General features: G+C 33.3%; 5 protein-coding genes across 16 annotated transcripts in view; 1 reads left to right on the top strand and 4 right to left on the bottom strand.

Annotated features, from left to right (window-relative positions):
- Window positions 1–8,836, top strand: part of LOC127256301 (putative pentatricopeptide repeat-containing protein At1g56570) — a 15,932-nt gene extending 7,096 nt beyond the window's left edge. For 4 of the 12 annotated variants that reach the window (XM_051282252.1, XM_051282239.1, XM_051282241.1 and 1 more), the window contains one exon: window positions 8,465–8,835. The gene's annotated coding sequence lies outside the window, so the exon portion shown is untranslated. Of the gene's footprint in view, window positions 1–310; window positions 894–8,464 lie in introns of those variants that run through there. The other 8 variants (XM_051282245.1, XM_051282247.1, XM_051282246.1 and 5 more) reach the window with 5 other exon arrangements.
- Window positions 8,837–21,580: 12,744 nt separating this feature from the next.
- Window positions 21,581–22,078, bottom strand: LOC127256084 (uncharacterized). The gene is made up of 2 exons (XM_051281915.1): window positions 21,980–22,078; window positions 21,581–21,787 (listed from the first exon to the last, which is right to left on the bottom strand). The coding sequence occupies exons 1-2, from the start codon at window positions 22,076–22,078 to the stop codon at window positions 21,581–21,583; spliced, it is 306 nt and encodes a 101-aa protein (XP_051137872.1).
- Window positions 22,079–42,051: 19,973 nt separating this feature from the next.
- On the bottom strand, window positions 42,052–42,666 carry LOC127256407 (secreted RxLR effector protein 161-like). The gene has a single exon (XM_051282412.1). The coding sequence runs from the start codon at window positions 42,664–42,666 to the stop codon at window positions 42,052–42,054; it is 615 nt and encodes a 204-aa protein (XP_051138369.1).
- Window positions 42,667–46,419: 3,753 nt separating this feature from the next.
- On the bottom strand, window positions 46,420–55,975 carry LOC127256406 (rust resistance kinase Lr10-like). Its single transcript, XM_051282411.1, has 4 exons — window positions 55,174–55,975; window positions 48,691–48,714; window positions 48,502–48,534; window positions 46,420–47,654 (listed from the first exon to the last, which is right to left on the bottom strand). Exons 1-4 carry the CDS (start codon window positions 55,955–55,957, stop codon window positions 46,534–46,536), a joined length of 1,962 nt encoding a protein of 653 aa, XP_051138368.1. The 5' UTR covers window positions 55,958–55,975; the 3' UTR covers window positions 46,420–46,533.
- Window positions 55,976–62,281: 6,306 nt separating this feature from the next.
- LOC127256519 (pleckstrin homology domain-containing protein 1) lies at window positions 62,282–63,202 on the bottom strand. Its single transcript, XM_051282570.1, has 2 exons — window positions 62,627–63,202; window positions 62,282–62,492 (listed from the first exon to the last, which is right to left on the bottom strand). The coding sequence occupies exon 1, from the start codon at window positions 63,086–63,088 to the stop codon at window positions 62,654–62,656; it is 435 nt and encodes a 144-aa protein (XP_051138527.1). The 5' UTR covers window positions 63,089–63,202; the 3' UTR covers window positions 62,282–62,492; window positions 62,627–62,653.
- Between the last annotated feature and the right edge of the window lie 8,887 nt (window positions 63,203–72,089).

The raw sequence follows: 72,089 nt of genomic DNA on the forward strand, positions 1-72,089 counted from the left end.
GAGGGTTGTGATCCTATGTTTATTATGTGACGTGTCATGCGAAATAATAGGGTTGAAAAACCGGGTCAAGCCGGCCCTAATTGAAGCCTAGTGGAGTTTTCTTCGTGATGTGTTCATCATCAACCATTATTTGAGAATTAAAAAGGATATATAAAGGAGACGCATATGTGACATTTCATTCAAATTATGTTTTTCAAATGATTTTGTAGTATTTACAGGTAAATCATGGCATATATCGTAGCAATTTATTTTTAATTAATTGTGCTTACTCAACCGTTGTGCTGATACTCTTTCTACAAAATTTTTGTAGGTGATAGTGCTTCCGTTAAGCCTAATTGATGGTGCTTCCACTAAGCCTAATTGATTCATTGGGGGGGGGGGGTGTCATAAATTTTGGGAGAAAATAATAAAATTGTATTATTGATCATCAAAATAAAGGGGCCTATACATAAGCAATACAAAACGGACGCGATAAATAAATAATACAATCTCATTATTTTCCCCCAACATATCTAACATGGTATCAGAGTCCATTTTTCTCATGTCGTAGATATAGCCTACCAACTATTGTTTCTCCGGGTACATTAACCTGGATTGTACCTGAAGGCCTTATGATTTTGAAATCATGCATTTGCAAGTCTGTCGTTTTGCAATTCTATATGCTATTTGCCATCTGCCATCTGTCCGATGCATGTGTGCAATATGACATTTTTCTGAGATCTGTCTGTTAGCCCGTTTCGGGGAAAATAATGGAATGGTATTATTGATTATCAAAATAAAGGGGTCTATATATTGACAATACAAAACAGACTCGATAGACTCAAATCTAAGTAATTTAATCTATGAATAAAACTAAATTTAAATATAAATCTACTAAATATAAAATTGAATATCTAAAATATCTCAACATTCCCCCTCAAACTCAAGTGGTATAACATAAACCAATTTGAGTTTGACAAGAAAGTTGAATATAGACAAGCAAATAAAAATAACAATTGACTCTCCATCGGAATCGAAAATAGTTGACTTTCTACCGGAGCCGAAAACAGTTGACTATCCACCGGAGCAAAAAACGACATGATTTTCCACCGGAGTCGAAAACAGTTGACTTTCCACCGGAGCTGAAAATGACATGACTCTCCACCGGAGTCGAAAACAGTTGACTCTCATCTGGAGCAAAAAATAACATGACTCCCTACTGGAGCTGAAAATAACATGACTCTCTACCGGAGCTGAAAATGACATGACTTTCCACCGGAGCCATAAATGATATGACTATCCACCGAAGCCGAAAACAGTTGACTCTGAACCGGAGCCGAAAACAATTGTTCTCCACCGGAGCCGAAAATAATATGACTCTCCACTGGAGTTGAAAACATTTGACTCTCCACCGGAGCCAAAAACAGATATATCGCAAACATCAAATAGATCGCGCGCAGCCAACAGACAAGCAGCGGACAAATGACAGATCGTAGACAGATTTCAGGCAACAAACAAGCAACATACAGATGACAGATCGCAAATCGCAGAAAAATTTCAGATTGCACGCAGACATCAGATAGATGGTAGATAGCAGACAAATATAAAAGACAGATTTGCAATAAAACAAACTTGCAAACATCAAATAGATCGCACGCAGCCAACAGACAAGCAGCGGACAAATGACAGATCGTAGACAGATTTCAGGCAACAGACAAGCAACGTATATATGACAGATCGCAGATAGAAGAAAAATTTCAGATTGCACGCAGACATCAGATAGATGACAAATAGCAGACAAATATAAGAGACAGATTTGCAAAAAAACAGACTTGCAAATGCATGATCTCAAAATCATAAGACCTTCGGGTACAATCCAAGTTGAATGTACTTGGAGAAACGCGAGTTGGTAGGCTATATCTACGATATGAAAAAATAGGCTTTGATACCATGTTAGAATTTTTGGAGGAAAATAATAAAATTGACTTATTGATCATCAAAGTAAGGGGACCTATATATAGACAATACAAAATGGATTCGATAGACTCAAATCTAAGTAATTTAATATATGGATAAGACCAAATTTAAATATAAATCTACTCAATCTAAAATCGAATATCTAAAATATCTCAATAAGGGAAAACTAGATTATCTCATCCCTTAGGATGCTTTTGAAATCAATTACTAATGTTTTAAGTATTAAGACCTTTATAATTAATTTCGGCTTACGCTTTTGATGGCCCGACTGGTTGTAGCCTATGTGGGAAGTTTCATTCGGGAGTTTGTTGTGATGGCCAGTCCCTCGTTTGTTACTATTGCCATGAGTCGAGACATGTCAAGAGGTTTTGTCCTAAGTTAGTTGGTACTCCGCATGCGATTGAGAAGGCTCTGGCTCTGCAGTAGTAGGGTCGTATGTCGCTTTATGGCACCTCAGCGTGTGAGATAATGAAGAAATGGCTAGAGGGTCACATCAATGTCATGACGAGAGGTCAAGCTGTGGAGAACCGATGAGACGTCCTAATTGGTACGTTTTTGGTGATTTCTTTGCCCGTGGTTATTCTATTTGATTTTTGTTGCATCCATTTCTTTCATATCGAGTAGATGTGTTAAAAAGCTAGAGTTAGATTCTCAAGTAAAGGTTTCGGTAGAGATATGGCTACCTCTAAGCGAGCTGGTGCCTTATGTCATGGACCGAATCTGTGACCGAGAAGGAGCCAAAACCCGGAGGCTAGTTCGGAACCTTTTGGATAAAACTAGAACTTGTATGGAGTAGTTGAAGGTTGGTAGATGGTTGGTAGAAGATGGTAGTTGGGTGTTGGTAGATGGTTGGTGGAAGATGGTAGGTGGGGGTTGGTAGAAGATGGTAGTTGGGAGTTGGTAGATGGTTGGTGGAAGATGGTAGGTGAGGGTTGGTAAATGGTTGATAGATGATAGGTAGATGGTGGTTGGGAGATGATCTTAGCCATTGGATTGATTCGATCTTGACCGTCCATTTCAAAATGGACTTGTATAAATAGGTGATAATGCTCATTTGTAAATCATCAAGTTGAGAGCAATAACAAATACTTTCCCTCACTATTTTCTCTCTATATGATTCTTGAGTGTTCTTAATCGTGTTCTTGAGTGTTCTTGAAGGTGTTCGAGGAAAGGTTGTACTAGCAACCTCTAAGTGTCCGAAAGTTGCTAGGCCGCACGGAAGGTGTTCGAGGAACCAGACGGTCCGTGATAAGTGGTATCAGAGTCTTGTTCGAGCCTAAGACAGTGAGGGATGACGAGTGACGGTTCCAACTTGACGAATGTGAACGAGGGTGGCAATGAAGGAAAGCACAACCGGAGGAACAAGCGTGGTGTCTCCATTGATGTCGTAATTGCATTGGAGTCAAGGATTGAACGAGTGGAACAATTCTTGGGCAGAAATTCCGAAAAGATCGACGAGGTCATTCAACGTCTCGAAGAGGTCAAGAACGAGTTGCATGAAGAATTGGTGAAGTCTCTCGCGGAAGGAGTAGACCAATGCCAAAATGGGGTGGAGAAAGTTACGAGGTCACTTTATGCTGAGATGGTCAAACTCAAAGAGAAGATGGCAGCGTGCCGTCTCGAGTTGGCCCAACGGGAGAAGACGATTGTTGTAGAAACGTCCGTGATGCAAGAGGAGCTTGCAACACTTAGAGCGGAAATTGCGGAATTGCAAGCTCGTGGTCCGATTGGAGGATAGTGGTGGCACCTAGGGTGGAGGTGCCACGCCCGGAGTACTACTTGGGAGTTCGGAAAGGCCGGGTAATTGATATATCTATTTTTGATGTGGAATGTTACTTTAACAATATAGGTGTCGTGGGGGATGCCGCCAAAGTACACATGGCATCATTATTTTTAAAAGAATCGATGCTCATTTGGTGGAGGCGTAGGAGCGAACTTGCCTAAGATGGTGAGGCCATCACGACGTGCGCAATGTTCAAGTCCGAACTCAAGGTGGAGTTTGAACCGATGAGGGCCGAAACCGAGGCAAGGGTCAAGATCCGTTGGTTGACACACCGGGAAGGACATTTGAAAGAATACCTTGATGAATATGCTAAGTTACTATTAGAAATCCCATTGATGACCGGAGAAGAAGCATTATTCGGGTTTACAGAAGGATTGAGGCCATGGGCCAAGGAGCGGGTCGTCGATAAGTGCACGAAAACTGTGAATGAAACAATGAAATATGCTTTACGATTGATTGAGTTCCAACGGAGGGAACCAAACAAGAGAGACGACGGGTGGAGAATGATCTCGGACATAAGTGGGGGAGATGCGCCGAGATTCATCCCATGACCTCCCCGACTCGAAAGTGAACTTCAAGTACCCAGGGCTGCAGTGAGAGATTTTTCCAAACTGGGACCAAGGTATGGGGGTTGCTTTATTTGTCAATCAAAAGAACATTTTGCAAGGGGTTGTCCGAATCGGTTGAGTGTTGCTGCGGTGACCGAGGACACTAACCAGACGGAAAAATGAGTGGCGTGCATGAAAACGGAGGGTGATGGCGAAAAACATCGAGGACGGATGTACATGAATGTCGAGATCAATGGACGGTCGTACTTGTGTTTACTCAACCAGGGGCGAATACAAATTACATGAGCAAAGAAATAACTCATAAGTTGGGTTTGCAATGGGTGTCGTCAGATGGCCGATTCAAGGGAGTAAGTAGTGCATGGACGGACGCCTTTGACGAGAGTGGTAAAGGATGTGCCAATCAAAGTCGGAGATTGAAAATGTACGGTTAATTTCAATGTTGCCCCGATTGACGATTATTTGGTGTTCCTTGACATGAGATTCATCGAGCAAACCAACTTAGTAATGATACTGCACTAGGACAAATACACTATCATGGAAGGAAACATGCCGTGCGACATCACCGTATACTGGGAGAAGGAGTTGACGCCAAAGCAACTCGAAAGAGGGTTGAAGAAAGATGATCTGACATTTGTGGCTATCTTTAGCAACGAGGATCTCCCAAAGGTAAAGGAGGCCGTCGCGCCACCTAAAGAGTTGGAGGACGTCCTCAAGGAATTTAAGAATGTGATTCCAAACGAGTTACCGAAAGAGTTACCACATTGACAAGCGTTTGACCCCGCCATCGACTTGGTGGAGAGTGCAAAGCCGGTTTCTCGAGCACTATACCGGATGTCGCAATTGGGGAATCTTTGGAAACAAAGTTCATTATCCCGTCGAAGAGCACTTTAGGTGCACCGGTGCTCTTTCAAAGGAGGAAGGATGAGAGTCTCCTCATGTGCAATAACTACAAAGTGCGGAACAAGTTGACGATTCGGCACGAGTCGGAGTATGGCAAACCATGTCGGACACTTACGAAGTGTGTTGCGAGAGAATCAACTATATGTCTGGAGAGAGTTCGGAATAGACGAGGTCAGAATCTTGGGGCGTATTGTGGACAATAGAAGAATTCGAATAGAGTCAGGAAAGAGCAAGGCGAGCGTGGAATGGGAGGCGCCCAAGTCGCCTACGGAGAAAAACGAGAGTACCGGGAAGAGCCCGTTCTAGATTGTGCTCGGTTTCCATCCAAAGACTCCGAAGAATTTGGTGAGGGCGTACAAAGGACCGAGTTCACCGGTGTTCCACTTTGCCAAGGGTTGGCAGGATCGGATGAAGGTGACATAACTATATTAGGAGAAATACCAAAGACGGAAGTGGGCGGACCAGAAGCGGGTGTTTCAAAATTTTGAAGAGAGAGACTTACCGTTGGTAAAATTCTACCAACATGGGTGTATACAAGGAGTACACAAGGGGTCAATGAGACAATACAAATGCCTGTTATTGATCGTGAAGAAAGTAGGCGAGGTGACGTACAAGGTGGAGCTACCTGAGGGCTTGTCCCAACTTCACCCGGTGTTCTATGATAGTAATCTCGAGCTTTACTATATGAATGATCGGGACCCAGGTCGGAGTATATCGACAAGAGCACCACCCAGGATGCGGACGATATTCGACAAAGTAGCCAAGGAGATATTGGCGGATCGGCCAGTGCACTACGAAAATTGTCCGCCGTCAACAGAGTACTTGGTGAGATGGCGAGGCTTGCCCGTGGATGAGACGAGTTGGGAACCGGCGGAGAAACTTTGGAGATTCAAAAACTTGGTGCATGAGTTCAAGGCATTGAGGACAATGCCTTTATCAAGTGAGGGAGAATGTCACAGACCAAATCCGTGACCGGAGATGATCGAGAGAAGGAGTCAAAACCCGGAGGTTAGTCCGGAACCTTGTGGATAAAACTAGAACTTGTATGATGTAATTAAGGGTTGGTAGATGATTGGTAAAAGATGATAATTGGGGGTTGGTAGATGGTTGGTGGAAGATGGTAGGTAGTGGTTGATATTCGACAAAGTAGCCAAAGAGATATTGACGGGTCAGCCAGTGCACTACGAGAATTGTCCGCCGCCAACCGAGTACTTGGTGAAATGACGAGGCTTGCCCGTGGACGAGACGAGTTGGGAACCGGCGGAGAAACTTTGGAAATTCGAGGACTTGGTGCATGAGTCCGAGGCATTGAGGACAATGCCTTTATCAAGTGGGGGAGAATGTCACAGACCGAATCCGTGACCGGAGATGACCGAGAGAAAGAGTCAAAACCCGGAGGCTAGTCCAGAACCTTGTGGATAAAATTAGAACTTTTATGAAGTAGTTGGGGGTTGGTAGATGGTTGGTAGAAGATGGTAATTGGGGGTTGGTAGATGATTGGTGGAAGATGGTAGGTGAGGGGGGGGGGGGGTTGGTAGGTCGTTGGTAGATGGTGGTTGAGAGATGATCTTAGCCATTGGATCGATTCGACCTTGACCAGACGTGCAGATTGATTTCGAGAACGAAATGTCCTAAGGGGGGATGATGCAATTTCTTGTAAAATAAATTTCCAGAAATGCGTCGGAACTTTCTGGAATCCGAGCCGGAGTCAGACAAATTTTATTTTGAGGCTTAATTTGTTTTGAACTTTGATGTAAAAAAGAATATAATTGTATGAAATTAAAAGTATTTGGATATTTGGGCGAAACATTGGGCCCAAAAGAAATAAAAAATAGGTATAAGCCTATGTATATTATTTTAGAAATCAAAAGAATAGAGTAAGCCGAGAACAGGTAGGTGCAACAGTAGCGTGTTTCTGTCCCAGTACAGCTGCCGTCTGGTTCTTCTTCATTGGAAAGTTCGTCCACCAAAGTTCCTCCATTTGGTCTATTCTTTTAAGTTAAGTGAGATTAATTTTAGATAAATGTTATGTTATAATTTCTAAACCCATTTGTTGATTCCTTTTGATAATTTCCAAATGGATTTGTTCTAAAAGTGTTATGTTTTGCTATTTTTTTTTTTTTTTTAGAAAGTTGGTTATAATGTTTTTTAGGACTTGTGTGAAGATTACTAGTTTATGAATTTTGGGGCAAGGATGTGTGATAATTTTAAATATTATGATTTTTGGAGTTAGGTTATGTCTATTTGGATATTGTTTAAATATTTATTTGGCAAAATACAATGAGCTTTTAATAAACTCGTTGGATTTTGAATACTTTACTTCTTGTTTGATTATTAAATGAGAATGTTGTTTTAGAGAAATAATGTTTTATGAGCAAATTTGAAAGCGCTCATTTAACTTTCACCTTATGTTACAAAACATGTTTATTTGACCGATGTTTTTATCGATTGGTAGGTTAAATGTTGTCAATTAGAATGTTTTGAGTTGAAAGCTCTTTTAAGATTTGTCTAATAGCATGTTAAGAATTGAGCCAAATTGGTAATTGAAACTACTTGCAAGTTCGATCAATTCGTCGATTGTTTGGGATGATAAGACATAGTCTTCCATCTCTGTGTCTTGTAAACACATGAGAGTATATTGGTATTTTAGGATAACTAGTTAACCTCGAACTAGTTAACACGTGAGTGTGGATTCATTTTTTAGGTGAATCCTAGGTGTCTGTCATTCACGATGGAATGGTCTTTAGACCGTCATCTGTGATTGAGGGATGGATTGTGTACAATCCCCTCTTGGTATGTTATATTGGAAACTATAGAGTTTGGCCGTTTGGCGTCCATCGCAAACTAATAAATAAATTAACTTGTGTGTACTTTGGTTTTCGAACTCTTATATTGTGGAGATTTTCTTGAGGGTCGTGACCATATGTTTGTTATGTGTAATTATGTGACGTGTCATGTGAAGTAATAAAGTTGGTAAACCGGGTCAAGCCAACCCTAATTAAGACTTAGTGGAATTTTCTTCATGATATATTCATCATCATTATTTGAGAATAAAAAGGAGACATAAAAGAAACGCTAAAAAACTTGTGTTTGTGAGTTGCCTTTATGTGATATGTGACATTTTATTCCAATTATATTATTCAAATAGTTTTGTGGTATTTACATGTAAATTATGACATATATCGTATTAATTTATCTTTAATTATTTGTGCTTACTCAACCATCGTGTTGACCTTATTTCTACAAAATTTTGTAGGTAATGGTGCTTTCGTCTAACTTAATTGATGCATCTACGTCACATGATCGATTGGGGGAAAATTAGGATTATGTCATTTTTACTTGGTCGTGTTTCGTTAAAATTCCATTTTTGTTTATTCAAATGTAAATAGTTTTTTTTTTTTTTTTTCATTGATCATGATAGTAAATGTTTGTATAATAAAGTGGATGAGAGTTGCATGGTACTCAATAGATACAAAGAAAGCTAGGAAATATTAGGAGGATAATAGACGGATTTTTGAGGGCCAAACTCTGTTATTAGCAATTTTTGTAAGCTTGATTTGATTTTTGAGGGGTTGATGTGTGCCTAGGTTGGTACTCCAGATGTAGGTCGTTCATAATCGAATTAGGTTAACAATTTGTGTGTTTCATTTTCTTATTGCTTTTAGTGTTGATGTGTTGTTTGATCATTTCACAAACTACTCTGACTATGATTGAATCTGTTTGAGTGAGTTTGGAACCAACAATATTTATTACTTTTTTTTAATGATAATAACAGTTCAATAATTGTGTAAATGATTTTTAACAAACATATATATATATATATATATATGCACATACTTGGACGCTATTACAACAATCATCCTAACTACAACTAAATTGCACTTAGGGGATGAAATAAAACTAAAAACTAAGAGGATGTTTGGTACAGAGAAAAATGAGAGTAGAGAATGAAATCGAAGAGAAATAGAATTGAGTAGAGAATGAGAATTAATTATCCTATTTGGTAAAATAAAAAATTCAGTTGAGAAATGTAAAAAAAATGTAGCTACGAATGGATCAAACAAAAATAAATTATTAATCGGATAAAAAAAAAGAGTTTTAACTAATGAGAATTCATGAAAAATATTTGAATTTTTAAAAAAAATTATAAATTATATACGATGTTTTTTAAAATTATATTTTAATACAATTTTTTAAAAAATCGTAAAAATTATATACTTTAACAATAAATTAAATTTGATTTTTGTAAGATTGAAATAGTATAAATTTTAAAAATTATAAAAATTATAAAAATTAAATAGTAAAAAAAAAAATTCAAAAAAATATATTGCAACATCATTTCTCTCTATTTCTCTCCATACGAGAAAGAAATGAAAACAGAAAAATAGAAATGATTTATTTTTTAAGTTTCATTTATCTGATTCAAACAAACAAGATAAATGAGACTATTTTCATTTTTTTAACTAAATTTCTCTGTTCCAAACACACCCTAATAGACTACTAACTACGGACAACCGATGGATCGAAGTAAAAATTGACTAGGAGCAATAGTTCTCATGGCCTGAATTAATAATTGACATTGGAAACAATACGAATGCTGCCGAAGGAAATTTTATGATTAGTTCAAAGATTTAAGCAGAGAGTTATGAGCTCTATCAATATTAATAAATTTCAGTCTTTACCCTATGTTTCTCGTGTCAATTTGTTTATTTTTATTCAAATGGAAACGATAAACTAAGCTCTAATTATATGGAAACAAAATGTTAAAGAATTTCTACAAGAAATTTTTTACCATATTTGTATAAATGTTTAGTTTTTGGACTGACAGTTTGCTTTACAAGTTTAATGTCTGTGGAGGTGTTTTAGTTTTGTTAATTACTTGTCTCTAGTTTGAATTTATTTTAATTAAATTAAAATTTGAATTTTGAATATTATGAATCATTGTCTCTATTGATAGTTATATAGGAGTTAAATTTTTAAATATTTAAGAAGAGATCAATGTATCACATAGTATAATATATTAAAAATAAATAAAAACTCGTTTTTTTTTTTTTTTTTTTTTTGGTACATTCTTCTCCACAACACTAAAATATCCAACGAAAGTTCTTCCATTCGGCCATTAATTTCAATATTTAAAAATAGAAAAGTACCCCCGTCGTCTTAAACAGGGTCAACATTTGTTTCCGCAACGAGAATTTAAGTTGTTACTATTAAAATTTGATAATTTGAAAAATAAATAATGATAAGAGAGAAAAATGTATATTTATTTGAGTAATGTAATGAGATAAAATACAGGGTAAAGATTGAATATATTTAATAATTTTTTATTTTAAGAATATTGTAAGATATTTGGAACATACTCAAAATAAAATATTGTAGGATATTGGGGGAACGGAGGGAGTACCATCTATGGATTTTGAAGATGAAAACTATCTCAAGATTGTGAGAATTTGTTATAAATAGATTTTTCGACCAAAATCCGGCTCAGAGTGATCCGGGAAACTAGGAGAGAATCGCATAAAAGTAGATTGGGAAAAGTAGTTTTAGGTGGATTATGGTCTAGTACAACCTCGTGATGAACCACGCTAATTGGTGCATCCTCATGTCAGCATTTTTTCCGGCCACCACCTTGGCTTCTTCTTCCTCCACGACCGTGGTAATAGGTTAAAAAGCTTGCCTGGTTCTCACCATATTTTTACACAAGGAATGAAAGATGAAGATGAACAATGAATACGAGGGGTTTTATCACCCTTGAGAGATTTATCATGTGTAACTTGGTTGCACATAATGATACAATTACATCTTATCCAAAAACACCATGATTTATTTTCCCCTTTTTTTTTTATTTTTTCTTTCCATACTTCTCTTGAAAAATCAACTAGTAAATCCCATGCATACTATGTTCATCGAATTAATTTAATGCATGATATGGACCTTTCAGTGATGGGTACACATACCCAAATTTCTTTTGTAATATTTCAAATTGGTTTGAATCAAGAGCTTTAGTTAAAATGTCAGTCTGCTGCATGGTCATCTGAATATAATGCAAATCACATACCACATCTTCCACCAACGTGGGAATGAAATAATATCGGATATGAATGTATTTCGTGCAACTGTGTTGGACTGGATTCTTGGAGATATTTGAAGATATTTGGTTTCTGGATAGTGGATACTCGAAATACATGCCGAGTGTCAAATCTCTATTCAAAGAACTTGATAAAACACAAAAGGGAGCTGTTAGACTTGGAGACGTAAAAGAAATGCACGTTAAAATGAGAGATACATTTGTCATCAACACAATACAAAGTGATGTTAGAAATCTCCACAATGTGCAATTTGTCTCAACCTTAGCCCATAATATGCTAAGTGTTTGACAATTGATCTCAAGTGGGTATTATATTGTGTTTGACAATACAACGCCTATTTATGGCGACAAGGAGTTCAATGGAATAATTGCAACAGTACCTATGATACAAAACAAAATGCTTTCATTGGATATGTCAAAATTAATAGACAAGTGGTTGCAAGGAATAATATAGGATCTAATATTTGGCATTTATGTTATAGTCACTTGAACATAAATGGATCGAAGCTTTTAAGCCAAAATGAAATGATGATTGGCTTTCCAAAAATCTCTAAAATAAAATTTCTTTGTGAAGGTTATGTGAATGGGAAACAATCAAGGGTTTCAATTCATATTGATAAGTCTTGGTGAGCATAGAACAACCTTGAACTCATGCAAGCCAATCTGTGTGGGCCAATGAAAATAGAATCAATTGGTGGAAGTCAATATATATATATTTTTATTATAGATAATCGCAATCATTCCACCTGAGTTTATTTACTTAAACTCGAATCTGAAAATTTTGACAATTTTAAAAGGTTCCAAGACATTGGTAGATAAGCAATGTGGAAATAATATCAAAACGCTTTTCCTGACAGAGGTAGAGAATTTGTATCCAATGAATTCAATATTTTTTGTAAAAATAATGGGATTCACAGAGAACTTACAACATCTTATATGCTGGAATGAAATGGTACTGTTGAATGGAAAAATCAAACAATGGTGGAGATGTCAAGGAGTTTTTGTAAATGAAAAAACCCTTTGTTATTTTTGGCATATGGACAAATATGTTTTTCATTTCCCTGCAGCAAGTTTTCCTTTTCAAGTAGTCTGATGTTGCAGTAAGACTGTCACTGCAACCATGTTGCATTTTGCATTTGTGGGCTTGATTTTAGTCATTGTGTCCAATCTATTAAATGCCTACAAGAGTCAAACATGATAGTTTGGGGATGGTCAGACTCGTGCAGGATCATTGGAGAACACTCTATCCATTTCTATGCTAAAGGAAATTAATGTGAGGTGTGTTCTTTCCAAGGTTGCATGGTATATATACAACCAAATGAGAAAAAGTTTGGTGGCGAGTGAGGTTTGAGAGTCAAAATTTAGAGAGAGAAATTATTGTGTGTGCTCTCACCCTTCTCCCAATTTTCTCTATGTTTTGAACTGTTGTTTAACACTGAAACCTACCGGAGAGGTCGATGAAGATTGGAGATAATGAAGTTCCAACCGGAGAGGATGATCAAACTTTGAGCTGCTCTGCTGTATGGTCGTTGTCAGTACGCGTTTGTGACAACATGAACCTGTGGAGGTATTTTCCTAGGTTAACCATGATAGCTTTTTGGGTTGAAGGAGTTGTGATTGTTTTTGTCCTTAATCAACACTGATTAGTGAAATATCTCTTGGATTGATATCCCAAGGATGTAGATTGGTTGATAATCGAACCGGGTCAACAAACACCTTGTCTCATTGTTGTTTTATGTTCTGCATTGTTATTCGTTGTTAAAATGTTGTTATAAATGTGAACCGTCTATGCTTAGGGAATTGGGCCTTTAAAGTGTTCGAATGTGTTTGTTCGATAAATCACTTTCCCAACAGTTTTTTTAACAAACAAAGACTTTAAGACTTTTTTCTTGGGGCGAAGCAGTTGCGACGTCTGTAATAATGTTGAATATTTTCCCTACAAAGGTTGTTTTGAATCAAACACCATTTGAAGCTTGAAATAGTAGAACACCTTGGGTAAGCCGTTACAATTTTTGGTTGTATAGTATATAGATTGAAGCTTTATGAAAAATTCATTTTCATCGGTTATTACCATTAATATAAAGCATATGACCTGTATAAACCCAAAAGTGGCAAGGTGATCATTAGCAGAGATGATATATTTAACGAAGAAGCTGTGATAAAATAGAATGCCGAAAAAGAACGTGTCTTGAAGCTGATTCCTATAAATTTTTACGAAAGTTCAACCCCACAAACAATCACACAAATGGATGGTTTAACTTCTACAATTTCAACAGCAGCATCACCTCATAGCATAAATAGTGGCAGCTCAAACTTATTATATTCGGAAGAAAGCAGCCCATCTTAAAGCAACAACAACAGTGAAAATGCAAAACAAAATTCAAATCATTAAGAGAGATTTATGGAGCATGTGAATTTTTTTTATATGCATCCGATAGAACTTGTTTTGATAAAGCAATAAAATATCCATAATGGCAAGAAGCAATGGTACAAGAGTTGAAGGCATTCGAAAAAATTTTGACTTGCGAATTGGTTGATGCATCACAAGAAAAATATAGTTGGATTAAAATGGGTATCCCTAAAAAATGCAATGCTGATGGAAGCATTCCAAAACATAATCTCGACTTGTTGCGAAAAGATATTTGCAACAACAACGTATTGACTTTGAATAATTTTTTTCTCCGATTGCTCATTTTGAAATTGAGAATTCCTCGGCACCTACAACAGATGAATTAAGTGATTGGCCTACTCCCTATCATTTAATTACATATTATAAGTCAAATTGGATTGAAGGGGTCGCTCTCACGATAGCCTTGTGTCCCCCTAGTAGAGTTGTCCTCTTTAATTTATCTAAACTAGATTTGAATAGATGATTTATATTTTCCTTTCCTAAGTTCCTGCCATGTATCCCACAAAGTGGTTATCTTATATAATTGTCATTCATGAGTGTTGGCGATATAAAGAATAATGATAATTCATTATTAGTATGAAAATAAATTCACGATTACACTAGGAAAGCAGTAAATGTATCTAAGTGCGATATATAATTGCAAACGGTGACTGAGTACAAAAATTCTATTACAATTGGTGCTAGCTTCCCAACCCACCTACTTAGAACCCTTACAGTTTGAGCTCATAAATAAAAGTTTCATAAATGATAAACTGAATCGACAAAAAAACTACGGAAGTGAAGTTTACAACTAACTGACATTGACCTCCTATTTATGTGCCAACAGAACTTCTATAAGGTTGAAATCTATGATACTTGGCATTCAATCAACAGTTGAATCAACCATCCATGTTAGAAGTTGTGAATATCAAGGATCAATCTTCATTATATGGCTAATTCCAATTTATGGCCTTTGCAGGGAAAGTCAATTCATACTCTAATTGACTCCGTTACGTATATAGCAATCTTTAACCAACTACACAACGTCAGCAAATGTCGCTAGCAGACTTAGTAACTCTTGAACATGAAAAGGTCCTCCTTCATAAACTTTTGGCGATAAGGGTGCTTCACAACTGAAATTAAATAAAAAAATATCAAGGGTATATCAAATCATAACAAAGAAGAAAAGTGTGTTTGGTTTATATTGAAACGAAAATCACAACTTCAATCAGTATGGTTTCCAATAAAATGTACTCCCTCCGTTCTTTTTGAAATGAGCCTTTCAAGATTTTGTAGTAGGTTAAGAAATAATAGTATTTTATTGGTTAGCGAAAGTGTGTAAAGGATTTTGATATTTTTGCTCTTTGATTTTTGTATAAAGTAATTGCACGTGGTATGTTTGTAATTTAGATAAAAGTTAAAAGTTAATTTGATATTAGTGTATACTTGTTTTTACTATTAAAAAAAAAAGTACTTTTAAGTGGGATAAACGAAAATAATAAAAATGATATATTGAATTAAAACGATAGAAATAATATTATTCTCTCGTAATGTATCACATCTAAATATTATTTATATCAAAACCTCAATTTCAAACAAAATCAAACAAATCTGCTTTCTTACGTATTTGAGCACAATTAAGTATTTAAATAATCAAAAAATTGTAAAACAAATTTGCAAACATTGTTAAGAGAACATATTCAAAATATGCATTATCATTATGGTTTTATAGTCGGTACAAAAAGTCAATCATTAAGTAGTGTTATTTAGAACGGTGAAAATCTTATTAAAATATTTATGTTTATTAATTTTAAAATAGTTTTTAATAGAAAATTTATTTCTACGAATCAAGAATAATATAAAAGGCTTATTTGATTATGGTTTAAGTTTTAGGGTGTGTTTGATCTGTACTTTAAATACAAATCATTACTAGTTAGTCTACACAATTTTTAATAAAAAGTAGTATTATTATATGTCATAAAATATTACAGAGTATTGGATTAGAATCCTTCTCCCTAATATTGATTTGAGATTCAGTGTAATTCTAATTTCTTTGTCTGCATTCCCTTATTTTTCATTCTTGTCTTCTCTATTTAGAATTTTTTCATTCTCTCATTCATTGGTTGTTTTTCTTGACACGAAATTCTCCTAAATACATTGATTCCTCTCAAGTGAAGTCGGAACCAACTTCTCGTCCTATCGCCCAGCTTCCAACAGTGCAAAAGATTCATTTTTGCTCTTTTTTCCCACTATTCGGCCGGTTCTTTGTCCCGTCTAACCAGTTCTCTGTCGTAGGCAGTTGCGTGGTTAGGTCGGAGAAATCCCAAGGGTTGTCACCGGCGATCTCAAAATCGACATTGGGCAGTTTAGTCGGAGAAATTCCAAGGGCTGTGAAGTTAGAGTCGAATATTGGCAAGGTTAGTATTGTATCAGTAGCGTTTGGATTAGTAAGAAAATTATTATTTTGGGAAAAATGTTTCTTCGTGCTAAACTAGTAGGAATTTATAGATGAAATATGAGTTTTGTGAAGTGGGAAATTTTTGGGTGATTTTGATAATGAATTTTGTTGCTATCGGGTGAATTGGGTAATTTGTTGCTATTTGAGGATGATTACATTACTAGAATTCTATAAGAACATATGATTTAGTGTATTCTGTGTAAGATTGTTGAATCGCTTATATGACTTAACATAGTTGATACATCTGTTGGATTGATAAGTTAGGATGGACATGAAGCAAAATAGTCCGAAAAATTATTAATTATTTATTCGTACGAAGGTGAGCATCATGTAATTGGTTTAGAAAAGGGCACCATGTTTAGGATCTTACAGGATCTATAAAAAAGATGGAAGAAGGTGAGTGTTAAGGCAGTAAAACTCCAATATATTGCACCTATTCAGAAAATCTATGTGACGTTATTGTGTGATGATGATGTCGCCAATATGTGGAGAATGCATATCTTGTTAAAGGTAATGTTTGTGGAATGAATGCATGGTGTAGCAGCGAGCAACAGAGCGTGCCTCCCCGAAGCATGGTTGGACGCATGTACGTTACTCATCTTTTATAGTTAACTAGTCTTTGTACATATATTTAATCGATTTATTTGTAAAATGCAGACACAGTTGTGCCATATGCACAAATGCGACTTGTAAGCATTTATATATTCATGTTCAACACATTTAAAAGTACGTTATTTATATACAAACTTTTAGTTATCCTTGAATTTCAATATGTAAGGTTGGTAAGAAGCTACTTACCTTTTGTTTATCGGTTACACTAGCAATAATTCTTTCATGATATTGGCATACAACAACACCCTGGTGTTTTATTTCGATGTTGTTTGTAGGTAGTAAGTATTCACCTCCACGATTTTTTAGTATCACAGTGCAGTACAAACCGTCAAAGAGATTGTAAAGATGTGTAGCGGGGATGTAATGTCTTGAAGGTGTTTAAAGATGTTTACTCATTCTTTACACACCAACTTCACTATCTTTTAGCAATCCGGTTTAGCTAGTTGTACCATGATCGATGCACTAAAATTTTGTAGCCCGTGGCATTTACTGCATCATCTAGTTTGTTGTGGTGAATAGATGTAATTGCTCTTTTAAGTACCCTGGATGACATGATAGATAACCGTGTACACTGTGTACATAATCGGTTGAGTAAGATGGGTACCCATGCCTTTTTTTTTTTACGAAGAAAGTTTTATTACCATATAGAAGTGAAATTATTTATACCTGACAGAATTATCATTCATATTTCTGTATTTGTAATTCAGATTCGAGCTTGAATGCTCGGGATTGAATGAAGATGGAACATGTGGCATCTTTATTCCCGACGAAAGTACTAGTTCTAATTTGAATGCAAAAATGCATTGTCGGGGAAGGTCAGACATTTAAAGGACCTCAAGAGTTTAGAAAGTTATTGAAGAATTATTCTATTGCCACTCAGAAATATTTCAATCAAAATTATTGCGGTGTTCATTGACAAAGATTGTGGTTGGCGTATTTATGCATCATTCCATGCTCGTGATGCTTCCTTCGAGGTCCGTAAGTGCAATTTGCAACACACATGCAGTCTGAGTTAATTGCAATCAAGAGATCATCCAAGAGCCGATGTGAACTTAATTTATGAAGTTTACAAAGATAAGATACGCTCTATGCTCCCGATAAGGCATCAGACATCCGGGAGCATATCCAAACCAATAATGAGATTGACGTTAAATATCACAAAACATCGCGAGGCAAGGAGAATGCGATAAGGACAATTAATGGTGGAGGTTAGGATAGCTTCTCGCATCTTCCATGGTACTATCGTGCACTTCATGAGTCAAATCCGGTAAGTATTATAGATTAAAAAGTGAAGCAAGCAACCAAGCGTTTCTAGTGTCTTTTTATTTGCTTAGGTTCTTTCCGGCTGGTTTTTTTAAAGGGTTGCAGGCCCCTACTCTTTCTTGATAGGATATATATAAAAAAACAAACACAAAGGATGTTTGTTGAGTGCTATAGCAGTGGATGGGGATGACGGGATGTTTACTTTAGCATTTTCTGGTATGTAATTTGATAGTGTTGGGTGTAGTTGTTCTTCTGAGCTACATTCCGTATATTAGGTTAACATTTACCCTTAGAAAACATTGGGTGTAGTATTCCATTTTAACTATTTGTGAGTGCTATTTTGCATGTGATCTATATCTTGTTAAATAGATACCTGCAATGTTGTTTCAAATAGCCTCAGAGCATTCCGGTGTGCTCTTTTTGGGCACTGATGAACCCTAATATGCTGGAATTGTTTGTAGTTATTCATGTTCTTGTTTGGTGACTTGCAGCGGTGTCAACGAAAAATGATGAAAATTGAAAGTGGTTTTGCTAGAAACTGCGATCTATTTTAGAATGTGAGGGTCGCACGGATTGAAAAGAATATCCATTCTTCTTGGATAGGCACTCGAGTTTACTAAAGTCAATCCCGTGTGTCTTTTCAGGAGCACACCATGCGTACTATTTTCAACACCTAGTGGACAAATTTTGTACCCAGGTATGTATACACCAATATTTATTTATAATGAACATCAATACGTACGATTGGCTAGGAAATGGCTTTTTTTTTTTTTTAGGTTATGCGGAGATACCCAATGCATAATAAGAAACGATGGACGACTGTCTTAAAAAAAATCCGTCTATGCTCCGCTGAGGAGAGATTTCGAGAATCATATTACTTTTGTGATCGAATCGATGCAGTTGGCCCGGGACTTCATTACTCAATCACATCTAGAATATTGGGAAAATTTACTATTCAAAAACACTCGTTGAGGAAAAATAAATAATACCATTGCTGAGTCATGGAATATTTGGGTGAGATCCATGAGGTCAATGCCATTTGTTGGGATGATGGATTCCATTAGAAGGCAAGTGATGGTAATGATGAATGAACGACACGAAAAGTCGAAGGTAATGCATGTGAGACTTTGTTCGAAACAAAAGAGCAAGTTGGCACTGTCATACATGGCCCCACGACGGCTGTAGTGCAACTCATCCTCTAGAACATTATTCGAGGTGACATATTCTAATGAAAGATATGCATTCGATTTGAAGGTGCAACAATGCTCATGTAGGGAATGAAAAATATTCAGACTGCCCACAAGCATACCTGTGCTTGCATTGAAAAAGTAATATGTCAATTTATGATTTATGTGATCTTTACTTTCAGATTGAATGCTACAGAAAAATGTATTAGGAACCAATAAATCCAGTACCGACGCACGATATGGACATGATTGTTGAAGTTTAGGCGGACCCAATTCACCTTCTTCCACCATCCGTTCAATCTAGCCGGCCAAAGAAGCGAAGGTTCGAGTCCCAACAGGTAAAGCAATCACGAAAATGTGGTCGTTGTGGCCGTCTCAGGCATAATAGAAGAAGTTATAAGTATTGAGTAGATCAGTGAACTTTTCTTTCTCTGTATATTTTTTGGGTGTCCAAAAGTACATATTAATACAATAGGTATGTAATCAATGGGTACAATGTAAGTGGTTTGTAGCTCTCTTGCGTGGGTATGTAGGGAAGTCGTGGAGGTTTGTAAGTATATTTTACAAGTATATTTTAATGTACTGAGGCACTTGATGATGCAGGTCTGTAGAAACGAATGATTAATATAATATTTTTTCATTTCCACAGTATTAATCAATCTCTTGGAATTATACTAGTCACTTTATGCCCGTCTCTTACACATCACAACGCTAAGTACAACCACTGTTTACACATCACAACTATGTATCAGAATTCCACAAGTCAAAAAATTATTTTGCTATTATAATGTTAGATACATTAATACTAGAGGCACATATATGCATTATGCAAGTATCCTAGTGATGGATTGAGGCATGTACAAAACAGTTTGCCTTGTTTTAAACCCGCCATACTAACCACGTACATATATCATACAACTAAAAACTAGTTATTGAAGACTTTTTTAACCATCAATAGTAAATACATGTTGTTTACCTTCCCATTCACTTCGGGGTGTCTGGGAAGTGGTGCCACGGTTGAACTCATTCATGCACACCATGTTGAAATGAATAATTCAAGGGAAGCGACCGATTCTCAACCACATATTACCAGGGCATATATAATCGTAACTGACGTATATTACCATTATGTTCTAGGTACTCAATGGATTACATAGGGTATATACATAAATGATTTCAACATGTATGGTTGTGATTTGAATATAAACCAAGTCTCATGTTGTTTTTACGGTGTTTGAATTGTATTACTAAGTAATAACTTGGAATTAACATAGTTGATTAGATGTTGTCACAATAGGAATGCAGTTGTAAATATTAACCGTAAAAAATCCAATCAAGAAAATCACCGATACAAACCACGGCAAACAACCACAATGCACTGTTGTGTTGTGCTGAAACCGGAATTCGGTGCTGCACAAATACTGTAGGTTGGCATCAATTACCTCACCCTTGATAGCTTGGTCAAAAAGCAGGTCTATAACACGACACAATTCTCTCATACATTTTCCCTACAAAATGATAAATGTAAACATAAAAACCAACCAATCGAGAAAGATATAACACACCCTTATTGTGAATGGTATATACCGAATGACGAAGAACGCGAGAAAATGCTCAACGATAATCTTCTCGTCGTCGGACAGTGTGCCCTTTCCACAATCCATTTTTTCTTGACGTCTCCCACTTTTTAGCTTTGACATCTGCTCCAGAAGTACTTTTGGACTCCCCGTCCTCCCCAATAACAAACGATTCCTAAACCAAAAAATAGAAATAATAATGTTATTGTAGGTTCTGTATTCACTGTAGAAGTATTACCTCAATAAACCTAGGTATGTAAGATACCAACCAAAGTATTTAAATCACACTATGTACCTACTTCTTTACGTCGGTGGCTGCTGACTTGCCTTTAGTCTTCCGAGTTTTTCTGGTTTTTCTCCTCCGCGATGGTATTGATACAGGGGGTGTCACAAATTCAAGTTCTTTTTTCCTCTTCCGATCCATACGTGCCATTACAGCAAGTACGATCGAGGAATCAACTACCCTATCAGAATTATAACTAGCGGACTCCTTGGCCGGCTACGATTCCAACAGAGCAAATAATCATTCAATAATGTACTTGATTATATTGATTAATATACCTTTACCTCATGAGGCGCAATGTATGATACAATGACCATTAGTTGGTTAAAATCCTGTAAGCTACTGATTCCTTCATTGTCCGACTCCTTTACCGAATCATTTTGGCCCAAAAAGGTGTCCATTTTTCTTTTACTTCGCCGCTCGGTGTCGACTTGCTCTTTCACCACCTCGTCGAGGTCCTCTTCCGACTACTTCTCCTCCTCTTAGTACTTCGTTGCCTATTTCTTCTCATCCGTCTAATCCTCCTCTAGTTGTTTCTCATCTGTCTTCTTCCATGACTCATCAGAATGTATGTTGTCCCCTATCGCCTCATTATTTTTGTCCTCCTCGGAACAGGGGTTTTTCTCTTCCTCATCATCCTTCCGCTCTACTGTCTCCTCATCCTCTGCGTTAGACTCATCATCATCACCATCACCCTTATCTGCACCCTTGTCTTTACTGTCCTTCTCGGAATCCCCAAATCTAGTTCTTTACAGCTTACGAGTAAGTTTGGCGATTGCAACATCCTTTCTTCATAACTCTACCTTCAACACCGTTATTTCTTTAAATACTTCGTACATCATTCATTAAACACATCATAGAGGAAATTTATTTTATTTAGTTACAATGGTCACAACATTGGATAATGCATTTACCTCTGAAGCATGGTAGATTGCACGGACAAACTTCTCTTCCGTTTCTATTCGATAAAAGTCTTGAATATCCATCCTCTTCAAATATGATAATTCAGTCATTGCAACAACCCTGGAGATCGGACCTACGTTGTTTAGCCACTGAAAGAACTGTGGTACCTTCGGTAGGCACCTTGTCTTCTCCAGGACTAGGACACGTTCGTTAAACTAGGCCTGCAAATAATAGTAGTCCAATTACTTCAAAAAATAATAGCAATAGACCTATTATGCAATATCCAGAAATAAGTAGAATAAATTAACAAATTTGACATTACATTCCTTACCAATAAACCAACTATGCAACCTGTCAGATGGCTTTTTCTGGACTTAAAATCGCTTATAGACTTCAAGAGATACCAGTGACTTTCAGGTCCCCATGCATAGTCACCAATCGCAGTCAGGTCATCCACATACAGTAACAAAAAGAATGGTATTGAAATAATTCGCAGTACAAAATAAAATATTTGTAAAAACCAAAAAATTAAAGAGACGGGCAACATCAGCAACGGATAAATGCTCCAGCCCCTACGCTAGAGCCTCCTGCAACTTCAGCAACACCTCTCACGGGTCACGGAATGCGGCTTGCCCCCAAATATTTGAACAAAGCATTTACTTTCAATTGATGTATTGTCCGTCATGTAAACTCCATTCGCATGTAGTCCTAAGACTATATAATATTCCTCAGCTTCAAATGGTAGCTCAATGGTAGCGCCAATCTTGAACGACATAGACTCCGAATTGAAGTTATTAATGAGGGCAAGAAGGCGGAGCCACAAGCTTCATCTTTAGGCAGTCCAAAAAATGGCCGAACAGAGTCATTTTGATGGCTTTGATGTGTTCGTCCAACTTCTGTTTCTTAAGTTTCTCCACCTCGTTTTGGAAAAATCGTAATGCAAAGCGGTTGATTACCGATTTGTATTCCTTTCTAGGTCTATAAATCAATATCATAAGTCTACATTACCCAAATCTCCAATTTAGTTAAAAGTTTATCCGAATTTATCAGGAGTACGTAATAAGACTTTCCGAGTATAAAATCGTCTCTTACAAGTATATTACTTAGCAAATTAGACCAAACAAATGAAACTCGGGGTACCTAATAATATCATATTTGCAAACCCACAAATATGACTAATTACCGAACAATCAAACAAAAAAACTAAAATATGCAACTCCGAGTAACTAAATAAAATATACATATCCAAAATTAACAAAAATCACACATAAAGCAAATAAAATCACCCAAAATCGATGCTAAAATAAAACAGCAAACCCGATTTACATAGGAAAAAGTTCAAATGATTTCAAACTCGGTGAACAAACACAACACAGACCATCCAGGGCTCTTCAACACCGAACCAAGGCATACAAACACGGGACCAAGGCTTCCACCCCAAACAATCGAATAAACTACGATATAAAATTCTAATGTCAACAAAATCAAAATCGAAAAAGGTCTGAACAAGCACTTACTTTTTCAAACTAGTCTTAGGGGATCACGGCGGGTTAGCTGTTCTACTCACTATTTTGATGGACAGATCTGTCACTGCTTGATCGTCGGAAGGTTCAAGAGCGTCGGTTTGCCTAAATATGGAAGCTGTAAAGTTTAAAATGAGTTGAAGGGAGTTATTAGAGGTTTCTTGCCTCAACCTCAAAATCTTGAGTAATTTTTTTTCTTTTTTTAAAAAAAAATTCACTAAAAAGGGTACAAAGAGTTTAAATAGAAGTATGTAAGATTGTAATGGGGTAGAATGGAAGGTAAAGTAGGTATATATTAGAAAATTATACATATTTATTAAACAATGGTAAGTACCTGTTATGTATACAACGGTGATTGAGATATACAAAAAACAGAGTTATAATATACTTAATCCATAAAGTAGGGACTGCAGTCCAATTGATTTACAATGGGGATTGAATTGCAGGTGAATTTTTCTAATAAGAATTTTAGTCCAACTTTTTCAAAATATTATATCAAAATATTTAAATAAAAAATTTAACTGAAAACCTCAATTTCAAATCAAAATCAAATAAACAAACGGTGAATTCTTAATTTGAATTTTGATTTAAGTAATTAATTAATATAATATTTTATGAAAAAAAAAAATATTTTTATTAAAAATTTTATTAATTGAATAGTCCTAATTTTATTTTGGGGCCAAAATTAAACGAACCCAAAGCCGTGTTTGTTTGTGGGTTTTTGCAAGTTTTCTACGGTAATATTACTACGCAAAAACCCACCTAAAAACCTTACTATCCTACTACTAGGTTGCACTTTTATCATAAAAAAATTACTTTTTAACATCTTTTTTTAATTTTTCTTTCTTATTCGCAACCGGAAAAGTTTCCGGAGAATAGCATTTGATCAACCAACCAAAAACAACTGAAACGGCGAAAGGACCGGTGGCGGCAGACTATCAGCTGGGCTGAAGAAAAAAATAGCTAAAACAAAAAAAAAGTGATAAAAATAATTTTAGTCTTAGTATGTTTCTTTAGCATAATTTTATCAAATTTTACTATTTGGACTTTGCGTTTTCCGAAAAAAATACATTTTTTCTCTCACAAAATATCTCATCAAATATTATTTTTATATCAAACTTAAATCAAATTTTTTCCAAACTCATCAAAAGAAACGCACCCTGATCATTAAAACACTGGAGTAAAGAGATAACAAAAGAGCAAGAAAAATAAGGTAAAAACGAAAAGAAACAAACCAAATACTTGAGCAGGTTCTAGGGGCAGCCACATCAGTGTCGCAAGTACAAGAAGGAGAAAGAAGAGGGGAATAAGAAGAAGGAAAAGAGAGAAGAAGAGAAAATGATGAAAAAAAAGAAGAATCAGGAGATGTAAAAGGAAAAAAGAAAAGAAAGATTGAGCGTAGTAAAAAGAAGAGTAAGAAGGAAGAAGAACGGGAAAGGAAAGAAAGTGTGGGGGTGAATGGATAAGAGAGTTGACAAAAACTAATCCCACACAAAATACTTAGATTTGGATCAATAATTTCGACTTAATTATATATACTGATAAACATAAGTTTGATACGATAATAAACAAATCATATTAAGATTGAGGCCTTCAATTCAACTCCGATACAATAATCTGATTAAATATATTAATTTTAATTAATTAATTAATTATATATGTAAAATAATTTTAATCTAATACAATACGACAACTCAATACGAATTCAACACAAAACAATTGGATTCAAGTAAAAAAATTCGACCAAATTATATATATGGATCAATATAAAGGTGACATGGTAATAAACCATTTGGGTTAGAATTGTGTGTGATAATTCCCTCATTTAAGAAATTCAATCATACACCAATCTACCAATTGTCAGTTCTATTGAGAAGGATTTGTTCGGTTTATTTAATTATTTATTTATAATTAAAAATATATATTATTTTTAATTTTACATATTACTATAAATAATAATATCTGTATCTTTGTATTTAATTTTATAAATATAATGTTTGTAAAATAAAATTTATATTTATATTTTATTTAAATTATAATATAATACAATCTAGCAATATATATATATTTATTATTTATATTTATATTTTTATTTGAGGGTAAGATTGTTTATAATTCACTTGCTATTTGAAACGTTTGCACAATACTTTTTTATAATTAAAAAATTAGATAAGATTCTTTTGTATTTTAGAAAATATTGTATAAAATTTCTTAAAAATTGTATAAGACTATATCGTATTTTAAAAAATATTGCACATAATCCTCTAAAAAAATAATTTGTGTAACATTTTGAAACGTAATAAAAATAGTATGTGTTATCATAATTGATACTGTTATTTAAAGTAATTGAAATTAGTTTTTTTTTTTATATGTAAAATATTTAACTTATTAAATATTTTAATCTGTCAAAATAAATACAAAATAAAAATATTATTAGTTTATATATATATATATATATCTTATCACATTACTTTTTATTACAAATAAATATATTAGAATAAATTTACTTAAAATTATATCAATTCACTTCAAAAAATTAAATGATTAAAAACTAACATAATAAAAAATAATATACAAAGGATTTGTTCTTTTACATTTTCACATGATTTCTAATAATAATATTTTTTTTTTTATATTTCTCAATAAAAATATATTAATTTTATTACAGAAATATCTAAAAATAACAAAATTAAATATTTCAATAATACTTTCAAATTTTCAATAATTAGTATAATAAAAAATTTAAAAATTATATTCACCTAAAGAATACAACTAAATATTTTAAATATAGAATATAACATATCCTTAATGGTAATTTTTTTGTATAAATAACTAATAACAAATAACTATTTTATCAAATATTTATTATAAGTATCTAATATATTCAACTAATCAAATTCACTACAAAAAAATAATATATTTGTAACGGAATTCCGTTCCTAAAGTTCACGTAGCTAACGTAATTCCATCTCTAATTCCGTCTCTAATATCGTTATTAACAGAAAAAGTGAATTTTGGAACGAAAAAATCTCGTTACAAAATTGATAATTTCTTGTAGTGTAAACTAGTTAATCGAACCAAGTAACAAATAACAGCTTATCAAAATAAGTTAATCGTTTATTTTCAACCCCTTCTAACATATAATTATTAAAAACAAAAAAAAAACAATATCCAAAAATCGACAAACAAATAGATCCAAAATGTTTTATAAGATTTAACAAACACTATTCATATTCTACATTTTAACATATTTATATTTAATTATAATACAAATTATCCACCATAAATTAAAGTAGAAAATTCTGTTACACAAAATAACAGTAATAAAAATAGAATGTGTTGTCATAAGTTTTTTGGTTATAAGGGTGTAATAACCATTTTGTTAAAACTATTTCATTTTGAAAATGTCAAAATATAAATTTATATTCTCATTCAACCAAATTCTAAATGAAATTGAAATAGTTTTTGGTGGGGTAATGATTTTTTTTTTCTATTTTTTTATTATTATTTTTTGATAAATTGTTTATATGAGCTATAAAATTTATAGTTTACATTTTCTTTTTTCCTTTTTTTTTTTTTTTTTTCTTCCTAATAAATACCTATAAACTAACTTCCGTAATCGTTTTCAGCAGAACTCATTTGGCAGAGCGTTGAAAACAATAAATAAAGAGATTGAAAAAAGTGGAAAATAAATTAATAAGAACATAAATATAGCAGATTGAGTATAAATAAATGCATCTCAATAATATATATATATTTATATATGAATATATATATATATATATATGAGTTTGTTGATCCAACAATTTTTCTTTTTATTTGACACAATTTTTTAATATATATAATATATATATTTTACAAAAATCAATATTCAACACAAAATATTATTATTTATATTAATAACACGATTTAATATACTTTACATAAAAAATAATTCAAAGTAAAATACTAAATAAACACACATTATTATTATTATTATTATTATTATTATTATTATTATTATTATTATTATTATTATTATTATACATGGTAGTAGAATTATATTATCGTAAGCAATATCTTATCGAATATTATTTGTCGACTATAATATTAAGACAATCTGTATTAATGTTCATATAATCATATTATCGTTATAATATTTGTAATCTTTATCCCTTAATTTAAAAATAATTTAGAAACGAACGTTACAAGTCCGCAATGTTGACCTTTGAAACGTATTTATTATTTTCGAATCTGAAATTTGCGGAAAATATAGTAACACCTTTTAAAAAAAAGTTCTCGCTATGTTATTACAATATATTACATGCGGACTACAAATTATATAAGGCTCACAATTATTATTAACCCAAATAATTTAACTAAAATTAGTATATTCAAGTATCAATTATTCCTCAAATATCCCAACAAAAAAAATGATAGACCTATTTTAAAACTCTCAATGCAATTATTCAATAGTAAAAATTGTATCTAAGTACAATATTCCAAATTTTATAGCATTTTTCAAAAAAAAATAATAAAATAATAATAAAATAAAATAAAATAAAAAACCGAATCCTCTGAATAAAAGTCCCTTCAATTTAATTGATAAAATATCAACCAACTCTTTTAATTATTATGATTGGTGTATTAATTTTTCCATCAGCTTTATTCTTCCACTTTTTCACCTTAAAGATTTTTCAGTCTCATCTGCACATATATACATACACTATACATACATCTCTCTCTCTCTCTCTTCTCTCTCTCTCTCTCTCTCTCTCTCTCTCTCTCTCTATATATATATATATCAATCCTTCAGTTCATAAAAATAAATTCCTCTCTGCATTGGTTTCTCTGGTGAAAATTTCTTCTTTTGGAAGAGAAAGATAAAAATGAGGTGTGAGAGTGAAAAGATTGAAATGATTTTTATAGATGATGACGGGGAAGGGCTTATATCTGAGTACCTTCATAACGACGTCGTTCAGGATCCTCTTGTAGGCTTTACTGAGCCTCTACAGAATTCCACCATTGCTACTGGACCTAGTCCTGCACCAGCAGCTTCATCTACAATTTCTACTGCTATTCAGGTTCTTCATCTCTTTCTCTCTCTAGAATGTTTTTTTTTTTTTTTTTTAGGGGGAGATCTCTAGTGTGTATGATCTCTTCTACCAACTTTTGTCTGCATGGCTGATGTGTGTAAGTATATGTATATATGTATAAATGTATATATGTTTGTTTGTATACATTTTGATTGTTTGATTTTATGTTAGGGTTTAGGGTATAGAAAAAAAATGTGTTAATAAATGTATTGAAAAAATCTATGCTTATTTGTTTGGTTATTGATTTCTTGTACTTAGTTTAATCTATGGGAGGCTTTTATTTTGTTGTTGTTTTTTGGTGTTGGATTATAGGAAATTGTCGAAGACACCACGGCTTCTATAAAGTCCGGACCGCTAGGTTTGAAGCTCACCATTTCTCCTTCATTTCTAAGCTTATTGGAGGCTCGATTGTCGAATGATCGACCAAATAAGGATTCAAATGAGCATAGGATTAAGAGATCGAAAATATCTAACACCCGATCGACATCTTTCTTAGACAAGTCATTGAAGGCTTCTAACTTCCCCATGGCTTCTATAGTCATTGGAGAATGGCAAGTATGTGTTTATGTTGATTATTAACTTTTTATTTTATTTAAGGGAATTATTAACATTGATTCCTATTTAATTTTTTTTTTTTTTAATACGGTGGATTAAGGGTGTGTTTCTTTAATAAAAAATTCAAATTTTATTATTTGCAGTCCGCGTCTCTTAAAAAAATATATTTTTGTCTTATAAAATATTCTATCATATATTATTTAAATACAAAACCTAAATCCATTTTTTTTTCGAATCTAAACCCGAAGAAACAAACTCATGTTTTATAATATTGTTGAATCATTGTATGTTTTTTTTTTTCTTTTTTTTTTTCCAGAGATTTTCTAGGTATGAAGGTGAGTTAACAGCAAAATTGTACTATGCTAAAAGGAAAATCGTTTGGGAGATTTTGGATGGATGTTTGAAGAGTAAGATGGAAATGCTTTGGTCGGAAATAACGAGCATCCGCACTGTAATGCAACCTGGCATGCCGGCGACTCTTGAGATTGAGGTTTGGCTGTCTAGCGATTTTGTTATTTTATGTAAAGGTATTTATCCTTGACATTTTGTGCAGCTCGATAGGCCGCCATTGTTCTATAGGGAGGCAGATCCACAGCCAAGGAAGCACACTATTTGGCATCATTCGGATGATTTCACCGGCGATCAAGCCTCACGCTTTAGGTATGTCAATGTATAATATATTTAGACTACGATGCAAATACGTGCATGAGTGAAAATAGTTATTACAAAATTATTGTTTTAAAATACTCTACTATTCCCTCCGTCCGTTTAATAAAAGTATGCTAACTATTTATGTAAAATAAAAAGAAAATGGGCATAATTTTGGTGGACGGAGAAATATTACCTTTAGGAATATATTATTGTCAAATTTTGTGAATTTAGTCCTCTTCAGAGCAAGAACACAAAAGATAAAATAAAAATCTTCAAAAGGGTTTGATTATAACTTATTATTAAAAAGTTAAAAATGGTCTTTGGAAATAGTAATTCTGTAATGATTATTTCAAATCAAGCACATTCTTGCATCATAATATGAAAGGATTTACAAAAAAATTTTACTTTATTGAAACTAACTTGAAAAATATTCAAAATTAACTTTTTACAAGTATCTTACTCTTCTATTTCACTTTTTCTTTGCTCTACCAAGGGTTTTTGAAGACACTAAACATAATAAAAACACATGCAAGTAAATGTAAAATATTGTAGACTAATTTTGGTTCTATTTTTTTAGAGTTTTACAAATAGTATATTTTTGTTCTTAATTGTTGAAAATTTATAAAATTATTATTGAGAATTTTGATGTGGTTTGGGCAAAAATATGTTATTGAAAAATGCAAATACATTTTTTTTTAAAAAATAATAATATATTTTTATTGAAAAATATGAGTAATTATATTTAAATGATGTATTATTCTCTAAAATACATTTGCTGATAGGAAACACAGTGTGAGCTTCCCTCCCGGAGTATTCGACCGGCATTATGAGAAGCTCTTACTATGCGACGAACGCCTCTATGCATTAAGTCGCAAACCATTCCAATCCCCGAGCAACAACAACTTCAGCAGATTCAATGGATCCTCTTATTCCAACTCGGGGATCACCAATGGATACGCTGAACAACCACCTTTTGCTACGGACCTATACAATTCAGGATCATCGCAACAAGCACAAAATCAAGCAACTATGATTCCATGTCCAAATCCCCTACTCAATGGAACAGGTAATAAATTTTATATCTCGATTTCTTGCATATATATATATGTATATATGATTAGACCTAGCAATTGGTCGAGTCATGTCGGTTAGAATACTTTAAACTAGTTAAATCACTCAATCCTAACCCGACTCATTTATTATCGTTTCGGGTTCATATTGATCCGTTTATTATCGTGTGGATTTGTGTTGGATTTGTGTTGACCCGTATACATAATTAAGTCAAATTCTTTGATTCAAATCCAATTATTTTTGTAGAATTATCATGTTATGTTAGTTTTTGTCGGCTCTAATGTAATGTGCATAGTATATTAGTTTAGATTATTTAAAATTGAACTTAATTTAAATTAATACGTAGATTAATTATCAAATTAGAATTATTTTACATATATAATAAATATAGTAACTAATATTAATATATTATAATCGGGTTGTCGGGTCGGGTTCGAGTTGATAGTCTCAACCCTAACCCGACCCGTTTATTATCGTGTCGGGTTTGTGTCAACCCGTATACATAATCGGGTCAAAATTCTTAACCCAAACTCAATTCTTTCGTGTCGGGTTCGTATCAGGTTGTCGAGCTCTATATGTGATTCAATCAAAAGCTAATTTTATCTTAGTTAATTTCTTCACTTCTTCACCAGGTTTTGGCTTCCCATACACAAGTGAAGATACTACAATAAACGCGAACATTCACGCACCAACCATATGGAACGAAGGCGCGGTAAATCTTCCCATGGGGGCGAACACAAGCATGACTAACCTGAACATGAACATGAACATTGGCATTACTACTACTACTGCTGCTACACAGACTGATGGATTATCATATGCACAATTGGAGAACAATGCATACAAATACGACAACACCTATAGCCATAGCACGGCCGCGGCGCTGACTGAAATCGAACGCCATTTGCTGGAAGACTCTGAACCAGTAATGCCTAAATCCATTGATGGCCTGCAGGGAGTGGAGATGACAATGCGTGCGCTATTGGAGAACGAATACAACGACTGCAACTACAGCTACATTATCGACCAGCCCCCCCCACCCGTACCCCTGGCCCTACCCGAACCCGGATCCGAATCCCTAACCCAAATCGCGGCGGATCCTAAACAGGACTTATACAGTGGTATTGACTGGGCAGATGGGAGCTTTGGGATGATGGACAACAACATCCAACCTTTCACCCAGGAAGAAAATCTATTCTCAACTTTTGGTTCTCTTCCTGACCTATGGGATTAATTAGAACTAATTACATACAAAATAAATAAATAAAAAACATTGAGTTTAGATATATATATATATATATATATGTGGTAGGAATAAGAAGTGCTGCATACATTTGATTTGTGATTCCAGCAACAGCAAGAGACGCTGTCATAGCGGCCGAAACCTTAATTTCCAGATTTTTAGTTACCTTATGAAATTTAGACTTTTCATATGTGTTTTACCTTCTATATATAAATTATGATATTGTTGAGTTTGACCCATAACTTTTCAAGGCCTGGTACTTAGAGCATATACAATGGATAAGATATAAAGGCTAGCTATAATTTGTGAGGCTTTTTTATTTTTTTATTTTTTTATTTTTTATTTTTTGTTTCAACTAAAGAAATACACAATTGAGTAGTTTTAGAAACCAAAAACACAAAACACCATCTATCCTGCCAGGCCCAAACAATAAAATTCGTATAATGCCATTATGTATTAAAGTAAATTTTGTCACTAATTGACATGTAAGTAATATTTGTGATTTTTCAGGCAGATCATTGTTTATACTCTTAAAGCAAATACAGTGGCCAACACCAAAAAAGCTACTATAACAGAAGTGTCCAACTTCTAATAGAATTCTCATCTTCTAAAAAAAAAAAAAAAAATCACAAAAACAAAAAAACCCATTTGAGTTTTCTCCTCAAACTTCACTTCCAAACAAAATCAATTTGCACCTAAAAATTTTGTAAGGACAATTTGAAATAAATACCTCCCTCAATTTCCATATTTAGATTCAATTCCCAAATATTATTTGTACATATCGTACTCCCCTCTTTTGAAAACCCATTGCCATTAACTCTTTATCCCTATCTCATTTTAAAATTTTCTCGTCTTTACCCCAAAATTCAATTTATTAATTCTGATATTTCGCACGAAGAAAGACGTGTCTAGTGTTCGGTTTCACTTGAACGAAGAATTTTGTGATCGATAGAGAATTCAAATACCAATTTTTAGGGTTATTTCACGCAAAGGAGAAACCGATGAGGTGGAGGTTTGATTTCGGGTATTCTTCTAGTGCAATAATTTTGTTGATTGATTAGGGTGGTATTGTTAGGGCCTACGACTAATCCTACCCAAGTTTAGTTGAAGATGAAGATCGGAACTCATGTATGATTGATAATTTTCACCATTATTTTATATTATAAGTAACTGTATTCTTGAAAGTAATTCATATGATCAATTGATGTCCTTGTTTAGTTAAAGAAGATATTGTATTTTTTTTATTTATGGTTGCAATAGTTGCTAGTTTTTACATTCATTATGACATTTTCTAGGGTGGTATGTATTGGGAAAAAAAACTTTGTGGCGTTGTTGCAATTTCATTCTAGTATGAGTGGATATTTTCACGTGATATATTTTTTCGTGTAGTATACCTATATTTATTAATTTTATATTCATGTTGTCTGATATTGTATATTGTATTTGTTTGCAAATACCCTGATTTTGTTGATATATATTACGAATACTCATCTATAAATCTTGGTATTTATTTCATGTATTTGCACATTAAATAATGTTAAAATCTCGTTGTTATGCAGTTGTGTATGCCGAAAATGATGAAAACTAGGAATGTTTTTTCTGATAGTTAACATCTATTTAGTCACATTGATGGTCAATTTAATTAAAGAGAATACAACTTTTATTGGATAGACACTCGGGACTTCTATAGTCCATTCCCGTTGTATTCCCCGAAGCCCACTACACATACTATCTTTGAAATCTAGTGGACAACTTCCGCACTCGGGTATGTGTAGAATATATATTCCATTTATTATCATATGTACAGAACAATAATTAGTTTTCTTATAAGTAATGCAAAGATATCTAATTCACAACAAGAAACAATGGACCTATGTTTTCAGCAAATCCGGTTATGGCTCCCTACATAAGGATTTTTAGCAGCATATAATGTCTGTTGTGGACGCCATGTCAGTTGCTTGAAACTTCATTGCACAATTGAAGCTCCAGTGTTGTGTGAATTATCTATTCCTAGAAACTCATTAGAGAATAATAAATAACAATATAGGCGATTCATGAAATAGTTAGGTGCGCTCAATAAGGTCATTGCTTAAAAAATATGGTCGATGTGGTCATCTAGGACACAACCGATAAAGTAAAGATGGTATTATCGTAGGTATTTCTAGTGTTTCTCGTTGATGAATTTTTCTCTTCTTTTTAAGAAAATTGTACATTGAACGTAGATTTATGCACAAGACTACTATTGAATAATTTTAAAATTAAATAATATTCCTTGTATATTACTGAGTGTATACAACTATTATAACGAGAGACATATCAGTCCAAACTAATACTTCCCAAGTAGAAACTAAAGATATGTGAATTCACAACGAAAATACATTTTAGGTTATTGCAGCTATATCAAATATATGACCAGTAGAAATACTTATTAACAATGATAGTACATTACATAGGATATTTGCTTGTTAAATTCTACGTAACGCTTGAGGTTTTTTTTATATCCCCTAAGTGCTCATTATTGTATAAAATTACCCATAGTGTACCCTCATCGTTTAACAAAAATTATATTATCATAAATCCTATTTATTTATACGGGTATGGAGTAGTTTTGATAGAGTTGTTACAATAAAAGTACGAGTATGTTCTTACGTGCTTGTGATATATTTATTATGACCAAAAGTATACGTATCTAATTAAAATGTTGCATACTTTTGTATGAAAGCATTCAAATTTGTATCAAATATAATTTTTATGAACAAGGGTATTTAAGTATCTATATCAAGAATTTATCATTGATTGTAGCTAGATCAGATGGCTACAAAATGAATTCATCACCCCACTTTTTCAAATGTTAGTGTGCATCAATTGATATTTCTCAAATGACTTATGAGATCACCTAACCATGTATTTAAGGGTGGATGAGAATGTCACTTAAGATAGGTATAACATAACATATTATGTGGTGAAGCATAGTAACATATATTTTGAAGTTAGTGCATAAATTATGATGTATAATATTATTTGTATTGTGATTTTCCGTGCAAACATTTTCGAGTGAATGAAGAAACTCCCAACAAGAAGAAATGTGTTAGAAGATATATGAAACAAATGTTACAAATGTGACATATTGAACCTTCTCACACTATGAGAAATATATTAGACATTGGTGTGTACATGAAATGTATCTATCAGTACTTTCAAGATAATTTGGTGAGTACATATTTTCTCATTATACGTCGAATATGTACAAAGTTACTCATAAACCCGGTTCCTTAGTACGAGAACATTCAAACAATTCAAAAGTATGTAAATTAGTAAAATAAAGAAACTAATATCATCATTTGGGGTATAGGGCCTAAACTTACATGTTTCGTCATTGACTATAGAGGTATTATCATATTTTGTAGGTATAAAGTTGCTAGAGACGGGTATGTATGTACACAACAAGAATGTTTCGATGGATGTAACTATATGTTAGGGTTATGGTGAAAAAATAACACTGCCATTAGATTGATTAAGGTGTTTTATCATCGAATTATGTTAAATGTGAACTAAAATCACTTATCCATATCTTCTTATTCCACTAGAGTATGTAAATATTGAACACAAGTACCAAATTATCTTCCATATACATATGTACATATATTCTTCTAGTACAAATGATAAAATATACATAAAGTTGGACAATATGTAACTATTCAATCAATAATTACTAAATGAGGTCATTGAAACCTATAATCAATAGCGTAGTTGCATAAGTTTATACAAAAGCCACTGACAATATATTGACTGAGATGACATTGAAAATATAAGAATCAAACAAGTTTAAGGGACTCAATCTATTCTGCACCAATATAACCTTAATCAAAGGAGAAATATGTCCATCAATATTGTATATATGCTGAATTATATTTTCTATACATTCGTTAGTATTAAAAAAACCCATGTTAATATAGTATATACCCCGAAATATAATCGATATTCCTATGAAAGGTTTATAAATGCTCGTTTTTAGTATACATATACCCTCTATGGACCAAAAGGGTTGTTTGGATAATCTAAGTATAATCAATGGTTTAAGAGATGTTAGGCAGTCATCGGTATATTTACTTATACATAACAAGTATGTTTTCTATAAAATATATGATTTGAACCCCAAAAATATGAAAGACTAAAACCTTAAATTTAAACACTAAATCATTTAATATATATATATATGTGTGTGTGTGTATGGGATTAGTATTTAGATTGTACGAAGTATATATATATATATTTTACATTGTGTTTTAACTTTATGCATTAAGTAGTCAGTATAGAGGTTTTATAGTCATTTGTCTAATTACTCACCTTAAGATAATATTGTATCGCTTTTAAAGGTTCTTGTCATCTCTATTTAGAAAAGATCACTAGAATTTTGTGCTTTTGTCGTAATACTTAGTGATAAATGCATTTTATTGCTAGTAAATGACTATATTTATCGGGATGTCGCTAGAAATCAGTAAATCAAAATTCTTTAAGGAGACAACATGATATATATTTTTATACACTTGTATAACAACAATATATATATATATATCTATATGCATGATAAATACTCCAGTCATACTATTATCTATCTTAGTTTTTACTTATAAACTCATTATATTATGTAATAAGCCTGAAAAATATGTATATGTACTCATTAAAGATACTGAAATGCTCATGCTTACACTTTATAATATATGTACAATTCGACCATTCATATAATATATGTACAATTTAAATATTCGTATAATATAACACCAACTACCATATTTCAAGATTGTTTGATTTCCTGTTATTGGAAGTGACATTTCTACTAACTACAGAATTAGATAGATAAATACGACGAACAATAATGACGGGAAAGACCAGATACTATTCTTTATTGATTGATTAAAAATAAATGGACAAATGAATATCCAACAACTTATGCACCATCGACTTGTATGTACAGTGTACGAACAAAAAAAATTAGAACTTGATTGTTTATGGTTGCATATAAGATATTGGAAAAAAAAACAAACTTCTGCATTCGTTCATCCTAGCCTTTTTACATTACCCAACTTTACATAGAAGAAAGATATAATAAACCTGGAGGTAAGCTCTTTGTATTTTTTCTCGGGTTTGCTATCATTTAAACTAAAGGGATATTTTCATGAGTATACAGAACATCAATTTAAATTTTTGACATAATTACGTAGGTAATAAATATTTTTAAAGAGGCATATAAATTAAAAATCAAGGCGCACCAAAGGTAATTGGAGGCATTCACTAACAATATAAAAATCGAACAAAATTTTTACTAATCGACAAAATAGATACATTTACAACCAACACCATAATAGAGATATCGTCAAACACGTTCAGTACTTAAAACGTCACTTCACAATAGAAAACTATGCCTACGGTTTTTTTTTTTTTTTAATTTTTTAAAAAAAGGAACTCCCCAGGGGCGGATGTATGTAGGGGCGAGGGGGGGCTCCCCCCCCTCCCCCATCCCACCCCCTTATAAATTTTAATTTTTTGTTTTTATTTTATAATATATAATATAAAAAATAATAAATAAATTAAAAAATTGCAAAAAATTGATAGAATATTCATGTGAAAATTTAAATTTTGAATAATAAAAAAATTTATATCATAATAATTATTTGATAATATAAAAATAAATATGAACAAAAAAGTAATAAATAATAATTAAAAAAATCTTCAAAAATTTCTCAACCAAATGCACAGGAAATGATATTTTTAACAGCTTTTTTTTTAAATAAATGTTTTTATTATTTATCAATTTCATATAATACAAAATTCATCTTGTAACATGCAGTTGTCAATGTAGATTGATATTTTGTAAGATTTTCGAAATATGATGACTCCATTGATAAAATTATTAGATAAAAATAGATGATGATCGTTTCAAAATTTTAAAAATTAGCCCTCCCTTTCATCCTTGTCTGGTTCCGCCTCTGACTCCGCCAACCCCATATCTCAATCATTTTACTAAACATGTAAATCTACAAAAATTAAAATGAAAGTAATTCTATACACAAAAAGATCATTTAAAATTTTAAAGACATAAAAATAACTTCTATTTGATCTGATAGTGTGATATAATACTAAAGTGAAATGGCCCGACACTGAGGCATGTACAAATCCAACCTAGGCACAAAAGAAAAAAATATCCGAGCATACAACAAACTCAAAAGAATTGATATACCAAAAATATAAACTTTAACTTACTTTTTAAACTCCGCTTTGGGGAGGAGGTCTTTTTCGACATGTTGATCGGGATTGGAGGTTTTGGTGGCGAGGGGAGACTCTCAACGGTGGCAAAGGTTTCTGCGGGAAGGTTCAGTGGTGATTACTTTGGCGAGGGTCCTTCGGGAGCAAGGGGCTAAATGGGAGATCATGGGTTTAAAAGAAATAAGCCCATTCACAATATGGAATCGTTGCTTTTTTTTTCTTTTTTGTTTAAATATTTTTAACTGATTTCAGTACATAAATAAAATTTTCAAACATATTTTCTGAAATTTTCTTTGTACAACGGGATAATTTTAAAGTACATAGTTAGATAACGTAGGTTTGTATAAATTAATGAAAGTACATATAACATTCGTTATATTGTATTGTAATTTCAAAGATAAAATGGGTAATAGAGAGTCAAAAGTAAATATAAATGAAAAGTAAGGAGTGTAACTCTTTATCAAATTTAATCAAAATTGAACTTAAATATTTTTTACCTCAGAGAATTTCAATCCAAATGTCTAATTTTTTTAATTTAAAAAACAATTATTAAAGGCACTAAAATCGCACCTTACAATATATAACCTTCTTTTTTATTGAAGTGAGGCAGCACCTTCAGTGCCTATCTTTTCAGTTAATATATATATATAGATATATATAAGGTACGGATATTAGTGCTTCCCAATATACAATTCTTATTTACAAAGTAAAAATAGAAGTGAGGCGCCGACCTCGGTGCCTACAGTTTTAATTTTATAATAATAATATTCATCTGGTCCAATTTAATGTATTTATTTTATCATTATCATCTTTTCCAATGTATTGATGATTTTCTATTACAGTAAAAGCAATTTATATATAAATATCAAAATACCGATAATCTTTAAGAGCATATTATTCTTTCAAATTCTGGATGATTCTAATGACAAAATCACTCAATCATTGATTAAGGACAAAGTTCACAAGTGATAGGAGAATGATGCCAATATCATATGCTGACACAAAGTGCAGATGGAGGACTATAAAGCAGACAATCTTAAGCCTGCCATGAAGTCTACCTACGTTAAGGATTACTTGCCCTTGTTGTCTTATATTCCATGAACTCTGTATTCTGTTAAATTTTCGTTGCCAATTCTATTATCAAATTTCTTCTCATTTTTATGTTTATGGTTAGTATTTATTGCATATTGGTGGTATGTACCCGGGGAACTTGCCTATGTATATTTACATTTACATATACATATTCACTTTTAATTGTAGGATAATGAAAGAACTAGGATTGGTTCAAGCATTGTGGTCGTTTGTTAACAAAGATGAAGATTTGCTAACAAGGCTGCAGCTCATTAGTTTGGCTCCTCATTTAGAAGTATAGCAGAATTTAATGGAACTTTCTCAATTTCTTCAGCTTTAACAGGACTGTTTGTGTGTGGTAGGTAAAGGCGTTGGTGAAATCCAGTGGGCGATGAAAACGATCACGTTGAGGATACGGACTTACTACTGTCAGCGTGCATCTTCATGGATGGAAGTTTATCTTCTTGAATGATGTTAGAGGTATTTTACTGCGACACTCTATTGTATTTGTTTCTTTGTTTTCCTTCGCACACACTTTGCGTTATTGTACGTTGATATAATGTTGAATGAATTTTCAAGACCAATTGTTTGGAAGTTATTAGGAATTAAACCCTAAACTCAAGATCTATCATTTTGTAATTGAGATAAGAAAATTAAGTATATAAATTTGACCTGATTCAAATAACGTAGTTGGATTCGGGTGTACGAATTCTTCAAGCCTATGATGCAACCCCTCTTGAGAAAACACTAGATTTATGTCGTTACTTCCATGATGTGAGATGTGAAAAGTAATAGATGTTATGTCTAGACTTGGAATCACAATCCTAATATATTATCCCTTATTATTAATTTGCTTCATCACCAAATTAATAACTTACCAGGTTTTTTAACATAGGAGACCCGCACTTACTAAATACATTTTAAATCCAAAAAATTTAATAGATCACTTAATATGTTTAATTTGACTGGTAGCCCAAATAGATTAGATTTAACCCACAATTTAAGTTTTAATTCATCAATCTCTCATTTGGATAAATGTATACTATATAACCTTATGAGCTACATGAAAATTTTGCTATCCAATCCTTTAATGTATTTTATCAATCTTCTATGTCAATCACATTAATGTCGGATCAAAGTAGCCATTATTGTATTTATCGCAATTAGACCGATTAGTGGTCACAATATTAATACAACTTTAGATTGGATAAAGTGAGGATGCCCAATATGAAAATTTCATGTAATATAGTCTTAACATATCCATTTCCAACTGATGTACCTTAATTTTAATTCAAAATAATTGAGACTAAAAAATAAACAGTGAAAATATTGAACATTCAATACTGAATTGTGCAATGTAAACCAATGTAACTTAAAAAAGTGTGTTTGTTTGGGAGATTGAATTTTAAATGCACTATTTATCCCATTTTTCCCCCCAAAAATATCAAATCAAACACATATTTTTTATTTTTTATATTATACTAAAAATTAATTTTACATTCAAACATCACATCACACCTATTCATCACATCATACAACTATTTAAATTCACAATTTTTACTATTCAAATCTCAACTTAAAAATCCAAACCCTCAAACAAAAACACCTATAGTTAATTCATAATATAGTTCCAGTAAACCAAAATATCATAATATAGTTCAACTCTCATACGAGCAACATGCTCACTGGATCTACAATCATGGAAGCGGTACGAATATGTTTAATAGTTAATTCATGAGCAAATGATGATTATTATAATCAAATAAATGCTAGTTTCAATAAATTTTGAATTTAGAAAGAAACTAAAACTTTATTTCCGAGTGAACAATAGTAATCGAATTTGTCAAAAATAGAAATTGAAAGTTAATTCTCCGGTAATATTGATTATACCCGCCGATTGACTTACCCTCTATAGGACTTGAGTGTGGGAGCTTTACAATACCTCACCTAAACCAGACCTTTGATATAGCCTCTTTGATTAGGATCTAAAAGAAGGTACCACAAAAAGCCTCGTTCAAATCCAAATAATGAACGGTATTTAATAATATTATAAAATTGCCGATAATATAATTGTGTACAATTACTGTGCAGCACAACGCTAAAGTACATTATATAATAAAAATAATAGTACATTATATAATGATATACAATACATTATTTATGGTCAACAAAATACAAATACAAGATATGCATTGACAATATATCTTAGTTGTCCGTACAACACACCTTATTATGATGTTAGCATATAAAATATATTTATACAACACATTATCATTGATGTTCACATCTAAATATATTTATACAACGCATTCTATATAGAGATCTGTCAGCACATTATTTTAACTAACACAATATGTGTTGTGTTAATTGAGACAATATATTGCATGCCCTGTTGAACACACACAGTGTTTTTAATACGAAGATGAATCGAAGAAGGAAGATGATTTTTATTGCTGAAAAACTGAAGCCTTTTTATATAGGCTAAGACTTACAACTGGTTCCTAAATACACGCCAAAGGAAAATATGAAACAACTGCTTCCTACATAATAGGACTAATAATAGAAAATATAACTGTATTGACTAGGCAATGAAAGAAACCAAAATGTTTTCCTGCATGCTGGTTTGTTATTCAATACTCCCCCTCAATATCAGTTTCAGTCCGTTTTACTAACCCAAGTTGTTGACGGAAGTTTTCCAATTTGTTGCTGCTTAATCCTTTTGTGAATAAGTCTGCAACTGGGTTTTCTGTCCCAATATGTTCCAGTTTAATCTCATCTTGCAAGACTTTTTCTCTGATAAAGTGGTAGTGCACCTCCACATGCTTAGTTCTTGCATGGAAAACTGGATTTTCTGCAAGACGTATTGCTGATAGGTTATCGCAATATAATAAGATATCATACTTGACTTGTTGATGCAGCTCTTTCAACAATTGCACAAGCCAAATGATTTCTTGAGCTGCCATAGTTGCTGCTCGATACTCCGCTTCTGTCGTCGATAATGACACAGTTGGTTGCCTTTTGCTACACCAAGATACAACTCCAGACCCAAACATGACAGCGTATCTAGTAGTTGAGCGTCGGGTATCGTGGTCTCCTGCATAATCAGCATCACAACAGCCAAGTAGCTTGCAATCTTCGTCCCTTCTGAACTTAATTCCAAAGTCAAGTGTGCTCTTGACATATCTTAGGATTCGTCGGACTGCTTCTAGGTGAGACTTCTTTGGATTTTGCATATAGCGACTCATCACACTAACTGCAAAGGAGATGTCTGGCCTTGTTATCGTTAAGTAGATGAGACTGCCCACTAATTGCCGTTACATCATGGCATCTTCTAGATCTTTCACTTCATGTGCACACAATTTGGCATTTTGCTCCATTGGTGTTGAGATTGGCTTGCATTCAAGCATTCCGAATTTTTTCAATAATTCTGTGGAATACTTGTGTTGATGAAGAAATATTCCTTCATGAGTATGATTTACTTCTAAGCCAAGAAAGTGCTTCAGTTGTCCAAGCTCATTCATTTGAAAACGAACAGAGAGATTTTTTTTTTGGTTTGTTGTATTTCTTCTTCCCAGTCTCCTGTCATGATCAAGTCATCCACATATACTAGCATAACAGCTAGCTTCTCTTCATTAGCTTTGACAAACAAGCTAGGATCTGCACATGTCACTAAATAACCACAATGTGTAAGAAATTCAGCTATCTTACCATACCATGCCCGTGGTGCCTGTTTCAATCCGTAAAGTGCCTTTCGAAGCTTGCAAACATACTCAGGATGGTTGTGGCTATAGAAACCCATCGGTTGTATCATGTAGATTTCTCGATCTAACTCCCCGTGCAGAAATGCATTCTTTACGTCCATCTGCCACAAATCCCAATTGTTGCTTGCAGCAAGTGCTAATAAAACTCTCACTGTTGTAAGCTTTGCAACAGGGCTGAATGTTTCTTCATAGTCCAGCCCATACTGTTGAGAGAATCCGCGAGCCACCAGTCGAGCTTTATGTCGCTCTATTGATCCATCTGTGCGGCGCTTTAGTTTGTATACCCATTTGCAAGAAATGGGTTTCACATCTTCTGGCTTTGGCATGAACTCCCAAGTTTGATTATGCTTCAGCGCGGCAATTTCTTCCTCCATAGCTTTAATCCACTCAGGATTTTTTGGATGCTTCTTCAAATGTCTCAGGTTCTTTTGCATCGATTTCTTCCGCTATGGCAGCGTTAGCATACTTGGGATTTGGATACTTTATTCTAGTCGACCTTCTTAATGAAGTTGGTACTACTTCTTCAGTGGAATCGCTCTCTTCCACTAGTCTTTGATGTACACCAGTCTTCCAAGAATTTTGAACCAAGTCTTTTTCATCACCATTATCGATTTCAGCGTCATTTAAGCGTAACTGAATTTGGGGGACTTCACGTTTCTTCTGCAGAGCATTTGAATCAGGAAGTTCTTCTTTGCTAGAGGACCACCACGAGGAAGTTCCATCAAACACTACATTGCGGGACGTATAGCACTTATTAGTTGTAGGATCACAGCAACGCCATCCTTTCCTATTGTTGTCATATTCTACAAAGATACATCTTACAACTTTCTTTTCCATTTTGTTGCGTAGGTGGTTAGAACAAATACATAGCATACACATCCAAAGACACGAAAATGACCAACTGTAGGTTTCAAATTCCGTACTTTCTCAAAAGGTGAGAGAAAACTTAGCCTTTGTTGTGGAAGCCGGTTGATGACAAAGGCTATTGTATTCATTGCTTCCGCCCAGAAACGTCCAGGGACATTTTTCGCATGAAGCGTACTCCGACACACCTCTGCTAGGTGTCTGTTCTGTCTTTCAGATGCCCATTTTGTTGTGGGGTATTAGCACATGGAAATTGTCGTCGCACTTTGCAACTCCGAAGGAAATCTGAAAATTCATCTGAAGTGTATTCTTCTCCATTGTCGGTACGAAGGCAACGAACACACTTACCAATTTCTCCTTCTGCTGTCTTTTGAATTCTCTAAATTTTGAAAATGTCTCAGATTTATTTTTCATAAAATAAATCCACACATACCTTGAGAAATCATCAATGAAGGTCACCATGTACTTCATTCCACTAGTTGAGGCCTCCTCGATCGGACCGAAAACATCAGAATGAATCAGCTCTAGTGGCTCATTTGCTCGGGAAGTAGAGTCTCCAAATGGCAGCTGGTGTGCTTTCCCGTACTGACATCCAACACATACAGTGTCTTTTTCTTACTTCAAGCTGTGGAAGCCCCTTTAACATAGACTTCTTCATCATTATGTCCAGCTTTGTATAACTAACATGACCTAGTCGCATGTGCCACAAGTCTGCCGTTTCATTTTGTCTCGCCTTATCCACATATGCAGCTTCTGCAGACATCATATAGACCAACTCTTTTCTTTGTCCCTTCATCACATGCTCTTTTGGAACTTCAATATGCTGAAATGCCCAAACATCGATGTGAGCTATCGGCAATTTTGAGTTATTTGCAGTCACCACCACACGGCTTCCTTTGTATTTAGACAGCTTCTTGAATTTCTTCTTGTCACCCGTCATATGGTTTGAACAGTCTGAATCAACGATCCAGTCATCATCACAATCGACTTGACATTTAATATCAGTAGCCGTGAGTGCCAACTCCTCTTTTGCGACAGCAACCATGGCCTCTGCATCCCATTCTTCTTCAGATTTTGAGGTAGCCGCATTACTCTCCACAGTTTTCTTCTTCGACCAGCAGTCCTTTGCTATGTGACCCATTTTCCCGCAATTGTAGCATTTTCGGTGCCACTTTTTGTCCATTGTGGGATCCCTTGAACCTCCTCTTAGAAAATGACTTCTTTCGCTTTGGTGATTTCTTGTCTTATCGTCATTCTTCTTAGACCCACGAACATGTTTCTTGGAATTCCATTTGCCTTTCTCAGCATAGAGTGCCTCATCTTCATTCTTCAGTGAGACTCCTCCCATCTGCTTTGCTAAGGCTTCCTGTCCTGCAAGTAAATTCTCAAACTCAACAAGTGATGGTTGAATTTGCCACCCTTGTATTGCAGCGACAAAGCTCCTGTATTCTGACTTCAAACCATGGATGATGATTCGTTTCATCCTGGCTTCACCTATACGAGCCTGTGGATCCAATTCAGAGATTTTTCGGCATAAAGACTTCACCTTGTGAAAGTATTGTGAGATTGTCATCTCTCGTTGCGCTATCGACAACAACTCACTCTCTAAAAGTTGAAGTTTTGTATCATTTTTTCTTGGAGAACAACTCGGTAAATGTATCCCATACTTGCTTGGGAGTTTTCGATTCCCGTATGTGCTCCAGGATATCCTCTTCGACCGTCGTCTTCAACACGAACATAGCTTTTTCAGCTTTGATCTTCCACTTCCGAAGCACTCCGTTCGTATCTTCAGCTTCTGGTGAAACCACATCGTTTCCATTGACAACTTCCCATAAATCTTGTCCCTGCATATAAGACATAATGCATGTAGACCAAGAGTTATAGTTGTTGTTGTTGAGTTTCTTGACTCCACCGATGACTTGAGGATCACTCATTGTTGCTGCTTACTGCCTTTTGGCTCTGATATCAGACTGTTGAACACACACAGTGTTTTTAATACGAAGATGAATCGAAGAAGGAAGATGATTTTTATTGCTGAAAAACTGAAGCTTTTTTATATAGGTTGAGACTTACAACTGGTTCCTAAATACACGCCAAAGGAAAATATGAAACAATTGCTTCCTACATAATAGGACTAATAATAGAAAATATAACTGCATTGACTAGGCAATGAAAGAAACCAAAATGTTTTCCTGCATGCTGGTTTGTTATTCAATATGCCCTATTTATGAATGGTTGATTAGGGAAATCAACATGTTGATTTTTTCACAATCAACATAGTAACCTCTCCACATAATATAATCATTTGAACACAATCAACATGAGCTATATATTTGTATATATAAGGTGCTAGCATTCGATCAAAGAGAGCTACTAAGTATATATTACTACCACAATGCTCGATTTTTGTCTAACTAATTAACATAATGTAATCTACAATATAAGTTTGAGTTACAATACCGTCGATTTTTGCATAATGCTCAACTTTCACACATGTAACTTGACATAATCTACAATATAAGTTTCAGCTCCATGATCGTTCGCTCCTATCTCATGCGAAGCTAAAAATGGTTTCGGAGGCATCCGTGGTTCAAATTCACTTTCAAACATCCTCACTACTTTGTTCATAGGAAGACGATCTGATGGTTTCATTTGAATACACCATGACGCTATTATCATAATCTTTTTCATCATTTTCCTCTCCTCTTCAGTTGTATTCGTCATCTCTATTTCCTTTCCATCTCTTAGTTGGTCATAAATCCATAACGGGAAATGTAGTTGAGTTGTGCCTTCGACATTGAGATTCATAATTTTCCTTCTACTTACCATTTCTATTAACATCATTCCAAAACTATATATGTCTGCTTTGTACGATATTCCTCCCATGTTTCTATAAAACATCTCGGGTGCCATGTATCCCATTGTTCCTCTTGCATCCGTTAGATTTATAAAGCTCTCATTGGCGGGGCACAATCTTGCAAGACCAAAATCAGATATCTTAGGATTGAAATTCTCATCGAGTAGTATGTTGTGAGGCTTGATGTCGAAATGTAGGATTTGCATATCACAACCATGGTGTAGATAGTCGATTCCACGTGCCACTCCAAGCGCAATTTCAAATACATTTTTGAATGTTAAGGCAAGGACCCCTAAACTTTGTTCGTTGAAAATATATCTATCAAGGGAACCATTAGGAAGAAACTCATATACCAAAGCATACTTCGACCGTTCCACACAAAACCCGACGAGTTGCACTACATTGACATGGTGGATTCGACCTATTGTGCCAACTTCATTTATGAATTCTTCATCCCCAGATATGAATTCATTTACCATCTTTACTGCCACAAAAAGACCACTTTGAAGCTTTCCTTTATACACAATACCATAGCTTCCTTCACCCAATTTTTGGTTAAAATTATTTGTCATTTTTTTGACATCTGAGTAACTATATTTTATGGGTGCAAAATTGCGTTGATCTTGGAGAAACTTCTCGATATTTTTATCTATACATAAATGGCGTCGTCGCCATTTATGGACCACCAACCATAACAGAAGTGGAAATCCAATAACAAATCCAATGGCAACTCTTATAGATAAGACCACCCCTGCATCATCAACATGCAAAAGATTACGAAATAGAGTGAGCAATATTCAGATTTATTTGTTCGAAAAATGCAGAATGTATTTGTGTTTTTAAAACGAATCTCTTTTTTTTTTTTTTTTTTCTAATAATCTAAATTAAACAATTTTAAAAATTCCATTCTTTACTTATTTATATAATTAAGTGTGTTTGTTTGGGGGTTTGGATTTTGGATTGGGATTTGAATAGTTGTATGATGTGATATAAATAGGGTTTGATGTGATGTTTTGAATGTAAAATTGATTTTTAGTATAATATAAAAAATGAAAAATAGATGTTTGATTTGATGTTTTTGGGGGGAAAAAATTGGATGAATAGTGGAAATCCTCCAAAATCCTTCAAACAAACACACATAAATCTAAATTATATAATATTGATAAATTTTGAAATATAACTATTTACAAATATTTCATCAATTTTATATTTTACTATTTATAAATATTTATACTTGTATTTTATTTATGTTGTAAAAATTTGTGGTTAATATATTCTTTCTTATGTAATAATCTAATGATGTAATATTAATGAGATATTATATTTATTATACTATGAATATTTACATTTCAATTTTATTTTACAAAATACTATAAAAATAAATTAAAAGTAGCAAATATACAATATAAAATAAAACTCTAGTCCAAAATATTTTTTTTTTTTTAAATAAATAAATTTTAGAATCCTCCAAATAGAGACAATTGGAGCTGCGTCGACTCCATGTTTGGAAAAATTATGCAAATATAATGTCAATTGGAGTTGCCCTCAAAACATAGATATTAATAACTTAAAACCCCAACGATAGTTTAGAATCTTACCAATCGCCCACGCAATATTGAGCGCAATTTTCACTGTAATAATAAAAAACAAATAAAAAATAAGAGAACAATCTGTATGTATGAAAATTGAAAAGAAAAGCTTGTAAGAAACCAAAAAAATTGAAATTTGAATAGAAAAGATCGAAAGACAAAAAAAAAAAAAAAAAGTGGATTAGGGAAGATCAGTACTTGGAATTCCCAAAGTGTATTCACCTGCAAAAATTCAAGTTAATATATAGTGAGAACTCTGAGAAGAAAAGTAATTATAAAATTCAACTTCTAAACTATTAGCGGTTGGTTAATCGATTTTAATTGATTATAACTAATCGATGAATTAAATTGATGTTAATTAATATTAGAAGTTTCCAAAACTAATTAATCAGTGAGTCGAAATGCATCAGGTTGAATACAATAATCATTTTGGCTTAAGGAAATTAAAAGTGTGCTTAAAGTAAAAAAACTGGCTAATTAGTTAGCTAGTAAATGTGATTAACTTAATTAGTTAGAAGTTTTTTTTTTTATCCCACGGTTCTAATAACATCAAAATTTAGATGTGTTTAATTATTATTATTATTATTATTATATTATTATTATTATTATCAATCAAGATTTCATAGAAGTGTGACTAAAGCATGTGAATGTGGTCAAGCCACATGCGCGTTGCCTGCTTGAACCATACAAGGGCATGGATCTAGGATATGGAAGGGCTTGGTAACTTCTTGGTTTTGCGAGGTTAGTTTTGTTCCGAAATCTAACGCATCAAGGCCCAAATATATGTAAAGCTAGCAATGCATTCTGTTAGAGCACATAAACAAGTAATAGAAAACAGTTAAATGGAATCAACCGTTTGCCCAAAAGCCACCAGGCTCCTTATTTTTTCAAATCAATAATAATATCTTCAAACTCTAGATGCCTCCTTAAATACTCCTGCTAACTTATTGAAAATAAAATAGGCCCATCTAATAATCAAATTCCAAGCCCAAATTCAATTATAATGTCTTAATAGAATGATAAGTAAATAAGTTTAAATCCGCGAATAGCAGGTCTAAGCTCGTCCCCGTCGTCGATATACCAGTAATGGGCGATGCTCCTCTTCCTCGCATTGGCCTACTCGGATATTTTGCCAATCTAAACTAGAGTCAAGTTCAAAGGTTGGATTTACTGGCAACTCCAAGCTATCTGGTAATTTTGACTTCACAAGATGCTCCCATACCACACGTCACAACTGAGATACATGGAATACTGATTGAATCCGGCTAGATGACGGTAAGGTAAGCTTGTATGTTGTCTGGCCCACCCTACCTTCTACTGCAAAAAGGCCGTAAAAGCGGACAACTAACTTATGATGTGGTCGTTGTGCTAGGGATGTCTGTTGATGGGGCCGTACCTTCAGAAAACATGATCGCCTACTGCGTACTCTACGGTCCTGCGCTGCTTGTTAGCATACTTGGTTATCTTCTTTTGGGCATGCTCCAGGTTTTTCTTAAGACGGTTGATCATCAGATCTCAACTGCTCAACACATCTGCCACCATTGCCATCTGACACTCCCCCAGCAAAACTCATCAAATGGTGGGCAAGTCTCTTCCACAAACCGCCTCAAATGGGGACATCCGGGCTATTGTTTGGTATGCGATGTTGTATCAAAATTCTTCGCACGGAAGCCACCGCACCCACTGTTTCAGTTGTTCTTAGGTGAAATAATGCAAATATGTCTCCACCACCCGGTTCAATACCTATGTCTGGCCGTTTGTTTCATGGTGGTATGTTGAGCTGAACTTTAATTGGGTTCCAAATAGTGTAAATAGTTCCTTCCAGAAGACACTAACAAATAAAGGACCACAATCACTGACAATGGATTGTGGAATGCCATGCAGTTTTACAATCTCACAGATAAATTCCTTTGCAACCGTATGGTTAGTCACCGGTGCTTTCAAGGCTACGAAATGTCCGTACTTCGATAGTCTATCAACAACCACCATGATTGATGTGTATCCTCGTGACTTTGGCAAACGAGTGATAAAATTCATGGAAACATCCTACCAAATTTGATCAGGTATCGGTAGGGGTTGCAGTAAACCTGCCGGAGACATAGTTTGATATTTTGCTTTCTGGCATACTAAACACTGGGTCACAAACTCCAGTACACGCCGAAACATGCCTCTCCAATGTACAATCATAGCCAAACATCTATATGTCTGTAATGCCCATGCATGTCCACCTAAAAGTATATCATAAAACTCATGTAAAAGACGCAGGATCGAGTGCGAATCTACAGGTAGCACCAAACGTCCTTTAAAGAATAATCGACCACCTTGCACCTCATACCCTGGACAACTGTTTGGTTGTTGTAATACTGCTTGCATAATGCCTTGGAGGTGGTCATCAAGGCTCTGTTCTTCCGAGGCATTTGTCAGTCCCACCCATTCCAGCCCAGTTAATACTATCAGAGTTTCATCTTCATTCCTACGGGATAGTGCATTTGCAGCGGCATTTAAAATTCATGTTTTATACTCAATTTCAAAGTTATAACCCAATAGTTTCGCTACCCAAATCTGTTGTGAATTAGTCACAATCCTTTGAGAAAGTAGATGCTTGAGGCTGCGGTGGTCAGTTCGAATCACAAATTTCACCTCACCAGGTAAGGACGCCAATGTTGCACCGCTAACACAAGACCCATCAATTCACGCTCATATGCAGATCTCGTTATAGTTCGGTTAACTAGCGATTTTCTAAAATAGGCAAGAGGGCGTCAATCCTTCACAAAACAACACCAAGTCCCATGCCAAAAGCATCGCATTCGATCAAAAAATGGCAATCAAATTGAGGCATGGCTAGTACGGGAGCTTCGGGCAAGGCCCGTTTAATGTTAGTGAAAGCAGTCTCCAGCTCTGGTGTCCATGCAAATAATGAAGAAGTTGTTTTCTTTAATAATGTACTTAATGGTCGAGCCAGAAGGCCATATCCTCGTACAAATCGTCGGTAATATCCAATAAGCCCCAAAACTCCCCGTACCTTACGGATCGAGCGGGGTTGGGGCCAGTCCACCACTGCACTCACCTTTGTTGGATCCATGGCAACACCTCTTTCTAAAATAGTATGGACCAGGTACTCTACCTTTACATTTCCGAATGAAATAATTTTGAAAATCATTCACGAGGATTTCAAGCACTTAACCATCATCCACAACCCTCTCAAGCGGTTCCGAATAATTCTTTAGAGGATATGATAAAAACTATGGTATCTAACATGTTTCAATTTCAACAGGAAACTCAGAATATCATAAGGAGCTTGTAGGAGCAAATATCTCAAGTGAATAAGATACAAGAGATGAAGTCAATGGAAAAAGGCAAATTGTCCTTACAACTCGATGCCAATTCGAAGAATATGAGTTTGGTTGTTATACAAAGTGGCGAAGACTTGGAAGGATCACAAATTGGAGTTTCATAGGACAAAAATGATAATGACATTGAGAAAGAAATAGAGATAAAACCGCCAATGAAATGTCGCATAAGGTAACACTCGAATGACCTACTCATTCTAAAACTAACGTTGCAGTATGTCCTTTATGTTGGAGAAACAAAAGAAGATGACAAAAATAAGAAAATGATGGAGATGTTTATAAAGGTGGAGTTGAGCATACCTTTTTTTGCACGAACAAGAAGATATTACAAAAAGATGATTGCATAATAGTTGGAGAAAGCGTATCTACCATTTTACAACGTAAGCTTCCTCCAAAACGCGATGATTCAGGTATGTTTTTAGTTCGTTGTAAGATAGGTAAATTGGAGATTAAATGAGAAATATTAGATCTATGAGCGGTAATTAATCTGATGCCTAAGTCTATTCATATATCTCTAAATGTTTGGCCTTTAAAAGAAACTAGAACTATTATACAATTAGTTGATAGGACAAATGCTTACCCTAAAGGAATTATTGAAGATATCCTAATGCAAGTTAACAAATTAATCTTTCGGTTGATTTTTTTATATGCTTGACATGCATGATGATAACTCTCAGAATCCTTCACCGATATTATTTGGTAGACCATTTATGCACACCGCACAAACTAAAATTGATGTGAAACAAGGTATACTTTTTATGGAATTTGATGGTGAGAAAGTGCAATTAAATATTTCAGATTGTATGAAATACCTTGGAAATCTAACATCTTGCGTAGTATGAATGTTATTGACACAAGTATGCAGGAAGTTTTAAGATTGCATGATAGATCTATTTTGGACATAAAATTGAAGCCCCCTTCAAGTCAGTTGGAGCTTGTTCATTTAAAATATAATATGAATCTTGCAAACAACTAATAAAAGACGTAAGTTGAGATGGACAAGACGGTTCGTGCTACCAAACGACTAAGATGAAAACTACGTCTAGCCAAAGATGTTAAAGAAAGATTTTGGGAGGCAACCCAATTTTTTTATTTTAATTCTTTCTTTTTGTTGGGAACTCCTTGAAGTGAGCACTGGATACTTAGGTGAGATCACACAGGATTTCCGAAAAAAAAAAAAAAAAAAAAAAAAAAAAAAAAAAAAGAAAGAAAGAAGAGTAGAACCTAATCCTGAGGTGTGGTCACGCCAGCTTTCCTGATAAAAAACAAAACAACACATATGTCTTAGGTGTAGTCACAGCGCTGCCCGACGTTCGACGCGATTCCACCCTCCCGCCGAGTCAGACCTCCGTCCAGACCACCGCACCATCGCGTGCGATCGTCATCCAGCAGTGCACCGCCGTACACCAGACCACCTTCCACCGTCATCCTGCACCATCTCTGGTATTCGGTAGTATCTCTTCGTCCCTTATTTCTAATACTTTCAATTTGATCGATTGGGATAAATTGTCTTGGGTTAGTGTGATTACTCTTAAAATTGAAAATTAAGATTGAACGTGGTGGACCATAAGTATTTTCTGTGGTAGTTGTTGAATAATTATGTGATATATTTTATCTTGAGCCTTTGCTATTAATGTTTGGAATTACAAGTTAGCATTTAATTTTTTGAATCGGTATAATGTTGGTGAAGTGTTCGGCTCAATTTGTTCACTCCCGATTCGACTTTAGAATTGCATTGTTAGAATAGTCGATTTTTTTTTTGGTGTTCTATATATATTCAAGAATTTATTTCTGATTGTTGACATTAAGGATGTGATTTGGATAGATCATATTGTATCTTGTTTCCGGCATACAATTAATGTTGTCACTTGAGTACTTTGAAGATTTTAATGTGACTTTTGATGCATTACATTTCGATTGTCGATTTCGAAAGAAGAGATGATGATTAGTTAGCTCACCTACCACTATTGGATAGCTTTTTGCGTTGGCTAGTTTGTTTTTACAGAACAATTCATGGGGAATCTCAAGTGGTGCACGACTAAATGAAGAGGCGTTGGCAAGGCAAGAAAAGAACACACTTTCGCAACCCCTATGGATTCTAGAGAAGTTCCTCTTTTCTTTATTTTTTCTTTACATTGAAAACAATGTATGCTTTAGGTGTGGGGAGAGTAATACAATTTTTAGGAAATTTTTTCGATTTGTGCTTTTTTATGCCTAATTTGCTACCCTGTTGAATGTTTTTTATATTAATTTAAAGTGAGTCAAATGTGTGTTATATTAGTTTGACATGATAAATGACATTGAATTTAAAATATTTTGAGTTAGGTTAACATTTGAACCCTGTGACAATTTAAGTCTATGTTCCAAAAGTTTACATTAAAAATTTAGTACGTAGTGCTTTTAGAAATTCTTTCATATGTGATTTGTTTTGCTCGATTAGATGACCTAGAACTTGAATAATTATGCATGTTGAACCTATAATTATCAATTCTTATATTTCAAAAATGATAAGAGCATTAAGTAACCCTATTGAGTCTTTTTTATCACCTAACTCAGTATGTTTCCGCTAGTTAACACCTTTGAGCTTTTTAGTCTAGTTTTTTCTATACTAAACTGTCTTTTAGCCTTAGATCTTTCTTTTGAAATTTAGTCTTTTGTGATTTGAACATTATGTTAGAAAGAATAACTTTTAAGTTCATAATGTTATGCATTTTATCTGTCCGGCGCTAGTTAGAAACAAATTTTGGGCATAAATAAATAATATGTTTAGAAGTAATTGCTACAATGAGAGTAAAGGTATTTAAAAAAAGAAAAACAAAAAAAAAAAGGGCACAGAAATTGCTTGAGCTTCAAAAATATTATTGATGTGAGGATATTATTGAAGTTATGAATAGTAAATAAAAGTTTATTGTTTGTGCCGAACTTTTTTCTATGTTCTGGCATCATGCTCTCTTAATGTGTTTTGTTTTCAACATATTTTAGCCTTTGTTTATTATTATTTTTTTATATTTTTAACCTTCAGCCCCGATACAATTAGGGATGAAAAAATGCGATTGCTGTGACAGCACATACTAATAAGACACCATCTATATTAATATAATATAAATTAACAACACATGATATAGTAATTTATTTTCATAACATATTCTTATACCGTATCATTATGAACTTAGAGCATGTATTTTTATTACACACAATATATGTTGTGTAATAAAAATATATGATATTTGTATATTTTATGTGCACGTTACAATATTTTTTTTATAATTAATAAAAACATTATAAACAAACTTAGGCAGTAAAAAGAAGACGAACAAAACTAAAAACTTACAATCATAGGGGTCGCCCGAGCAACATAGATCCGTCACGAAATCATTAGGCGCCAATGTGAAATGACTGTACCTCCAACATTTTCCATAAATGAACCATCGAAGCTCAAATCCATAAGCAAATCCCTCATAAATATCGATAAGAGAAGATTTATTGATTTTTGGCGAGCGGGCAGAAATCAATCGATATGTATCCACCGTGCAAGAGTCCTCTAAATCCGAAATTTGTAGAAATCCAACCATCACATAACTATAGAATTTCGAAGAATTACCAAATCTGTTGCCATGGCCATTGCCACAGAAAGGAGCTCTCACATATCTTTCCGAATTCACAGGTAACAAACAATGAATGAAAGCTACTTTCGAGTTCACTTCTCTCCCCAAATCATCAAATGAATTGTATCCATAAAAATCAGTGATGTCTTGCCAAGGATCATTGGGGGGTGGGCAAGAGGATAGGTCTCGGCTATTGGTGCCGGAATGGGCTAGCCTTATCAAATGTTCTTTGTAATTGATACTATGCACGAGGAAGTCCATGGTAGAATTTAGCATCGGAATTTTGAGAAAAGTCTGGTTGTTGCGACAATCAAGCTGGAAATTGGTGGCGTTGTATCCGCAAGAAATGGGATCGGTGTTGAGTCTGAATGGGAAACTTATGCGCGCGATGTTTCCGCAGGAGGAAGGACGGCAGGATGGAGTGCGATCCTCGCCGGAAACAATGTTGAAGATGAAGAGAAGGATGAGGACATTGTTGTTCATCCTGTTTCCTGCTGTAGAAGAAGACATGGTTTAGATATCTATTAAGGTTTAAGATTAATGAGTGATCGATGTATTATATTTTAGTATATATATATATATATATATGTGAATGCATTTAATCTAGCCTTTCTTTTACGAGAAAATTATAAAAAATATCTTACTCTTATATTCTATTATCACTTTTGTCTTATATTTATGTCGCTGGCAAATATATTCCACATGTTTACAAAAGTTGTTATTTATGTCATTTGCCCGCGCGTGATATTCACACCATACGCCGTTACGGGCGATCACGTGCGATCAAACGATAGAAATAACGACTTTTGCAAATATGTGAAATATATTTTGCAATTTTTATTTTTTTAAAAATAAAAATACAGAACAAAAATAATATTGAAGTATAAGTATGAGATATTTTTTTGCAATTTTTCTTTTTTTTTTTATATATAACTGTATGTCTCTACATATACTAAGAAATAATTATTGTGATGTAGCTATCGAGATTATTGCGCCGTGGAAAACAAATCTAAAATAACATTAGAAGTAGCAGCCAACCATGACCAGACCAAGTCACGCTACCAAACAAGTCAATGGAAAACGCCAAAAGACACTAAAATATGGTTGGCTGTTTTTCCAATTTGGATTAAAAATATAGTCGACCATTTAATTTTGTTACAGTAAAAATTTAAACGCTAAAACCTAAACACTTACGTGAAACTCCTTCTGTAAAGTTTGTATGAAACACCCTTTATGTTCAAAATTAATATTTAATTTTAAATAAAGACAAGTGAGTTAAATACAAATAAAAGATACAAAATATATTATATAATGTTTTTAATAAAATAAATGATCGATTAATTATTTATTTTTAGAATTTTAATTTGTTTTTATAAAAAAAATGTAAAATATATAGACACCATTATTAATTAATATAATATAATATAATGATAATGATTAAGATTTTTTCTAATTTGGCAAAATAGCAAAAAAAAAAAAAAAAACCCTTGTGGTTTCCAAATTTGTTGAAAATATCTAGTGGTTCTAAAACTTCAAAAATTCTATTTGTTTCCAAAATGTTGCAAAACATCCCCATCCGTTAGGATTTAACGTCACGAGATTTTTGGTCCATAAACTGATATATTTCTTTATAAAATTATTAAAGTACCGTAATGCCTATTTTTTACGACGACTTCTTCTTCCTTATTCTTTCTTCTTCTCCACACTATTACCAAACATTTGAAAAATGCCTATTTCTTCTTCTTCTTCTTTATAAAATTATTAAAGTATTTAAATAATTAATTTAGTAATAATTAATTGTGTAACACCCTACATTTCTTCTTAAAAAACAACATTCACCGCTTGTTAAAGAAACAAAAACAAAAACAAAAATTGTCCCTTACAAATCCCGACGACTCCAGATTCATCTGACATACATGGTTCGTCTAATGTAACTTGCATTTGTCAGACCTAGTTTAATAGTATTAAGCTAAAGGAATAAGGGTGAGCATTGATTTCTTCAAATCGAATAAAAAATTTTCCTATTTGGATGGTTTAGTTTGGATTGTTCGGTTAATTGGTTCGGTTCTGTTACGTATGAAATTTAGAATTAGGTTAAAAAGCCCAAGGTAAAAGAAAAAATAGGCCTGGCAATAAGTTGATCGAACTGGTTGAAGGACATTGTTGGAAACTCAGAAAAAATAGATATATTTCTAAGAAAATTGCAGGTCGGGAAGTCCTCAGGACGGGAGGTCCGCAGGTCGGGAAGTCCCCAGGTCGAAAAGTTATCAGGACAAAAAGTCCTTAGGTCGGGAAGTCTTCAGGTCGGGAGGTCCTTAGGTCGGAAAGTACTTAGGTCGGGAGGTCCTCAGGTCGGGAAGTCCGTAGGTCGGAAAGTCCTCAAGTCGGGACAGGTCGGGAGGTCTGCGACTGGATCAACAAGTCAGATGGTTTGCAAGTCGGGAGGATTGACAGTCGGGCCAAAAGGGCGGAATGTCTGTGGTCGGCTCAAAGAGTGAAATAGAGTGATAATTTTGGTCTGCTGAGGACAAGTGTCAGCAGGAGAAGGGTTGGCATACGGTTGAAAATGAGACGTTGTAATCGTTTGGGCGACGGTTTCCAGAACAGTTTCTCAGGGAATATTTAAGGATTTAAATTTTTTGGAGAAGGCATCTTCAATCAACTTCAACAAAACAAAGTCAAATTTGGGGATTACCACTTTAAATTTCCAATATTTTAATTTCCAGTTAATTTCTTTATATATCGTACAGTCTTTAGAGATTCCTAACTAATTAATCAAGTTTAAAGATATTTTCCATATCTTTAAATTATACTTTTTGTTTATTGAAAAAATACATCAACAGGTTCGATCCAAAATCAAATTTATAAATTTCGGTTTCGGCTCGATTATAATTTTTAATTTTCAATTTTGATTAATAGAAACAACCGAATTTTTTAAAAATAATAAAATAATATATTAATAAATAGTATATGTAAATTATATATTTATAAATAAAAGTTCAGTTTATTATATTTTAAACCATTTATTTGATTTTGAAAAATTTTGATTCAGTTTCGGTTTTAATTTTTACAAAACGAAAAATCAATTAAAATTTAAATCAATTTAATTAAATTTTTAACGTCTTACAAGTATGACACGGTCAAAACCCCTTTACTTTTATTTCTCGCCTCAATACAAATATTTTTTATCTATATTTAAAACTCTTCATTTTTTTTATAAAATTAGTTTTAAATTAATTATAAATAAATAAATAAATAAATATTTTTATTTATTTATATTATATAAAATTTTATTTTTTATAAAATAATATTTATATTATATATATTTTATTGAAATATAATACTATAAATATTCAAAATATCAACAATATTACTTATATAAAAAATAAAATTATAATTTATTATTAATAACCCACTAATTTATATTTACATATCCCTGGCCAAAGAGGGTAACCTACTGACGGAGAGGGCTTGATATTTTAGCATGGCAAACACAAATTGGATTCACAACCTACACTTACAGGAAGGGATAATTAGGGATGTCCGCGAGGCGATTTCGGGACGGGTTCTGCAAACCCCGAGACCCGCTTCGCTAGAAAATATTAGGCTCCGAGACCCGCTCCTCCCCGCTTCCACCCGGCCCCCGGACCCGCCCCGCCCTGAACCCTTCGGGTCAACCCGGCAAACCCGTTTTTTTTAAAAATATATAATAATAAATATTTTTTTAACAATCGAATACTAAAACAAATAACATTAAAAGTACAAAAAAAAATCTAAAAACAATCAAATATTGATCCATAAAAATAAGATAAATAAATAAATAATATATTTTTATTATATAAATATACATGTATTAGGTATAATAATTTTAAAAATTATTTGGAGCAGTCGACTAATTGAATTTTATATTTAATATTATTTAAGTAAATAAATAATATATTTTTATTATATAAATGTACATATAATTAGTTATAATAATTTTAAAAAATATCCGAGTTCGAGTCCGGATTGAGGCAAGTTTTTAGTAAAATCCGTAATCCGCCCCGAACCCGGCCAAGTTTAAAATTTTAAATTCATAATCTGTCCCGAAACATATTATTTAGACCATAACCCACCCCATTAAAAATGAGTCCGGGGCGGTCCGCCCCATTTGACATCCCTAGGGATAATGTCCATTATCCATCCTCATATTGCAGTGGAGATTAGTGGAGCATTGGCCTTATAAGTTGGGACTCAACTTTCTTTGTTTAGATTCAAATAAATAAATAAATAAATAAAATTTTTTATAATTACTAATTAACAATCATTTAAAAAAATATTAAAAATAATTTTCTATACAAATATTTTCTATTAGTATTATAATATATTAATTATAATATTTTATTATTTTTTCTTAATTTGTACTGCAATTTTAATATAATAATTAATATTTAAATATCAATATGTAAAAAGTAAGTAAAACTTTTAAAACCGGACATAAATAATATTTAATTAATTTTACAAAATACTATATTAAATATTTAATTTTCTATTTATTTTCAAAATTTTCCAAGAAACTCCGTAACATCGAAATCTTTTATCTAAAAAAAATTCATTCAAAAGTAGAGGGAGTGTAGCTCACATTATTGAACTTTGTTGCATACTTGATGTCGGGGTAGTGTGTGGGTGTCTGAATAAATAAAATAATAATAATAATAATAATAATAATAATAATAATAAGAAAATAAGAAAATAAAAAAATAAAAAGAAGAAGAAGACGAAGACCTGCAACACGCACAACATAGTTGAAATATGCTATGCGGTTCTAAAATCACCACCATACTTACATATATAGACTCCGTCCACCAAATTTATTCCTATTTTTCTTTTTAATCCGTCCTTTAAATTTATCTCATTACTAATTTTGACAAAAAATCAAAAAATTAACAATTAATTATTATCCTCCATTCAACACTTATTTACGAGTGTCTAAATTTTCAAATATACCCCAAAATTCCTAATTTTAATGGACGGAAGGAGTATAGCATTACCTCAGCTTCTAGAAAAAAGACACAGAGGTACAAGAACAGCCTCGTGCATTTGAAGACGACGATGGTTCCAAAAGAGTATTAAAGTTCTCAGTCATAGACGGTCGTACCGGCAAATGGCGCCAAATTTCAATTACAGGTTGCCACCTCATCGCTAAATACTACGATCAGATCAGATCAAATCATCCGCGCTCATCAACAAGGAAAGGGAGAGTCTAAGTTATCGAAAATTATTGCATCCATATAATTGGATTCCTCTATAGGAACCCCACCTTTGATGGAAAGAAATAAATCTAATAAAAATCTCGACACTTCATCAACAAATTTCTCTTTACAATGCTAATTGAACCAAACAACAGTTAATGAGCAGCAGTAAATCGAGCATGCTCAACTCAAATCATAATATAATCACGTAATGCACACATTCAATCAATCAAACAATGGCATAGATCATAATGCTCGTGTTCCACAATCATCCGTTTACGCACATTATTAATCAGTTCGAGTTTCAATTTTGTTTACTTATAAAGCTAAATACATCAGCACCATATGAGCATCGAAAGTATGAATTTATGTTTCTCATATATATATATATATATATATATATACATACATATATAATATATAGAAAAATAATGACCTGTAACCGGAGAAAATATCAGCTTTATATATCATTTCCATAGATGCAAAGAGCAATTCATTAAACTTGAATAATGAATCCACAGGGAAACAGCAGGAAAAGTTCAAAGTCAAGTTCAAAAGTATAGTACTGTTAGATATTATCTATATCTATATCTATAATTTAGATATCGATATGATTTATTTACGATCTTTTTATAAGAAAATATGAGATTTAGTTTGTTAGGATAGTTTTTCTACACCTACCCATATATGTATACTTTCCTTTCTTTTTCCCTTGGAAAAAAATAAGAATATCTTCCCCTATTTCTCTACAAGTTCCAGTGCACCACCACGGCGACGACGCATGCACTATGTATGTTCTTTTCTAATAACCTTTCTTAAAGAAAGAAATCAACACAGTCCAAATTATATCGCTAGAACAAAACTATCCTTGGTAAGGTGGAAGAGAACACCAGCCAAACTGCAAATATAAGTTCTAGGAGGAGAGTAAAATCTCCAAGATCATGCTCATGGCTCAGCAATGACATATGTCCTAATACAAGATTTTTCAGTTTCACCTCTAAAATGTGCTTATCTTTCACGACTATTGATTTATATCTTTTCATATTTTCATCCGCCTAAGATGCTACAAAAATATGGAAAGTTACCACACATTAATATTGAAATAAAAACAGCAGCATGAATTGCACACCTTCCTTCATTTCAATAAGATGCAAAAAAAGACTGATCAATTGAGAGCTTTGGAATACATCAAAATTCATCAATAGATTAACAGAAGTGAACCGCCAGATCATCAGCAAACTTCAGAAGATCAAAATGGATAAGCTTTTTCCTCTTTTGAAGACATTTACCATACCAATTGCATATAACATATTGGCAACATGCTACAACTCTTGTCCTCAACCATAGTTGGGGCTGCGTAAGACTTATCGAATATACTATTACCTTATCTTTGCCGAGAAAATCCTTTAGACCTTCAGTATCATGATAGCAACCAGCTACAAATTCTTCCATACTGATTGCCCAAGAACCTATATAAAGATTCAATAGCAAGACCATGTTCCAACATCGAAGAGGCATACCAACACATTGGCAAAAGGGGTTCAAACACAGTGAACTTCAACAAAAAATCAAATCTGCAAACACATGAAAATGAAAGACACAGTAGAACAAAACGTAGAAGCTTAGATTGGGCACAGAATTTGAAATTACCACATTACAATTCACTTCATTCGTCTCTTCCTCTTCATTTATACATCAGTCAGAGATTTCAAATGTAATGTATAGGTAATAGGAACTTCATTAACATTACATTTTCAATATTAACAGCTACTACACTCCAGAAATCCGTACACCTGAAAACCCCCTCCCGAGCCCTAACACCATCCAAATGAGATCGAACGAAACACAAATCAAGCAGCCATACATACAGAAACAGCTAAAATAAAACGGAAGAACAAAGAAAATTTGAAAATCTCACAAATAAGATCTCATAAAAGCGCAATAGAACCTGCTAGTTACTTGATCCTTCACCGAATCATTTCCGGCTGTCGTAATCGAGGATCTCGCTATCAGTAACCGACCTCGAGTGCTGAACAATCGATCGCCCAACTGAATTGATCCAATCCTCCTTCTCCTTCTCCGAATCAGCAATGAAGTACATCGTATCATTACGGGTGGATAATTCGAAGGCGAATTGGCGATTAAGCACATCCTCGGCGCCCTTGACGGTTAGGCAATTGGCCACGGGGATGACGCCGCGCGGCCTGGAGGCCCGGGTGACATTGGATTCCTTGAACCAGAATAGCTTTCCCTGCTTGAGGACAAACCAGCGGCGACGCCAAGTCTTGATGTACTCACCTTGCTTGGTGAGCCAGCCGGCGCGCTCAGGTGGGCCCCAGAACTCGACGCCGTCGTAGTCATCGGTGTTGGCTTGGATCGAGTCCATCGCGGCTCGCCATAGGCTGGCCATGGATGGTGTTCTCCGGTGATGGAGATGGAGATGGAGATTGATCGAAGGAAGGAAGATTCGAGAAATGAAGATATTATACGCAATGTAATGAAAATTTTTTTGGAATATCGAGACTCACTGATCCCACGCGCTTCGTGCGTCCTAACACTACCCAGACCCCAGTACTATTTTTTATTTTTTATTTTTATTTTTGTTTTCTTACTTCCTTTTCTTTTTAATAAATGAGAGAGAATGAGTAATCTTGTTTTATTTGTTTTCTTATTTATACTCACATAATAGTTTGGTTTAATTCTTTTTAAGTAGGAATAGTGCATTTTTTTCTTGATGGTTATGTAAAAAGCTTGTATCCTATAATATGTTTGTTCTGAATTTGTAACCATCACGTACCGACGTTCAAACTTCGACGTCTTCAAATTTATCTGTTACATATGGTTCGTCTATTATGATTTGTTTTATCAGGCTTAGTTGATAGAATATTAGATTCAGCCGAAAATTTACTCTGTACGTGATTGCGGATTCCCACGTTATAAAAAAAAGATTTTGTAATGGTTCTAAATTTAAAATATTTATAAATAATTGAATAGGAAGATTTGACCAATTTATTAGTACGAAATTATTTTATTTTAGAATGAATTTATACAAATTTATTTTTATATTTCTTTGAAAGAACTCGTACTAACGAAATGATATGTAAACTTATAAAAATTGTAGTTCTTGTAATTTTCTTGTAATTTTCAATACTTTCTCGGTCCCGAAAGTAAGTATCTATTTGCTTTTATCACGTAATTTTAGAAATATTAGTATTATATTGGAATATAGTAGGAATAAAGTAGAAATGACTAAAATAACCTTATTAACATGTGTGATATAAAAGTAATGACATTTCTGTAATATATTGTAAGTTGTAAGGGTATTTGTAATGTTAGATAGACAGTACAGTTACTAAAAAAAATGGATACTTTTGTTATAGTACAGACTAAAATGGAAAAATTGATATTTTGTTATGGGACGGAGGGAGTATAAAATTTAGATTTGCATTCCAATGATCTAGATAATGATTGTTAAAAAGGCTTAAGACAATAATTAAGGTGGTGATATAATTTTTTTTTTAAGGCATAGTTATAGTTATGCAAAGAGGGCAATGTGTATAAATTGAAAGCATTTACCATAAGAACCTGCTCCAATATAATCATATATTATTATATTTTGAGTGCGCCCGGGTAAATATCTTATTGAATATAATAGCACACAAACTAAATTCGACAAGACAAGTCACACTAGGCAAATTATATATGGCATATAAGATATTGAGGTGTCGGAAATTTAAACCAATGATCTCACGATTACGAATTCAACCTATATCACCAGATTAATCTCTTACAGGACATAAATAGGTGTATTTTGATTGAATTTGGAGTGGGTTCGAAACTATTTCAAAACTTATTTTAAAAAAACAATCAAATCAAATATTTGGTTTTTTTAATTTATATATTAAAAACTTAGTTTTTTTTAATTCAAAACATCGTATATTAGATACTTATTTATATTTTACACTCTTTGTCCAAAAGAAAAAGTATAGAGTGTATAAATAATATAGTATTTAATGTGTAAAAATAAATGTTTTGAATGGAAAGCAAAAAATATTTCGTGATCATCCCATCCTGTCTATTACTCCCTATCTAAGAAAAAATCTTTATTCTATAAATGATTAAATAGAAAACTGTTTTTCTAGTCTCATGTAATCCATTTATCATTTTAAGATATAATTAAACTCTGAATTGGATTGGTCCCACAACTAAAAATATTTTGAAGAAATGATCCTCCGACACCAGAGCTGTTGATATAGCAGTATGGTGACCAGGGCCGTTCCTAACTTTCGAAAGGCCCGGGGCGAAATAAAAATTAGAGGCCCTTAAATATATATATATATATAATATTTTTTACCTATAATGAAATATAAATTAAAAAAAAATAAAAATTCTAGCATAAATTTTAAAAATTGCTTAAGACTCCCTTATATTTAACAAACGTTATATTAAACTCCGTCGTACAAAAAATATAGATGAAAATTCATATTCTCAACACAAAAACAATATAAAAATGAGTTTAATGAAACGTTTTTTTTAAAGTATAAGGGAGTTCATGTCATTTTTAAAGTATATAGAGGGTTTACACTGAGTTTCGAAATCATAAAGACGTTATTGATAATTTTGCATAATAATAATAATAATAATAATAATAATAATTTTATCTAAAATTTATTATCTTTTTAGTGCAAAAAAAAATAATTAAAACAACAATAAAAAACCCCTAAATATATATAAATAATCTATGCCGATTTTTTTTACCTATAATAGAATATAAATTATTAAATAAAATAATTTTTTAGAATTTTTAGATAAAATATCAATAATAGTATTAATATTAACAATCTTAAAACAAAAATTAGGGGCCTATAAATATGTATAAATAATATATTTTTTTATCTATAATAAAATATAAATAATTAAATAAAATAAATTTCATAATATTTTTATATGCAAAATATCACTAATACTATTAATATTAATTTTGTCTAATTTTTTTAATGTATAGAAAAATATTTTTAAATTTTGAAGGTACTTGGGTTTGAACCCAAAACCTCAAAAATAATATAAATAGAACTTAACCACCAAGCTATGCTATTGTACAAAATCTTTAGTGTCAAATAATAATTATATATAAATACCTTATATATAATATAAATAAATAATAGACCCCAATTTAGATTGGGCCCTGGGCAATCGCCCCTTTCGCCCAGGCCCAGGGACGGCCCTGATAGTGACAATTCGAAGATTGTATGAATAACATGTAGAAATTATTTAAGAATCATTTTAAAACTATAATTAACTTTATATTCGATTAGTCTCATAACTAAACAATTTTGACAGAAATGATCTTCAAATGTTGTTACGAAAGACAAGAGGAAGGGAAAGGTTCAGAAGAAAGAGGCCAATTTTAACTTAAGGTAAACTGTTTTTTTTAGTGAATCCCTTATAATTTTTGTCCCGTAAGTGGAACAGCAAACTAATCTCATTCATAAGTGAAAATTTTTTGTTATTTTAGTCCTCTGGCGCCAGAGAGGCCCCGCGTGGCTCACCGGAAGCCACATGTCCGCCAGGTGTCCCGCTAGGTCAGCGACACCTGGCGGAGACGTGGATTTTTTTAATTCTTTTTCAATTGGACCAAATAAAAAAATAAAAAAAAGACATAAAATTAAAAATAATTTTTTAAAAGAATTAAAAAAGAAAAAGAAAAGAAATCCACGTGTCCGCCAAGTGTCGCTGACCTGGCGAACACGTGGCCTCCGGCGAGCCACGCGGACGTCTCCGGCGTCGAAGGACTAAAACAGCGAAAATTTTTCACTTATAGGACTAGTTTGCGACATGCTCCACTTACGGGATTAAAATGATAAGAGGATCCAGTTACGGGATTAAAAAAATAGTTTATCCTTTTAACTTATTCTGCTATTGCGAGCGGAAAAAGGCATATACATCAATGAGTTTGCACCCCAGCGAAAAAGGACTTAGCCAGCCGAGTCAGCCAACTAGTCAGCCTAAACAGTCCAAGCATCCTAAGGTCATCCGCATCAATGAAACCCAACATGGGTTTCTTCCCTCTTTCTCTTCTCTTCCACGTCATATTCTTTTTTTCCGCCACATCATCGAAGAAACTCATTTCATTTTATCCCTCCATCAAAGAAACTCATTTACACCGATTATAATTTCTCTTTCCTCTATATTATTAAATTATCTATTTTTAAAATAATTTAAATAATAATTATTTTATCTGATATACATATTTATTTACGTAATAATTTAATTTATAAATTATAAAAAAAATAAAATTTTATATAATATAAAAATATTAATACATATAATTTAATTAAAATACATAAAAAATAATAAATAATATACTTTTTTTTTTGTCACATGCCCGAATTAAATTGAGACATGTGGCAGAATAAGCCACAACAACTTTGTGTCAGAAGTGCTGGGCAGAGCTGTGGCTCTCTCCTCTATTTCCAAGTCATTTTTTTCTTTTTTCTTTTTATATACAAGCTGACGTGGGGTTCTCTGTGGATGCCCTAATAGTCCAACATATTTTTGTCTTCCCAATCTAGTAATGAACTCATTTCCTTCAGCCATTAGGGAGTGAGTGAGCCATCTGCTATTGAACTTGAGGGGGAGTGGAAAACATTGTTAGAAAGGGGCACCCTAAGCTGAATCAACCTTATAATAGTAGAGTATATTGAGGATGAGTGTTCTGCTGCTCCCGTTGGAGCTAATACTACTACTGCCGATGAAGCTACCAGGATTAAGGCAGTAATAACAAATTTACCAATTTTGCAGGTATCTCCCAACACAAAAGAAACAACAAGTCCGGGGGCAAGCGAAGACGAGCCAATTGTTTATAACCCCCAAACACCTTAGGAAAAACACTTGTAGCTCCCTCGATTCCTCCCTTTACCAAATTTTATCTGTCAACATTATTTGAGGAGAAGAATGATGAGGAAAAAGTAAGAAAGGAGAAGAGGAAGAGGAAGCTCGGGAGCAACACTAAGAAAGGAGAAGAGGAAGAGGAAGCTCGGGAGCAACACTAAGAAAGGAGAAGAGGAAGAGGAAGCTCGGGAGCAACACCGGAAAAGAGTAATGAAGACTTTGGCCAAGTTATCGTGATGGTAGAACCCACTAGCCGAATCGAGCTGTAAACGAGCTGAATCGAGCCGTGCTTGTCATGTTTGAGTTCGACTCGTTAATGACTGGAGCTCGGCTCGTGTTCGTTCGTTAAGAGATATGAACTGAAATTTTTGTTTGAGCTCGGCTCGTTAGCAATTTTGTTGTTCGCATTTGGTTTGGCTCGGCTCGTTAAGAGATTTTTTATTTATTTATTTTTTCAAAAAAATTAAATTGAATTAATAATAATAATAATAATAATTTTATATTAATAAATTTAAATAAAATAGAATCAACTATAATATTTATAAAGATATATATGTATACTTATTAAATATAAAAATATTAATTTAATTTCTGAATAAATATTGTCAAACATTCGCAAACAAGCTCAGGCTCATTTGTGAACATAACTAATCAAAATTTATATTCGTGTTCGGCTCGTCTAACTTAACGAACAAGCTCTTAACAAACTCAAACGAGCCGAATTCGCAAACTATTTGTTTTCTTGTACAACTCTACTCCTAACTGTGAAAGCATAAAGGGAGTTGAGGGAATTCGAAGCAATCAGACACTTGCTCCCCGTCCTAGAGCCAACTCTAGAGGCAATCGCTGTGATCTGGATGAGCTGATGATCAACCAATTCCTATACAACAAACACATGATGTAAGGATTGGTCAACTAGATGGTTAAACGACTGACTCACCACGAGGATAAAACTACTACAGCGGAGATGAGAACAACTCAAATCCAATAAAAAAACCATATCCACAGACGCTCAGATAGTTAGCCTTGTATAAAAAACTACAACCATGGCAATGACACAAGATGAATTAATGCAAGAGCAACTTGCACTCTAGAGGGGACATTATCAACTCTTGGCAGAAATCGAGGCGCGCCGACACTCGCCATAATGCAGTACGGGCTAGCTAGCTAAAATAGATGATCCAACGAATCATCCAAGGGATGGATAAAGCGGGGCATCAATATTTTGATTTAATTGATGCTGAATGTCCCCCGTTTAAGTGAAATCTTCCTCTCTTTGTATTATAATGTAAAGAATGGTAGACCCTGTACAGATTTTTGCCGAATCAATGAGACCTGGAATTTTTGGTAGAAAGTTAAAAATTTTCAATACTTGTATACCTATCATAATTGAAAGCATGTTTATATACTTTTAATTCTCTTAATAGATTGCTGAAGTTAAGTTTTAGATATATATTTGTTTTTACAGCGGAGTTAGATCACTTTTGAGTGCTGAAATTAGTAATTTTTCCTTTACCCTATTTAATAATTCGAATGTTGAGTTAAACCAAGTCTCGCTTCAATGATTTGAAAAGGTTAGTGTCCGTTCGTTTTAATTTTTTCATACTTAGTAGGGTGATCGAACTTTTTCCCATCGGCTTAGTATATATGAAATGACGTCAAAATAAGAAATCATTAAAGATAGTTTGAGAAACAATTGAGAAAAGAGGGAGAACTTATCATTAAAGGAACTGAAAAGTCCCGTGCAGCGATGAAGAAATAGATATGATTAAAAGAAACAAAATTTATACTTTAATTGATCGTGGAATATAATGAGCGATAAAAAATATTCCGTTTCCTATAGACCGAAGGTTACCATATAAAAAACAATCTCCTATGAGCGAGCAAATTTGATTATACCTGGTGACTTAAATCAATGTTAAATCATAATGACAAGTTTTGGAAGCTTAAGGATCACTTGCTTTTATTTTAGATTTACTTCTATATACAACCATTGCACAAATCTTATGCAACACTTGATTATCTTGAACGGTTTAACTCTCTATTCCTTTAGTTGAATTAGTTCAAGCACGAACAAATTTTAGTGTGAACAGGTTTAATAACTCAAAAATTAAGCATATTTTTTACTTACAAACTATGTGTATTATTTGGATTTCTTTTTTATTGATTTATTTCACTTGATATGATTTAATCTCCTTAGTTCAGATTTATTAATATTTTAGTCCTATGTAAGTGAAATTCAGGCCCAAAGTTCATCATTCTAAGTGTAGCCATGAAGGCAAACATACTCTATGCCAGCGGTGAGAACCCCACTCAAGGCGAAGTCCAAAAGCCTAAGAATTTCCAACTTCCAGCATAAAACTGAAGAGAAAGTCTATCCGCACAAGCGATGCATGTCTCACAACGGTACAACCATTCCAGTTCTGCCGTGCAATGAAGATCAACTCTGCTTGAGCGATGTTGATGCCCTTCTTGGCTGAAGCGAGGAGAATTTGTGCCCATACTTTCTAGACACAGTGAGCTAGCGAGTTGAAAGTTATGACAGTTCCAATAGACTAAAACATCTTATCCGTCTAAAAATCTAACTACTCTGTGATTACAACTAGGGGTGTTGAAATTAAACTCGATACAAAAAAATTGAATCCGTTCGACCTGAAATTTATCAAGTTCGGGCCTAGGTATTTTGGATTTGAAAAAAAATCGGATTGATCTGAACCGAAAATGAAAAAAAATTCGTGTCGTGTTCAAATAGAATTTCGGATTGACTTGATAACCCAGAATTTTAAAATCAGGTCAAATTTCGAGTTTCGGTTTTAACCCGAATTTACTTATTATTATTATTATTATTTTAATTTATAATATGTACACACTACAAGAAAGTTGAAATTTATCTACAAAATAATTTTATAGCAAAAGGTAATAAATTCATAGCAAAAAAGTTTGTGACAAAACTCATTTTGTCACCTATACCGCATTAGTAAAGGTCTTTGCCGACAAATATGACTTTCGTAACAAAAAATAAGTTTTTTGGCAAATATGACTTTCGTAACAAAAAATCATAATTTCGTAGTTAAAGCTCTTTTGCCATAAAATTAAAATTTATAACAAAAGAATTTTAACAACAAAATATGTATGATTTTTTTATCCAAATAGTTTTAGCTATGAAAAATAAATTTATAACTAAAATATTTTTTGCTATGAAAATAAATTTTAGCGACAAAATTAATTTTGTAGTACATAATTTATTTTTAGCAATAGAAATTATTTTTTGTTACTAAATGACATATTTTTACTACAGAAGTATTTCGTAGTTAAAAATATTATAACTAATTAGATACTTTTTGTAGTGATATTATATTAAATAATCCCTCCGTCCCATAACTATATATTCATTTGTTTTTTGCACGGGGTTTTAGATATATTAGTATTATATTCGAATGTAGTATAAATAAAGTAGAAATGACTAAAATAACCTTACTAGTATTGTGTGATATAAAAAGTAATGACATTTGTATAATATATTATAAGTAGTAAGGGTATTTCTAACGTTAGGTACTTAAAAAAATAATAATAAAAAATAATAAAAAAAAATAAAAACTGAACAGTTTTGGATTTACATAAATGTAAGATTCTCAAATAAAAAATTATAAATCCTACAATCGTACTTCTACACTACTGACTACATGATCCACCTAAAAGGCCAAAACAAGAATTCTATTTTTCATCTTTTAAAGAAGAAAGAAAAATGCAGGCATCCAGTCGAAACCCTATTCTCTACCAAGTTTCAAACGGTGCTCAGTCAAGCATTGGAGTAGTCGATTTGGAAGACCAATTACTCGAGCAATTCATCTCTTTTAGTGAGTTTTTGTATTTTCTCATTTCATTTGGTTACTTTATCTTTTAATTTTTTTCATTTTTCTATCCTTAATAAATTTGTATTTTTTTATTTTTTAGGCAAATTTAGATTTTTTCAAGTTTTTGGGTTCCTTTCCCGCCGGATTATTGAGGTCAATTTTATGGTCATTTTTGTATTTTTTTTAGTATAACAATAGTGAATGTATTGCATATTATGATGATCATTTTTCACATTTTTTTACATTTATTTTGGTTCAGAAAATGTTCGTCTATGCGCATGTAGTATCTAAAATATGATTTGTACGCATCGTCAGATCTTGAAAAAATGTGCATTGGTCCAATACTCGTCACTTGAAGAATAAAATGATATACATTGTTATAAAATATGTTGTTTATTTTAATGTAATATGGTTTACGAAATATAGTATTATGATGTCGCTCCAGGGCGAATATTGAGTAATTAAATTATTTGCCGTCTTTTTTTACGACACTATGTAACTGGATAAATATTCTATAATTTTTTAGGCATTTAAATAATAAAAAAATGATTAATATAATTTAATTTGGAAACTGCATAATTTTAGGAAGTGGAGGGGAAATTAGTGTAATTCAACACTTTCAAATTTGGATAAAGTATAATGCTCTTTACATTATCGGTTTCAAAT

This window comes from Andrographis paniculata, unplaced genomic scaffold (assembly GCF_009805555.1).
Source record: "Andrographis paniculata isolate CXL003 unplaced genomic scaffold, ASM980555v1 Contig55END, whole genome shotgun sequence".
Taxonomy (NCBI): domain Eukaryota; kingdom Viridiplantae; phylum Streptophyta; class Magnoliopsida; order Lamiales; family Acanthaceae; genus Andrographis; species Andrographis paniculata.

Coding starts and splice junctions, on each gene's coding strand:
- LOC127256406 (XM_051282411.1), bottom strand. CDS start 55,957: ATGTCTTCTTCTACAGCAGGAAACAGGATGAACAACAATGTCCTCATC. Junction 48,535..48,690: donor ATACACTTTGGGAATTCCAA/GTACTGATCTTC, acceptor TTATTATTACAG/TGAAAATTGCGCTCAATATT. Junction 47,655..48,501: donor CAATATTGCGTGGGCGATTG/GTAAGATTCTAA, acceptor TTGATGATGCAG/GGGTGGTCTTATCTATAAGA.
- LOC127256084 (XM_051281915.1), bottom strand. CDS start 22,078: ATGACTGAATTATCATATTTGAAGAGGATGGATATTCAAGACTTTTAT. Junction 21,788..21,979: donor CAATCTACCATGCTTCAGAG/GTAAATGCATTA, acceptor GATTCCGAGAAG/GACAGTAAAGACAAGGGTGC.
- LOC127256519 (XM_051282570.1), bottom strand. CDS start 63,088: ATGGCCAGCCTATGGCGAGCCGCGATGGACTCGATCCAAGCCAACACC.
- LOC127256407 (XM_051282412.1), bottom strand. CDS start 42,666: ATGAGTCGCTATATGCAAAATCCAAAGAAGTCTCACCTAGAAGCAGTC.